A 72,089-nucleotide genomic window follows, 5' to 3' on the forward strand; every position below is an offset into this window, starting at 1 on the left:
CAAACTTATTACGAATCAATAAGAAAACCTCTTTTTGGGCAATCTATTTAAAATATGTTTTTGGAAATGAGGCTGTTGATTACGCGTTCGTTTTGCAATCAGAGGTTCGTGTAATCTCAAAGCACAAAAAAATCAATTTCTAATTTTTTTGTAATTTGTAATTAAAAAATTTAATTATTAATTAAATATATGTCATAAATATTGCATATAATACTTAAGATATATAATTAATTCAGCAATAAATAAATTGTATTATCCATCATATCTAACATTTAACAATGTCTATCATCCTTCTATGCGATGTGGCTAAGTTTACTAACCCCATACTTTATATGCGATCCTACAGAGGTTATTTACATTGTTTACAGCTTTTACTCATTGTAACAGATTAAGTAGGAATAAATTTTTTAAAGAATAACAGAAATCATTCTTCTAATTAATAAGTAGTAATTGAAACCCAGGTCTATCATGAGGCCTCAACTGCTTCGGAGTAGATCAGATACTTTTTCAGTTGTGTCATTTGCGAATATATCCAATCAACAGATATGGATCTCAACAAATCTGTTGAATTATTACAAAAATAAAATAATTAAAATAAAACAAACATTACAGACATTTAATTTTCTGCATAAAATACCAAAGACACAAAATCGTCCCTATCCCTAAAAAAAATTTGTTTTTATTTGTGTGATGTACATTCATTTGCTTTTGGTGCTTTCCCTTTAACTTTTGTTCACGAAGTCTTCGAACAATTTCACTGCGAATAATAATCGGAAATCCGAAAACTCGAAGACTCCGGACTTACAAAAAATTTAATTTTTTTTTTAACTACGGAGACTTCGTTGCTTCGTCCAATTTATCGAATAACTTCGGTTATTAAAATTTCCGAATAATATGAACAGGACTATAGCTCACCGAAAGGGTATAACGCATTGCATGGTGTCATTTCTCAAACTTGAGAATTACAAAATTTTTGATTTTGTACAAAAATTAAAATTAACAAAATTTTCAAAATTACTGTTCAGTATAATAAAATTTTTATTTCACATTATTAGTTATAGATATTCTTCATTGGATCTGCAAAAGAAAGTTTATTCCGTACAGAAGCACGTTCAATTGAAGGTTTAAAGCTTTGTAAACTGATGTTAAAATTATTGACATTAAGATTACTTCTGGAGAAGATAAGAAACAATTTAGAGAAGTAAGAAATTTCACAGGTACTTTTAACATCAGATCAATATGGAATTTTAGTAGAATAGTGAACGATTTCTGACTTCATCTGCACGACCAAATTGACAGAGTGATGGTGGAGTGTGTCAATCCTTTTCATTACGATCCGAAGCTGAAGCATGAAAAACTGTCTGAATTACCAAGAATGAGTTTATTCTCTCTGATCTGGATCTATTATTACTTGTGAGTAATAAGATGTAAATACTATGATTAATTACTGGTTTTGATGAAGTTATTGGTGCTTCAAAAGATTAAATATTCGATCAAATCAAACTGAACAGTTTTCTATTATAATAAAGTGGGACAATTTCGAATAAGAAAACAGCTTAACCAAGTCTTTATGCGTTTGCTTTCAGAAGATTTTTTTGCTCCCAATCTTCTTTAAAATTTAATTAATAAATAATATACAATATGAAATATAAATAATATATATAATATTCATTTGATATATAAAGCCAAATGAAACGGAAAATTGTATTGAACAAAATTAAAATGAATTTCGCCAGATATTTTATAAATATTAGACTAAGCCTAGATAAATTAATGAAACCATAATCGTCGGAATACATAGTTGATATGGCAGAACAGAGGACTACAACGTTAAAACCGGAACGCCTGGTCACTAGACATAAAGCAGTGATAAGGTAGGAGAAATTCTCATTTTGAATTTACTCAAAACTTTCGGAATTTATGCAACGATAAGTTGTCTGTCCATACTAGTATGGCTGGTTTGCATTTTAATTCTTCCTCTTCCAATTATTTTTGCTGATAATTGTTGACGCTTTATTTTGTTTTTCCTTCCATTAAATTTTTATTTAAGCTTACAACATGATTTGGTATTCTATATTACCATCAAGCAGTATTTGTAAGCAGTATTTGGAATTTTTTCGGTGATTGGATCTCATTATCCTGTTTTATATAACCGTCTTCATCGAGCTAGTTCATCCTCTTAAGAACTATGCATTTTCGTTTTCGAGGACGGTTGGATAAGTCAGTGACTTTTTGAATTTCCCGCGCAGTTACTCCAAAGGCAACAGTGCTTTCGTGAATTTTTACGAAAATGGAAAAAGGTGAATTTCGTGTGCTGAGTAAGTATTCGTGGCCAAAATCCACGAATTGGGATACCAACTGCTTCCCTATCCAGCATATTCTCCAGATTTAGCCCCCTGGGACTATTTTCTGTTTCCAAACCTAAAGAAATGGCTGAGCGGTAACAGATTTGAGTCGAATGAAGAAGTCATTACCTAAACAAACGCGTATTTTGAGAGCTTTGAGAAAAACTATTATTTATAGGGAATAAGAAAATTAGATAACCGCTTGACTAAATATATCGAGCTAAAAGGTGATTATGTAGAAAAATAAAATGTTTATTTGCCGAAAAAAATTTGTTTTATTCAAAAAGTCACTGGCTTACGTATATACGTTAAGGCATATGATGATCGTGCAATGATCTTACATTAAGGTGCCATTAAGGTATATGGGCAATTTTTTTTTTGTAAAATCGGTTGACGGCACCCCCAGTTCGGTTCATTTTACTAAAAAAATAATCTATGTAAAATTTTAGTTCAATTGGATAAGTGGAAATGGTGCCCCAAGAGCCTCAAAGATTGGAAAATAACGATTTTTTCCATAAAATTCATCTTTAATTGCTTATATCTCCGACATATTTAATTTTACATAAAAACTGTCTTCCTAGATAGTTTTCTGTATGTTTTCTACAAAGTTTTTCTGTATTTCTAATAGTTATTGAATAAAAGCAAATACAAGCTAAAATCCCCTATTAAATTTAGGTAAGTTCAATGAATGAATTGTCTACTAAATTTGCTACAAAATAAGTCCAATACTTGTAACATATAGTTATATACATATCACTCAATAAGTCGTGTGATTGACACACAGATGGCGCTGCCATTGTTAAATCCATATACCGCTTATGAAGTACCAACCTTCAAAAGACTATGTGTTAAATTTCATGACATTTCGATTAGTCAGAAAAAAAGTGACAGCCAATTAAGTGAAGCTACTATTGTTATTTTCAAAAAAATGGATTCAAAACAATTTCGTGTGTTGATTTATCATTGCTTCTTGATGAAACAAAATACTGTACAAGCTCAGCAATGGCTTCAAAAATATTATCCAGACTTTGGACTCTGCTCCATCGAAAAGAACCATTTGTTATTGATTTGCTGAATTTAAACGTGGTCATACAGACACCGATGATGGTGAACGTTCTGGCCGTCCAATTGAGGTAGTTACTCCACAAAACATCAAAAAAGTCCAGAAATTGGTTATATGTGATCATAAATTAAAATTGCGTGAGATAGCTGAGACCGTAAGATATCACAAGGCAATGTGTTTACAATTATGCATGAACATTTGACCATGAGAAAGCTCTTTTCAAAGGGGTTGCCGAAGAAAAAAATTGTTTCACCAAAACAATGCACCATGTCACAAGTCAATAAAAACGATGGCGAAATTGCACGAATTACACTTCGAATTACTTCCTCATCTACCGTATAGTCCAGATCTGACCCCCAGCGACTACTGGCTATTCGCTGATCTCAAAAAAATGCTCGCCGGAAAGAAATTCATCTTAAATGAAGAAACAATACGACCTGGGGTGAACTAAATGAAAAAACAGCTAAATCGGTTTCAGCCAAAAAAAAATGTGGAAATATACTAACGATGAAGAAAGTGACACTCAATCGGTAAGTAGCGTTAAAAGCACGCCAAGAAACACTACTATTTGTACAAAAAGCCGTAGTGAAGCAACGCAACCAGAATAGCAACGGGTAAATTCGTCAAAAAGAAGTCGTTCAAGTCCCCAAAGTGCTCGACAAAGTTTAAACATCAAACAAAAGAAACTGGATACCTATTGGTTGTCAACTGAACTAAAAAAAAACTCTAACCGATATTCCGTGCTAGATAAAGACTCTCATTCATCAGAAAAGCCCAACGAGCAAAATGAAAAAATTATAATCCCAAAGCCTCCTCCAATATTTGTTGCAGGAGTCGGTAATATACAACCATTAAGGCAGCTTCTAAATGAAATAGCCCCTAACGAATATGACTTAAAAATACTTGCCAGCAATGAGGTCAAAATACAGCCTAGTAGCTCAGAAAAATACACCGTTATCACTAAAGCTCTTGAAGCTAAAAAAACAGAGTTCCATACCTACAAACTCAAACAAGAGAGAAGTTTTAATGTTGTATTGAGAGGCATGCATCCTTCTATGCCAGTCAATGAAATCGAAGAGGCAATAAATAGTTTAGGCTTTAAGGTGGCAAACATAAGTAACATACGTCATGGAACAACCAAAAATCCACTCCCGTTGTTTTTCATTGGCTTGAAACCGTCAGATACAAAGAAGAGTATTTTTAACTGTTACAGCTTGTTGCATACAAAAATTACATTTGAGGCTCCAAGAAAAAAACGCGAAATTCCGCAATGCTCTCGTTGTCAGCGCTATGGCCATACTAAGCATTACTGTAAACTAACGCCCCGCTGTGTAAAATGCCCTGGAAATAACTTAACATCAGAATGTACTCGTAATGTAGTGGACAATGAGGTAAAATGTGTATTATGCAATGGAAATCATCCCGCTAATTACAAGGGCTGTCAAGTATACAGGCAGCTTCAACAAAAAGCGTTTCCACCTCTCCGTAGGAAAGAAGTCACTAATCCACCAACGCGCACAGAGTTTGTTCAAGCTGGTCGAACATACTCTAATGTCGTAAGTAATGGCCAAACCATCATTAGTGAACCATAAACAAGATCAGAAAACAATGATATGTCAAAGTTGAAAATGATGCTCAAAACACTAATTCAACAAATGAGTACTATGTTAAATCTTTTAACCGCGTTCGTCGCTAACACTTCAAAATAATGAGCACGTTTAAAATTGCTTTCTGGAATGCTAATGGGCTAGCTCAACATAGCAGCGAATTACAGACCTTCCTCACTGACAAAAATATTGATATTATGTTAATATCTGAAACCCACTTCAACCAAAGAAGCCATCTCAGAATTCCGAAGTATTCTATATACAGCGCCAACCACCCATCTGGAAATGCTCGCGGAGGAGCTGCGATAATAGTGAAATGCGATATCGATCACTCTGTGCACAACAAACATGAAAAACCATTTCTTCAGTCAATATCAATAACAGTTGAAAAGAATAAAGGTCCAATTTGTATAGCCTCTATCTATTGCCCAGCAAACCAAAAAATTAAAAGTCATCAGTTCGAGGAATTTTTCCACACGCTTGGTCAAAAATTCATATCTGCTGGAGACTTCAATGCAAAGCATACTCACTAGGGCTCCAGACTAATCACACCAAGAGATCGCGAATTGTTTAAGAATATGCAGGCTAACAATTTGCTTCACGCATCAACCAACTCACTGGCCAACAGGCCATAATAAAGTTCCAGACGTGATCGATTTTTGCATATTTAAAGGCATTTCTAGCTCATTATTATCGATACATTCCAGTTTAGACCTTTCCTCAGATCACTCCCCCCTTATTATGGAGATGAACTCAAAAATCTTTGTAAAGAACAAAGAGCCTCGATTATACAACAAAAGTACAGACTGGAGTATTTTCAGAAGAAATCGTGAAGACAAAAGACGTTTGAATGAAGCGATAAAAACACTTAGAGAAACCCTAAGGGAGAACAAAAACAAAAACATTGAAATATACCTATCTGCATTGTCTCTCAGTGAAGCATCCGACTATTCTTTATTGCGGGCCACTCGCAAGCTGAATAGATTAATGTCACATATTCCTCCACTCCAAAATGTATAATGGACAGTGGGCTAGATCTAGAATCGAAGTAATTGCTGAAATTGAAACCTATTTTGAGGTAAAAGACAAATCCTCCTACAAACTCGGCATGGAGAAGTTAGAAAAGCGTTGGAATGATTGTATTGCCCTTGAAGGAGATTATATTGATGAGTAAAATCGATTTTGGGCAGAAAAAATTTGTTTTTCTTAGTTAGTCACATTAGTCACCATTTGTATAATTGTACCATTTGTATATGTGATATAGGAAAGTAGTGGTGTAGAAAAAAGAAAAATGGCAATAGATTTCTAATGTTTCGATATTAGAATAAAAAGTTGTTAATAAATTTATATGAATATAGACATATTGATTTGCAACGATAAACATAAATACATAAATACTTATTCCCACACAATTATTACGACTTATTCTAGAGCATGTTAAATTCTTGATGGGCAGTTTAAGCAAGAAGCAATACATTGCTTCTTAGCTACTAAGAAAACAAAGAAGTACAATTAGAAGTATTTCTTTAAACTAATTGCAAATTTATGCTGAAATCTTATTCTCATCAAAAAAAGATAAAAAAGGCCGTGAAAATAGCACTACTGCACACATATAAGGCAAATAAACTAATATATTAAAATATAAATTACTTAGAAGCATAGTCCGCAACTTTCTCTGCTATTGTGGTACATTTTGGAAGATGTTCTAATATTATTTCTACTCTACACTTTTAAATTTCCAAAATCTGTAGCTGAATATCGTGAGAGTCATATATTATCACGCTCAACTCCTTTTCTTTATTCTTTAGTTAAGCATATACATTTAAAAACTTCGTTACTTGCTTTGTTTACACCTGTAGGTGCAACAACTTACCGACTTCTCTTACGAATACCGACCACATCCTTCGATGGCAACATCATATATTTCTGGTTAATATCTGTATCAGGATCAGACTGCTCTTTAGCTTGATTAAGTGTTATATTATTCCCAATAACAGCTCTATCTACTGCCGCAGACAAAGCCACCGACGAACGTCTTGTATGAATTCTTCTGCTGCGAGTCTTCCACAGCAACAGATATAGCGAATAACGAACATCTTGTATGGATTTGTGATGCATATTCGTCAGTATTTGATTTCTCCTCAGCAATAAACATAGCGACTGATGAACATGATATCTGGATTTGTGCTACATTTTCGTTAGTGGTGGTCTTTCTCATAGCAACAGACACGGGAACTGACGAACGTTTTGTACCGATTTGTGATGCATTTTCTTCAGTACTATCTTTTCTCACAGCTACAGACTTAACGGCAGACAAACGTGGTGAACGGATTTGTGCTGCAGCTTTGTTAGTATCATGTTAAAGTCAATTAGAGCTAATAATAAGAAAGAAGTCATATATATGTTACACAGACATCTTATTTCAATCTTAAGTTCTTAATTACTGAATTTGAAATGGTTTATTTCTAACCTCGATTGAATGGAATTTAGGTTTAGATAAATACTATGAAGTACTATCTCATTCATTGCTATTTATTGTTATTTTCAGATTCGAATTCTATAACATTTTTATGTAATATAAGTATAATTATTATTTAAAAATATATATAATAATAAAAATATATATTCTTCACATATATAAAAGATTCTTATTTCAAATTTTTGATTCATTGATAATACTTTTGGACGTGTTGTGACTTCGATAGCGATTCCTCTATAAGGATAAAGTGGTTCCCTACACCTTGTTTTACTTCAAAATAACATCGCCGCAATCATGCTTTTAAATATTTTTAGGCACCAATAAAGCATAGATTCTTTCCCATGACATGCTATGCACGAAAATAGATTCACTTGGTATGGTAGTTGTATGGATGGTTGCTTCCAAAGTAACGATACATTATCGTTGATGCAACGATTCCTTCGCCTGTTGGCTAATAACTAATTACACACGACTTTTGGTTTTTGTATGTGAAACACTCTTCACTATAGTCTTTGAAAATAATGCTTGTTAAAAATATTGATTAATTATCAATAAATGATGAATTTATCAAGTTCACAGAATAGGCAATTATTATATTTAAAAAGTAATTAATTAACATTAATTTTGAAGGTTGTGGATTTATTGTAATATTTGTATTCCAAAAATCATTAATGTGCTCCTTAACGGCACTAAAATGTTTTTAATAAATTGTTTAATATAAGAAGAAGAAGTGAGGTATGTGTAATGGCGAGTAATGTTAATATATGAGTAATATTCATACGTTCATTTTTTGTTCTAAAGTTTTGTATAAAATTGATATATATATTTGCCAGAATTTCTTTGTAGCTTTCATTTTGGTGAAATTTGTACTGCTGACTCTTTAAATCACTCTTATTAAAACTTTTAAGTAGAAACATTTAAATTTAATGTTTAGTTATCCATGAAAACGTGTTTCTTATAATGGATAAAATGTTTCTGCTATAATTTCATCAATTAAGGACATTAAAAAATGTTAATGAAGAACTGCATGTTCGAAATTTATGGATGTGCAATATAATTGTAAAAATCCTTTATCGGATGAAGATTTACTGCCTGTATATATTGTAATGGACCTAATTAGGGCCATTGATAGCTGAGATAGCTCACGGTCTTACAGGTTGTTACAAGAATATTTTTGTTTGTTACCTTAAATCTTCTCATAATATAATTTTTAAAGACTGCTTAATGTATAAGTTTATTTTCTTTATTATTATTTTATTTTGCAATATGTTTATTTCCTTAATTTACAATATTAAATAACTAAATTACAAATATAAAAAAATCTGAAATTATAAGACCATTTGGTATGTTAGGATATTAACCAACGTTACCGACTAAGCCACATTGCGAGGTTGCCAGGAGATAACGGTACTGATTGGGCCACGTTGCAAGGTTAGGAAATCAACGTTACCAACTGGACCACGTTGCTTGATTAGCTGAAATTGATCATTTATACTTTGTGATATTCTACATAAGCTGTGTTTGTAAGAAATTTGTTCATCACTTAAGTTCCAAAGTTGCAGTAAATACTAATACCATTTATAACATCCACCATTCAAAGCAGTACAAAGTGAACGGGAGATAATAAAAATTTATTATACATATATATGCAATATATTGTAATAATCAATTCGGACTTCTGCTACTTTTTTTTATAAAGGAAAACAGTTTGAATATTTGCAATCGTAATATATAGGTACGTAGGTAGGTTGTTTTGTCAATTTATTTTGTGTAGCACACCTTTTCAGTTACTTGCCATCAGAAGGCAGTCCATAGAGAAGGATTGGTTAAGGACCCTTACTGCGGCCTATAGCTTTTCTACAGCAGTAGGTAGTGCAGTATACATATATTTACATATATTTATTTATTCTAAAGCAACTTCAGTAAATACAGTTGACCTGTTCTACGGTCCAATGCAGAGCAAACGAAAATTGCTGATGTCAACAACCAACTCTGTCCCACTCTACGGAAGCGAAATATGGGCTAATTCGCTGAAAGTATAACAGAAACGTAAGAAATTAGCATCAATACAACGAACGGCAGCTCTAAGAGTTGCTTCAGCATACCGTACGGTATCTGAGGCAGCGATGCTGGTCATCAGTAGCACATTACCAATAGATCTAATAGCCAAAGAAAGGAAAATACGGTGGCAAAATAAGTAACACCAAAATACAACGTTAAATGATCTAGAAGTAAAACTACAAATTCAACAACTGTGGCAACAAAGATGAAATGCAGAAACAAAAGGAAGATGGACAGCAAGATTGATCCCAGATGTGGCAAAATGTTCAGATAAGAGAACTGGCAAAGTAAACTATTACTTAACTCAATTTCTTTCTGGTTGTGGTTATTTTCAAAAATACCTTTTCCGCATTGGCAAAGAAAATGATCCGAAATTCATATACGGAGATGTAGACGAAGACAACGCTGAGCACACCATCTTCAAATGCAACAAATGGACGCTCCATGGTACATCAGAAACGGCAACCTTCACCACAACCTAAATGTACCAACCGTCACTGTAGAAATAAGTAAATTGGCAGTGTCTCATCATGAAAGACTCCGCCAGCATACAAATGAAGAAGCCAACAAATTGCTGGACACTAGCAGCTTAAGAAGGCGATTGAAACGTAGAAAACCTTTGGAACTGGTGGCGCACGCTCAATAATATTCTATACAATGTATTGATATCTATTTAACACATATGTCAATCAATGTAAACGGCTCGTTGGTGAACAATGACTAATTGCTGTGATAGGAAACTTTTGTAACACTTGTAATAATTGTCTCAATAAAAAAAATGTTTGTTATCATTCCCATCTGATTTCATTTCAAGGATTATTTTATCTACATTTTATTTTTATGGATTGATAAAACCTTAACAAGAGAACTTAACTTCAACACTATAACTCATATGTTATACTCTTTTTAGTCATCTCTCTCTTCTTGTAACAGGCCTACGCTGGTTTTATATTTATTCCTAAATTATATGTCTAGCAATTGCATAACTTCTAACATCTATCTACCGTTTTTGCCCTGATCTCAAAACATGCCCCAAAATGTTATAGCGTACATCGAAAATATAATTTTTCTTAACCCTTATATCGTAATCCGCAAATATACACATATTGCATTATTTCTGTAATCCTTTTGTTAAGATTCAACAAAAATTTAATGCAGCATATGTTTCACCAAATGAAGGTACTACCGGCAAAAGTAAGAAGTATTGCTTCCATTGGAAAAATTGTTAAATAATTATTGAAGCTTTCAACAAATTTTAGAGCTTATCACGGACGACATCACCTTACATAACGGCATTATATTAAGCCAACTAAGAAGGGTGGAACAACATCTTGATTCGAGTTATTAATCTTGAGCTTTATTACATGAGAACTGATTTCTCTTCTAGCAGCATTTTATATAATTTAATAAAAGTTTATTTTAATCGTATAGTTTAGCAAACTCCTCATTTCAGTCAAAATTAGTCCGGCATCGAGAAAGTATGTGACTCTTATGTAGATACCGGGATATGAAAGACATGAGGGCAATGAAATAGCAGACCTTTCATTGGTCCAGAGCCCTTCTGCGAAGTTACAAAAAGATTTAGAAATTACTTATTATATGAACGGGAGAAACAAAATCTTCTTGAACACATGGGGAGCCCAAACAAGCATGCGGCAGTCAAGAAGATTCATTGATTCTGAACACATCAAAGTTTACGCTATCCTTAAGCTTAGCAGAAACGATATTGAAATCTGCACTAAATTTCTTACAGGTCACTGTAAACTCAATTACCATATGAAGAATTTAAGTGCGGTAGAAAGTGATTCCTGTCGACTCTGTCATAACGAGAAAGAATCAGCAGAATATATTCTATGCAACTGCTCAGCGGCGGCAAAACGTTGACGTGACTGCCTTGGAAGCGGGATCTTAATCCCAAAGCAAATAGGCAAAATTAAGCCCACAACAACAATTACGAGATTTAAAAATAGTCTAAAATTGTTTTAGTTGGGCCCTTAGGCGCACAATAGATCTTTTAGGTCGGAGTACATTCATAGCTATTGATTTAATAATAATAATAATAATAATAATCGTATATTGAGCCTCCCTCATCAGTCATCACAGTAGGTTGATGACAAGGTACTCCACTATGGGATGGTACATTGTTAGCTAGCTTGTGTCCGTGAAACTGACCAGAAAAATCCACTGCACTTTTTTAAAAAACTTAACAATCACATCAACCAAACCCAAGACCTTAATAAGAACGCATTACATATTTGTATATGTATATATACAACCAAAAACTATTTTCTTATCAGCATTAAAATCGAAATATTCTTTCGAAATTTCCGATGTTTAAAATATCAAGAATATTCGTATGACATTAAAAATAAATGCAAACCATATATACATTCTACATAAACATATAACTTTCTATTATATTTTTCATCTATTTAGTATAAGAGTATACTATAGTTTGGTATACTCAGATAAAGTATAATAAACCTTATCTATTAAATATAGATAATAAATAAAAGATTATCTATAAAGTCCTTCTAAAAAAATTTTCATTTATCTCCGTTTTACATCATTTTTACTCGATTTTATACAATTTTGAAAGTTGTTTTATAATTGACTGATTGATTGATTTAAACTTTTCTTTGTAATTCCAATAAAAATAAAAAACAAATGTCTCTAGTCCATATAGCAGTTCTTCAATTTGATGCATATATACGAATATATATGAACACAACATATATATATAAATTTGTAAAAGAAGTTTATTAATTGTAGAATTTGCAATAAATATAATTACAATGGTCAGATAAATATTGAATCAAAACAGAAGGGATCTCCTTGTTATAGATTTTTTTCTATATTTTTATATCGCTTTATTAGGTCAACATAGTTGAGTTGTGTTTATAATGAACTCTTAAATCAAAATATATCAAATTTTAAATTTATACGAAAAAGAATATTTCTCATTTCATAATTAAGTCTAAGATATTGTATTTTAGTTGTTATTATTAACTCTTATAATTAATAAACAAATAAAAATTACCAAACTGTAATTCAAAGACAATTCTGTTCATCATATATATGCTTTCTTAAACGTCGCATGTATTAACTTAAATATACAGTATAATACTTTTACAAAATTTGTATATGTTTCAACTTCAGTATTTTCATATTTAATGTAGGATATACAGGGTAAGGCGATTGATATGCTACCTATTCAAGCAACCATATCTTTTTTGTGAAAAATTTTTTTTATTGATTCAAATTACAAAAGTTTTTGGAAATAATCAAAATTTCAGAATCCTTTCTCTCTAGCTCGATGTGGCCACCTTTTGCCTCGACTATGGCCTTCAAACGATTAAAAAAATGAGTTACATACTTCACGAATGTTATCTTCGCCAAGTTCCATTATAATGACTTATGAATTTTATCTGAATTTATATAAATTTATATGAATTTATAACGACGTATGAATTTCACGTAGTTGGCAATATCAGTTTCGCAGATATACCTGTGCGTAGTTGGTAGCACTACAATCGCTTAATACTGTATTAAGTATTATATAAACAAATTCACGAAAACTATATCAAGATAAATCTAAGTGCTTAATTTTAGTACAATTTTGTGACGTAGGAAAATGGCAAAAAATGATAAATGGCTACGCCATTCCTTGCTAAAAATTTCTTTTGATATGGAAACAATACTTCCGATATTCGAATAAAAATTTTTGAATAAATTATATATAAATATTTTTGTTCTTAGTATAGATATTTCCCTACACTGCATTTTAATTTGCAAATAAAAATTTAAATTACTTGATTATTTTTCCGACATTTATTACAATTTCTTTTGAAACACGTTACAGCGAAGACTCTCCTGATGGACACCCCTGTTAAACGTACACCTCTCTTGTACAATATTTCTAAAACCAAATTTTTTTATTATTATTCAAAACAACGCTTTTGGGCGGACACTGCTTTAACCCTGACGCTGAGAGGGAATTTCTGCTAAATTCTGTAAAATATCCCTCTTGACCGAACGTGACAACGTGGTCCTTAATAACAGACAAAATTAACAATGTAAAGTTAAAAAAATCTTAAGACAATCGAAATTAATGGAAATTGTGGACTCCCCACAAAAAAGATGTAGCACTTTCCAAATATGTATACTTTGCATAAATTCTATTCAATTTTGGCTAGAAAAATAGATAAAATCTATTTCAACTGGTTTTGTAATGTAATAAATCAGAACATTCCGATATCTGGCCCAATTATTCAAACTAAGGCTAGAGAATTAGTATGAAACTCGAAGTAACTGATTTTGTTGCATCTAATGATTAACTGCAAAGGTGACGGACAAGACATAATATGTCTTTTCGGTGCATTTCTCGAGAAGGTGCTGCTGTGAATGCTCTCGATGTTCATGAATTTTTAGAAAACCTTCTATCCATGCTAAGTGGTTATAGCGCTGAAGACATATATATCGTCGATGAGACTGGCCTCTTCTTCAGAGCTCTACCAAGCAAAACTTGGGCATTTAAAAATGAAGCGTGCCACGGTCTTTTTTATATATAATCTTTTTTATTGAAATATAACCTGAGAGAAAGAAAAAAATACTTGTGATTGGGAAAGGTGCTCGCCACAGAGCGTCTGCATCAGTTAAAATTAAAAAGGTCCCAATAAATTGGCTCTTAAATAAAAAAGCATGGATGACACTCGAATTGATGACACAGTGGATAATGGAATTTGATCGAAAAATAGTTATAAAAGAGAGGAATTCTATTGTTCCTATACAACGCAACATCACACCCTTGTGATCTACAATTAAAAAGTAATAAGATAATTTTTCTTCCAAAGAACACAACTTCACTTTGCCAGCCTTTAAGTCAAGGAGTTATTCAAAGTTTTGAAATAAACTATCGAAGCCTTTAAGTTAAACATATTTTGTCAAACATTGAGTCCAGTTCAACAGATAAATAAATAAATGTAAATCAGCCTTTGAGAAGGTACAACCAGAAGTTATACGAAACTGTTTCAAAAAAACAGGGTTTGGAATCAGGTCAACCGAATTTGATTCCGAAGATGACTTACTCCCAGTAACTATGATTTCTCTACTTGAGCTGTTAAAAACTTTCAAAGAATCTACCACTAACGATAAAGAATTGCTGGCAATAGATAGCAATTTGCTGACAGAAAATCCGGAGGTTGAAAATGTAGAAACTATTGAAAACGATAGTAGTGATTCTAAAAGAAGAACTGATCGACAGCATAAGGTATACACAAACGAAACGGCCTTGATTGCTATTACGAATTTAAAACGATTTTGTAATGACGATTTCATTGCTTTGGAATACGTCAAAAAATAGGAAAGTCAAAATATTTCAGAATTTCACAATTTCAGAATTTTTTAAGAAGCGACTTATTTTTCTTTTCAAAACATCCTATTTTTGAAATGTATTTTCTTTTCTTTTGAATTTTTACATAAATTTTAATAATAAATTTTACATAAATTTTAATAATAAACTCAAAATATTTCATTTCAATATTAATTACTTAAAACAAATTCACCACTCTTTTAACCGAACACTCCTCTTAAACGGACAAGAATTGGCTGATTACGATTTACTGCTCAAGAGAGTTTTCACTGTGCATACTTGAACAGTTTAGCAAGAAGCAATGCAGATATTTTTTTAATTTAACATGTCAGAAAAACTAACAACATATCACAAACATTTAAACTATTTGCAAATTAATTAAAATTGAAGTCTCATTTTCGTTTAAAGTTTGTTTTGAAGATTGTGCAAGTAATACCACTACACTGAAACTAAATAAACTAAAGTAAAAAATGAAGTTTTTCAACGAAAACTATTTGAAGGCCCTTTCCATCAGTTTCTCTGCCATTTCGCAAATCTTTGGAAGATATTCAGATAATAATTCTAATTTCCGATTTTCCAAAACCATCATCTTTTCTTGTATATCGCGCGTGTCAGACATTATCTCGTTACGCTTCTTAATTTCAGCCATATAAAGATTTTCAAAAGATTCATTACTTCCTTTGTCCACAGCTGCTGGAATAGCTACAGACTGTCGTCGTTTACGAATTTGCACCGTCCGCGGTGGAGGTAACATGTTATTATTTGTATTATTCACATCATTGGTGATACTAAAATTATTATTGCTATTGTATGGCTGACTGCCGTATGTTGTGCCAGCAAAATTGTTTTGAATACCACTATTAACAATGGCTGAAAAATGCAAGCATATGTTTATATATAGTTGACTATAACATATATAATATATATACCTTGTTGTTGTTGTTGTTGCTGCTGTTGTTGCTGTTGTTGTTGTAATTGCTGTATATGTGCATCCAAATGCTGTTGGGGATGCGCAAGCTGTTCATTGCTTGGTGTATTATATGGTGTTGTATACATCTGTTGCTGCTGTTGTGGTGTTTGTAGTTGATGTAACTGTGGACTTTCTGTTTCGTTTGCATAGTTAGATTGGTTGTTATATGGATAACTATAATCATCATAAGTACGTTTTAATGTATCGTCTGGATCCGTAAATAATTCTGTATTATAGTTAGAGGCATTACTATTATCGAACATATTTATTTCTGTCGTTTTGGGCTGTAAGTTTAAGAAAAATATTTCATTTAACATATTGCTGTTAAACCAATTAATTTGCAATATCAAAAGTATATATAATTTGGGATTTCCAAGCCAAATAAGATATGGTCTAATTTATTTATAATATCTAAGGTTTTATATATATGTTAACAGATTAGATTTGAAGCGATTTATCGCTTAATTATATGTATAAATACAACTCTACGCAACAGAGATAAAACTGAAAATGACATAGCGGAAGACAACTTGCAGGCCGATTCTAGAAATCGCTATAGCTAAAACTCCATCTTCGACTTTGGCGATTCTGCTAGTTCCATCTACTTTTGCGATTCCGCTAGTTCTTATTTTCGCTTAATATCTCTTCGTTCATTTTCTCTATTTTGAGAAACACCTGATTGCTCCGGATAAATAGTTAAATCGTCAAATATCGTATTCTGCTAAATTGACAATCGCCAAATATAGCAATTGCGATAACGACTTGAAAACGACTAAAATTACTCTTAATTTGATTGTTTTTGGCGATTAGGTTTTTATTGTCGCTAAAAGTAAAATATATTATTCATATTTATTTTGTAATTTTAATTTAAAATATAAGAAAAACAATTATATATATTCCAACGTTTTTATAGCTGTATATAGTGAGAATGTATTTGGCAGACAGCAAAATTAAACATATGTTGTTGGAAGTATAAAAAGTGAATAATTGTGCGGTATTTATGGATATAATTGAATATTTATCAATTATTTTTGTTAGTTATTATTATGTTTTTTTATATATTTTTATTCTACTTAATATATCAGTATAATACAGACGATATAGACGAAAGAGAAGGTCGTTTATTCATTTTTAATAATAGTGACTTATAATCGGAATCCTCATAATGACCCTCAAGGCGTGTGAAAATATAAAGTTTAATAAAAAATATTAAAGTCTTATTATTTAACAAGAGACCTACAGCCAGAATAAAAATATTTAAAAAAACCTTTTTAATAAGAGCTCGAAAAATAAATTTAAAAAAATTTTATTACGTATTTTAGTTTTCTAATACGTTGTGAAATTGTAGTAAAAAAGAAATTGAATTGTAGATGCAACAGTGAACAAAATATATGATTATTATACATTGCCCTTGATATTATTTAAATTTCAGTAATTTAATAATATCTGATTAATAATAATAATTATAATGGTCTATTATATAATTAATCAACAAACCAATGTTCTATTAATTTGTTTTCATTTAAATTTCTTCTTCTTGTTCTTGTTCTTGTTCTTGAGTTAGTGCTATTACGCACTTTTACTCTATAATGGCTTATAGAGTTATAGGGATAGGGCTTATCACTATCCCACACTAGGCTTTAACTAAACTAAGAAATCATATCATTTATTTGTCTTTTAGTTGATGACGGACCTTAAATCAGCATATCTTCCTGAGAGTCCAGAAGTGGACTTGAGGATTGTTAGGGCGGGGTTAATTATCAACTTTAGTGAATAATTTTAGAGCTCTGTCTCTGATATATTTTTTCACTGAATCAATCCTAAGATCTCTATGTATGTCTGTTGATCTAATATACCATGGAAACTTAAACAGTCTTATTAAAGCCAGGTTTTGAGCTATGTGTAATTGCTTTAAGGTAGTATTTTAAAGTTCAAATTTAAATTATAATTCCAACTGATATTTGTTTATAATTTTTTTTATATTTTGACATTTCAATGCTTTTCAGCATTATCCACACAGCCGATTAAATTTAGCAAAGAGATTGTGTTAGCGGAATCGCATGATTGCTAATTCTATGATTGCTAAAGGATTTTAGCTAAGAGATTGAAGTTTTAGCGATAGCGATTAGTGGAATCGTTCTGCTGGCGGAGGCTTACCTAAAATTATTAAACGTCACTACATATTAATTTACCTATGTTATTAACAAATATTAATTTTATTATCTAAATCGAAGATATGCATATTATATAATATGCATATTATTACTAATTTACTTACATCTACCGGTGTGGCGTCATCTCCATTAGTTTTACTAGTTTCACCAGAATTTGTTAAGGGTGATGAACCTGCGGATTTCCTCTTTTTAACAAAATCTCTATTATTTTCTAAAGCTTCTGGAGGAATCGGCTCAGCATCTTTTGTCCGAAATTGATTGCTTAATATTTGTGTTATTATATCAAATTTTTTCCAACGTGCATCTTTCTTAACATCATCTTTGTCCATTTGCTTCTTCACTTGCCTTAAAATGTAACTAACAATATTATATTTCACTTTCATATGCAGTAATTCCACTACAAACCTGTACTTAGCACGCGTTTGGTTAACTTTCGCTTGAATCTCCTCAGGCTTCACATCAATATCGTAACGGGTTTTTAGTTCGAGTGACCATTCTGCAAAATGTAATGTATTTTTACCATGTTTTGTCAATTTCCAATTATCGCGTCCCCATATTTCAAAGAAACGTTCCTCCTCCTTTGTGTTCCAGTAGCGTCGTTGTTTGCCGCTTTTTTCATCATTATTGTCAGTATCTAAGTCCGCAGTAGACGGATTTAGCGGTGCTGGACCATCTTCGTAATCCATAGCTCTCTAATTGCTTTATTTAAATTTAAATTGACGAAGAAATTAGTAAAAGCTGTTATTTGGTAAAACGAATACCTAATAACGCATAGAGGACGCAAAAGTACCCCGGCTTTGTTAAATAACTCTTGATGAATTATTCTTGCGAACAGAAGTACTGGGTCAGGGTGATATAAGTTATTTACATTAAATATCTACAACTTTAGCTTAAAATATTATATCGCACTTAAGTTCCTATAAAGTATTTCTTAATATAATCCCAAATATATAAAAGATAAGAAATTGCTTTCTATGCCTCAAAAATTAAGATGGAACTGACTCTAAAAAAAATTCACAATAGTACAAAATCATTTAGTGGCGAATTGAGTCTTTCAAACGGCAAAAATGCAATTTGCAGAGTGTTAATATTTTTAAATACATTATGTATGTAATAATAATAGGGGTACTTGGATGCTGTTGAGCTTCCTAATATCGCCTCATTGCTACTGCGCACCATATTTTCATTAAGCTGCTCTTCTAACATCTTGGTTTCCCACTCACGCTGTTTTTCCGCTTCCTCAATAAAAAATTTTTTCTGCTGACGAATCAAACTCTTGCATACGCGAGCTTTCGCATAACTTCCCATGCCTTTCGATCGATCAAGTTAAGTATTTTGCACATCAATGGATGGTATTCCATAGGAGTATTAATACTACAATTATTAATATTATTATATATTATTATTATATTATAAATTTTAATACTTACTACTTTTGTTTAATTTGATGTGCACTTTTGTACCAGCCACCGAGTTTCTATATATCTTACCATCCAACAATTTTACTTTTTGTTTTCTACAAATACTTTAATTAAATACTCTTCCCCTTCTTTCATAAAATTTTTTCTTCTTATTTCTCTTTTCTTCATATTTTTAGTTTTTTTGTCAACTACTTTTAAGGTATTTAGGAAAGGCTTAAAATGATGTTTTTTACTAAAAGTGATGTGAATTTGCTTTGAGTGAGCTAAAAGTACTTGAAATCGATTTAAAGAGCCTTAAAACAACTTTTAAGACTCGCGTGAATGGGGTGAATAACTAAATAACTGCGAGATATATTATGAATTTCAGTAACATATTATTCACAAAAATCAAATATCTCGATTATTAGAAACTAAAGAACTGTTTTAATGATTTTAAAAAACTGTTAAAGACTAAGGTAGTCATCATTTTATATACAAACACTTTTTGCTTAATACAAGCAGTGTTATCTTTTAAGTATTCCGTAAATGCCTAATACGAATTTTAAAAGAAGCTATTAGCAACCTTAACAGAATTTTCAGTTTTAAATTCTAACTATCAGATGATAATTACATTAATTATGATTAAAATCTTTGCATGCAAATGATTAAGAATTAATAAAATTTGGTTTAAAATAAATTTTAATACCTGTGTAAATTCAGCAAAAGAATTTATATCGACGTGAAAACAAACTCTGCAAGAAACGTAATTTACATCATTAGTTAAAAAATATTCTGAATTCTCTATTTTTTCTGCATATTCGCGGTAAATTCTTACCTATTGTGAGTTTCCAGCTGACATGTGTGTCATTCTCCATAATGTGCCCTATACATAGTGAAACAATATTGGAGACTTTAATTTACAAATATTCAGAGTTGCAAAGATTACAAATGTTTTCATATTTTTTATATATCATTTAAATCACGAACTACTCGTAATAAAACTTTAGTATAGCACAAGCTGAGAGAATAATATTGGATTCACACCAGAGTTTTGTTTGTAATTTTATCTGTTATATATGTAATTTGTTGTGTCAATTGTTCTTGCTTTCAATACAAAATGAAAATATTAGCTATCAAAAATGAAATATTTTAAATATCCAAAATTGTTCAAAAAAAAAATATTTTAACTATATACATATAATTTCAAAGAAAAATTTTTGGGTGTACGTGAAGAAAGTGTAATTGAAAAGCGGTTTAAAAATTTTAACTTATTAGTTGCTAACAAGTTTAAACTTATTAAGGAATAAATATTCATAACTATATTTAATTTTGTTGTAAAAGGAAATTTTAAAATTTCCTGCATTCTGAACATTGCTTTTAGTTCATTATTCATTTCAAATTTTAATTTTAGCCTTATTTATTTTTTACAAAATATAATTTTCTAGCATTTACATCATTAGAAAACATAGCATTTTTTTTAGCTACACTTAAAAGCTTCCAAAAGCATCTAATAGTAAAAATGTATAACAAAACAAAAAACAAAAATTAAAAATAATATAAATTGTAATCAAAATTCCAGTTACATATGCTGTGTGAAAACAAAAATTAAAAATAATATAAATTGTAATCAAAATTCCAGTTACATATGCTGTGTGAATATGTTATTAAAATACAAAAATTTTGACGTCAAACAAAAATCATTTGATTTTACTAGAACTGTGTAATATATGTCCTATGTAGGGTATGAAATATTTGAGAGATAACAAAGAATAACTTTCAAATGTTTATTTAATTATCAAAAGAAAGAGGATTTCGAATTTAAGATAGTTTACAAACAGTTAATTTTAACAGCTTTGCGAGTATTTATTAAAGTAATATAGACACACTCCAGTTAACAAAGTGATCGTAAAATTTTGTAAAAAATCCAATAAATTAATAAAAAAAAAATTAATTCAATTATATTCTCAATATAAATATGAAATTAACACTTACCAATATTTTAACATAAACGGTAAAACATTTTTGGAAAATATTTATATTAGAAATCTACATAGAACTTAAATGCTAAATTTATCTAATTTTATCATTATTGTGCGGAAATTTAAAAAAAGTAACTTAAAATATTTGCATTCCTTAATACAAAATTTTTCTTACTTTAAAATTAAAAATTATTTTTTGTTTACAAAGTTTTCGTAATTATATTTATAACGGCAAAATATACAACTACTGTATATATTAAGTACATACTCTTTTTAAAGTATATTAATATAAAATATTTCGATAAAAAGGTGAAAAATTTTAAGGATTTCAGCTGGCGTTGGTGCGTTTTTTACTAACACCTTCAAGAGATTCACAACAAATTGTTGTTGTGCAAAAAATAAATTTTAGTTCACAACGAAGTTGCCGTTCTCTTACATGTTCTTTGCTTTGAAAGTAGTTTTTTCTATTGTGACTTCAATTTTCTTTTACAATTTAAAATTATTGTGAACTGTCAATATATGTGACAGTTTTATTTGACACGAATTATTGGATTATTAAATTCGTTGAATTTAATGAATTATGCCGCCAAGCAACTGCTCTAAGTGTTTTTCGTATTTGCTAGAATTCTATTAAGGTAAAATGTGGTAGTTGGAAGTTTTCCTCTTTTAGATTCTGATTGTTGTACTATTCATCGTTTAATATTTATCAACTAAATAATTGTAAACAGTCTTACATTGTTCATTTTAGAGGATTTTTAGAACTACTCAAAAGTGACTTGCAGTTCAATGAATTCAAGTAGATTACCTTCAAAACAATTTTAATTTTTTTTTTTGACGCTAATTAAAAGAAAGATTTTAATTCTAGATTAAGAATTAATTTGGTTTTTTGCAAAATTGCTTAAAACTAAATTCGTAACAAAATTTGAACTAACTGCTTGCTTTAAAGAGAAAAACTCAAATCTGAATACATCAGAATTGACCTAAAATTAAAATTTTAATTTGAAATTTTCTTTATAAAATAATCACATCTATAACACAATGAAATACCAGTACTCTATATTAAATTCAATTGAATTTGCCTTATTATTGTGTGGTTCAATGTTTTCTAGAAACTCATCAGATGGTAAATTAGATGTAGTGGTCTCCATAATTAATGAAGTAAGGAATAGTGGCGTCGCGAACATAACTAGCACCATTTTGACGTTCCCTAAAAAACATAAATTAATATAAATATATAAAATATTACTTTTCTCGTTTTCTCTCTCAGGAACAAAATTTCAAACACTCCTTACATTTGCAAAAAACGTTTACATTCTACGTAAGACTGTCTCTTCAAACCTTCATTGCGCCACAACGTCTCAAGAGCATCTACATTATAGCACTTTAAATCTAAATAGAGATCTAGCTCCATCTGACATAGAGGAAATATTCTGACACCCTTATTTAATGACGGATTTTAGTAAAAACATGCACTTTTAGATGACTTTCTATTATGCAAACGACTAACAGAAAGTAAACGCTACTTCTTGTTGTTACTCATTGACATAATCAATGTAGAAATGCCTTATACTTGTTGATACTAGATGGCGTCTATAGTGTATTTTAGAAACTTTCAAATTTAGATCTCAATATCTCGAGAAGTAAGCTTTATCGACATAAAGCGTAGTGAAAAAAGTCGAAAAGTCTTTTAGAATTGCTGACAAATCGATGTGCCCGCGAAATCGGAAACATGCCTATATTGTTATAGATCAATTGGTATATTTGGGGTTTTGAACCAGCCAAATCGAATAAACCTGACCTCTAGTATATGCATTAAAATGTGTCTTCACATTTGTATGAGTGTATATATGTAGTTTGTAAACATTTTTTTGTGGGATTACGCGATTTGAGACGACTTTGATAAAATCGGACAAAGTTCTGAGAAACTATTTCCATTAAGTGGTATGTCGATAGAGTTCGATTCTTGTTTGAATAAATAATAAAAATTTTTATGTACTAGTTGACGCTAGATAATGTAACTACTATTTTGTTTATGCAACCAACTTTAAAGCTCTATGTCTGGAGAACTGTCCTATTATCGACATATACCGATAAGAGGTATATGCACAAAATAAATTTGTCAAAATCCGTCGTTATATTGCAACGCTTAGGGAATTGTAATCGTAATCGAATTACATAAATATTAATTTAATTTAAAAAACTATAAACTATATTTTTTTTTAAACAAAATAGGTTTAAATTTCATTATATTATTTTTTTAAACAAATTTAATGAGTATTGGCAAATCGTTAGCATTCATTTTTATCTATTGATGATGATGAAAGCAATTGAAATAGTTGGTTTCGGTTCAGCCGCCATGCAAATTAGCTGGTAAATATTGTTTAATACTATTGAAAGTATTTAAAAACCGAGATAAGTAATGTTCTATTTTTCACAGGATTGCGAACGATTGGCCTAATATTAACGAAGAAGTGTTTGGAAATTCAAGCCGCATCGATTTTGGTGGAAAAGCCGCAGGTCAAATAACTGCGGCCTCAAAAATTGGAGCGAAAGTTGCACTAATAGCAAACGTAGAGTTTTATTTTACTAAAAAAGGATACAAACTATTTAACCTCTATCTCATTATAGTTAGGAGATGATCGTTTTGGTAAGAAGTACTTGGATTATATGCGTAATAATGAGGTCCACACAGACTTTGTAACCATATGTGCTGAAACGGTGTGTACACTATTATAAAATTTAAAGCAGAACAGTTTTTATCTGATTTGTTCAATTTTATACATATACAGCTTACCGGGATTAACCAAATGACAACTACCGAAGATGGAGTTAGACAAGGCTTAGTGTTTGAAGGCGCTACAAACCTACTCGACCAAACTGATATAGAGAAGGCTAAATCACTGTTGTGTGAAGCTAAAGTATCTTAACAAACTTTATTATTGTATATTGGAATATAGAAATTTCTAAAACCAACTTTTATTCCCATAAATCAAGGCATTCATTTGTCAACAGGATGTTGCTATTGAAGCAACACAGTTTGCTTTGCGACGCTTCAGAGGTGTAACCATACTCAATGTAGCCCCTAATGTTTTCGAAAAATATTTGGATATGCTGAGGGTAGCAAATATTGTGTGCTGCGATGCTATTGAAGCTGGAGAATTGCTGAACAAAGAACGTGTTGTTACTCCTAAGTAGATCTATTACATTCAAATTTATTTTTAGTTATAAATCTTATATCTTTTCTTGAAATTATAGACAATGTATTGAAGCGTTAGGTTACATTATTGAAAAAGGTGCGAGATTAGCGATTATAACACTAGGCTCTATTGGGACAGTTTACGCAGATAACACTTTGCCGTTGCGATGCATATATGTGCCAGTTCAAAATATAACCGATGTGGATTTGACTCTTTTTACTAATAGTTTTATTGGTGCATATGCCCACTTAACGATTAATTATCCTGAACATGATGTGCATCAAAAGGTTGGCGCAGCCAATGAATTAGCCGCACGTCTGATCGATTCTGATACAATGGAAAAAATCGATACAAAGACAGAACCCAGTTTCAATAGAAAAATGAATTTGCAAATAAATCTTAACCAGAAATGCTACGCATGGGAATATATGAGATGTGACTAGATAATCTTTACTTATTAATTAGTCAAGAGTGACGAAACTTTTCTATTCTATTTATATATTTAAGCTGTTATATTATTTAGTAATAAAAAGATCTATACATACAAATTAATATTATATAATATAAATGACTAAAAGGTGTAGAAGAACGAAGGACACAGAACGAAGTACACCATACTTGGAGCTACATTAGTTATAAACCTATTAATGGAATAGGATTTAGATAACTACAAAAGACTCTAAGATCCCCGCTGAGTAAATGTATAAAAAATAATAAAAATATCTATAAGTATAGTAATATGTTTATAACATATAAAAATTAAGAACGTCAGAGAACGTTTACACTAGCGCAATTAATTCGATAAATATGCAACAATTAATGGAATTTTTCAAACAAAATCTATACAAAAACGAATAATTGAGCTTCGAACGTTCAAACGTTGTGCGTTACATAATTTGCATTTGAAGCAAATCGTTTTTCTTCTATACACTTATTTCTCTTCTAAAGGGTTAAAGTTTAAAAATTGAGATGGTAATATAATACTTTAATTTTAGGTAATATGAATTGCAGGAAATACACATGGATCGGACAATACCAAAAAATCCTTTAATGAAGTAAAATACATTGCTAGAAATCGTCATACGTGTAAATCTTTTATAGATAGCCTGAGTTCTTAGTTACTTCCTGTAATTTTTTTTGAACATGTCAATAATAATAATAAAATATGAATTTCGTGTCTCCTGCAAGCTTGTTATAAATAATAGATAAACAGTTTTGACCTAAATATAAGTTAATGATCATTATAACTATTGATCAATTGCATCAAAACAAATATTTCTTACGGGATATTGTTTTGATACAATTGTATCAAAACAAGTTACCGTTGGTTATTTCTGCAAAACAATATCCCGTAATGGATATTTGTTAAGAGTTAAAATTATTGTAAAATTAGTTTTTAGTTTAGTTTTTAATACGCTGCGTAAGCGACAACTATTAGTAAAAATACTATTAATAATATTGTAAAAAATACTGTTTGAATGAACAAATAAATTAATATAAAAATTATTACAAAAATATTATTCAAAGAAATAAATTAATTTATACCCTAAACCCTCTTCTTCTCTCTCAAAATATTTGTTGTTAAAAATATTCTCTAAAACGGTTTTGATGATAACTCTCAAGGAGAATCGAAATATAGTGTATATTAAAAATATTAAACAAACGTTGAATTTTAATTTTAACAAAAAGTGTCCTAAAGCCGGATAAAAAATATTTAAAATATATATACCATTATTAAAAAAAAGGTCGAGAAATAAATTCAAAATTTAATTATAAGAAGGAAGGTGGGACAACCTGTTTTTGTTGTTTATATTTCTTCTATTGTTTAAGAAATTGTGCATTAGAATTGATGTCACTGTTGTTAATAGATCACTACCTGGTGCTCTCTGCTCAAGATAGAGACAATAGCAACAAACCTTTCGAGTTATAACAAGAACAATCCATTCTTGCAGTGAAGTTAGTGGACGCCCGCTGATAACTCATTTCACTTCTGAATTTTGCTAATACTGGCGATTTTTGTCGGGATCACAGAACATAAAGTGATAAAGTTACAAACGAAAATTTGTTTTCCATTAAACAACTACGCTTGGAAACTATAAAAATATGTGCTATTCAGACGGAAAAAAATAATCTACAATTTAATTTAACTAACTACATTTCTTAAATACAGTGAAAACTTTACTAATGAACAACTTGGTTGAACAAATTTTTTTTTATCATTATTTGGAACAAGTCGTTTAGGTTGACCATCCCACCTGAACAAACAAAAGTTCCCTGACTATGCATTTCTGACTATATATGGTAAGAGAAGTTTCACCGTGCCAAGTTCTTGTACTTAGCAAAAGCGCAAATATGCCTGAAACCACACCGGATACAATATTTCAGAAAACAAATGATTGATTTGAATATGCAATAGTTTTAATTTTATTTTAAATTTTTTTCTATTTAAAGTATTATGCTAATTTATAAATGTTTTTCTTTACTTTAACATTGTTAATATTTTTTTATTAATTGGGCAAATATAAAAGGCGAAAGCATTTAAAAACTTTTTAGCGTTTTGTTTCGTCAATGGTCCTTTATACTACCACAAACATGTTATATAGTTTTTCATATGAACAAGTACGAATTGTTTATTATTTATATAACTTTATTTTCCTATATACCGAATTTTAGTTTTAACTATTTAAACTTAATTGTTTTATATATAATATATGTTTGGATGAGTTCGTACGATTATCGTATATGCGATGTGTCGATCGTTTCACAGTTCACAGCATAACAGACTATTATTTATATATGTTTATCTATATAAATATATATAGTTATTTTTGTAATTATATACGTATATACAAATTATTAACTAAATAATGCAACGTTACATTTTGTTTTTAACTTTTCTTTAAATATTATTGTAAGGTAACTATTAAAGTCATTTATGAAAATCTTTACTGCATTGCGGAGATTATAAATTTGTTGTTTATTTTATAATACTAATAAAAGTATATTTGAGTTTAAATAACTATTTAGCAAGCAGAATAAAAATAAAAATGTATATTGTGAAATTATGAATAAATAGTAGAGTATAATATTGCAGTATCTTACATACATATTTATAGCATGTAGCGAAGTCATTAACGAGTATACGTCTTACAATTTATTTATAAATTTATTAAGGCGGCTTTGTTTAAACAACACGTTTGTATTTAACACATCATTTATATGGTACATATGGTACATAAATAATTATCTGTCGTATAAGCTTTTAACAATTTTTATAAGTATTTCTTAAGCACGTTACTATAAACTTATGTCAATTATTTTATTATATTTAACTTAATACAAAGTTTAGTAAAATTTTAAAAAATTAACTAAATTCCAAAAAAATATTTATTAAAAATAATTTTATTTCATATACGTGTACAAGTAAAATTACTTGGAAATTTCGAAAAATTTCGAAAAATTTCTTTTTAAAATATTCAATATAATTTAAGCTTTAGGCATTTGTAATAATTATAATTATGCCTTTCCATTTAATTCGAAGTTAACTTAACAATTTGTTAATGTTTCAAACTCATGCATTACTAAGATATTACGAGTAAAAATAAAAATAAAAATATAAATAAAAATATAAACAAAAATACAGGAAAACATAAATATTGACTAATAATATCGTAACTAAATAAACAATTGAGTTACGCGCAAGTTAACTTTAATTAAATGCTTATTCATAAATGGTCTTTTTAATTAAATGCCAAGGTACGAGCATAAAATAAAAACGCCAAACAGCATAGCTATTATGATTAAAACGGCCACCCAGGCAGGTATTGTATCTAGAAATAGCAAATAAACATTTATTAAAAAATTAGAATAGACGTATAAATTACAATACAATAAAAAATACAATATGCTGCGATATCAAATCTGAATTATATGTGGTTTTGTCTACGTATGCTAGTAAAATTTTAATCATTTATATTCTTAATATCCATCATAAATTAGGTAAACTAAATTTTTTAGAAGTGTGAATTAGTTCTAAACCGAATCGTCGTTTAATTGGAATCTTCATAATTTTAATCAATATACCAGCAGAGTTCTAATCCTGGTTTAAACCTAACTGAACCTCAATAACAAGGATAACTATTATAACTTTGCTACTAAACCGAAGTTATGATTGATAGCATACTCAAACCCCGCAACCGAACCCATGATTCAGAGTATATTCCAACCGAATCACTTCATAGTTATTATATACTTTTAACTATTGGCGCTCGCATTTTTAAACCTTTACACTATCTTTAATATTCCCACTATCTTAAACGTGAATGCAATTTTATAGTAATTCGTTTCCCAGCAATTCTTTGTCTATCTAATATTTCTCAGAGCGCAAGATTAGTTTCTAAGATAGAACTTTTAAACTATCTTTTTACTAAGATTTTATATATGGGGTGTTATGTACCAACGTGTTTCTATACGATTTTTTCCACACGAGCTAGGAAATACTTTTCGAAGTTAAAACACGTTGGCACAAAACTACAGAGTGTTTTGGAAAACTTTAGCTTACACATATGTATATAGTTTTTGTTTTCTTGATTACAACGCAATGAACAGAAATTTTGAGTAAAATAAAAATTATAATTATAAATGAAAATTTTCTTAGCCCGACGATCGTTCTCATAAACGGATGTTGCGCTAAACTGAGCAATGTTTCTAGTTCCCAGTTTTTATATATCATAAAACGTACTTCCTTTTTACCGGATATAATTGTTGCTCTCATCAACGTTTCTTCAAACGGTCTCTCACTGTATTACGATAAATTAAAATAACATTTAAATCCAATGGTAAAGTAATATTTCTATAACCATTTTCAAAAAGAAATAACGAAAAGAGAGGTTCCTAATTAAAAAAATAAATAACTATAAAAATGCTCAATATTGAATACTATATTTAAAAAAGAAAATATAATAAAAAAAATTAGAGATCATACTGATTTCCTCTTGTCGTTGTGGATCGTTAGGTCAGTAGCGGAAATATAATTACTGTAGAATACACAAAAGTCAAGGATTTCTGAGCATATATGTTCAAAATTCTTAGTTGAAGAAATTCCGTACACATTCTATATAAAAAGTGTCCAGAATTTATAATTCCTGTAAGTCGTATTATGCTGTTATTTTGCTAAGAGAAATTCGAGCGCTATCTGTTAGCTAATGTGTTTCCATCAGCTGTTATTGTGTTGCTTCTTTGGAGTGTTCTGAATTTTAAGGAAATATTTCCATAAATAAGTTACTTTTTTCTATTGCCGAAACTACAACAAACACTTCGAATCAAGTGTTTCGAACCAATTGCGGCCACTCGAAAAATGTATGGACCATTGATTCAAGCGCTTAAATATTTGTATTTCACTCGATAGTGTCTATTTTATAGTTGACTAAAAAGGTTTTAATTGATTGTGTGTTGCATTTGTTTAGTAATTCCCAATACTTTTTAAACATAATGTAATTTTATATTCATTAGTATTAAGCATTTTCTGTTTGAAAAGGTACGAACACACATAATCTTTGACATAATGTGTTTGCTTCACATTTTTATTTAAACATATTGAATACTAATAATTTTTAAGTCCACAGAAAACAACAACTAAGCTAAATTATTTTATTCCATTAAAAATTTTAGATTAAAAAAATTTAAAAGCAAACTTTCATATTTTGTTGTCATAACTCGAAAATACTTTTTGTTGATTTCGCTTTTATCTGAGACTAATGACCTAATGTTAATTAGCTATAGTGACATAATTCCAACAATTTATTAAAAACAGCTTGCAGAAGAGCTTTATTGAATTTGAATGAAATTAATTTCGTCAACATTTTTCAAAAAGGGCCCAAAATATATTATTATCAAAATAAGAAAATAAAAAACTTAAGTAGCTTTTCTACAAACTACTTATTGGTTCATTTGAATTATTGGAATTTTACAAAAATTGCCGAAATTAAATTATCAATCAAATAACAAAAAGTAATTTACTTACGTCGATGTTGTAAACTATGTATGCAAACTTTATTGTCTACTGATATTGATAAAACTGCTGCCTCAGCATCGCATGAGATAGGCGGACCCTCAGCATTCGTTATCGGCAAGAATTCCAAACCAGTAACAAACATTGAGTGCGCATTCGGAATGTGTAAGACACGCTAAAGATAAAAACGTACATTAATAATAATTAAACAAAGAAAAAATATTTCATATAATATTGTATATGGTGTTGCTTTATTTTTTTTTAGATCTTCAGTGCAGCAGCACTTTGCTGCAACACCATACCACATTACAATTTTACCTGTAAACTAAAGGCAATATATATGGAAACACTGCCAGAGAACATTGTGCCAATTGCTACAAAACGACCATCATCACGCACCGCCAGCGATGCTAAACTTTCATCAATAGCAATAGCCACACGTAGCTTCCCAAGCGTACTATCCCACTGTTGCAGAAAGCCACGTTGTTTACCAACTTTACCCAGCGGATTGGTTATTGTAAACAGACGATATTTATCTGATTGTGCTTCAATAGTACCATAACGGCAGCGTTTGAATAGGTATTTTGCACCCTCAGGTGTGTCCCAATTTAGTTTATGCAACTGTTTGCTATTGTGTATGTCCCATATAAAGCATTGGGCATCTTTTGAGATTGTCACAATGAACTTTGAATCTGGACTAAAGTCAATATCATCAATTTCCTTTGTGTGAGCGCTGTAATGACAAACGAATTTAAATATTATTTTTACTATACTATGATATTTCAAACTATATATATATACTAAAATAGATATTGAATATTATGCACCACGACCTTATAATTGTGTTAAGTTAACGAGGGTTGCACCATGATGGGCCAGTCTGTTGTTTCTGCTCAGTTGTAGGCATTCACACAGAATGTGTTTTAAAATGCATTTAACCAGGTCTCTTAGAGGCCAATATACATAATAAATAATAGTTATATGATTTATTTTTGAAAGTTTAATTGCAGGAAACAAGTTTCAGTGAGATTGGTTCACTATTAAGCGACTTGCATTGAATGTTAAGGTTTGTTTCTGTACATACTATCTGAGATCAATTGTTTTAAATTCAATTAAATTCAATTGCAAATTCAATTTTTAAGTTAAAAGACATCTTTAAGTCTTTTCACTATATAGTACCAGCCGATTTAAGTAGGTAACGTAATACCATTGTCATTCTTTTTTAGGGTATATGTAATGATTCTTGATCAATACTCTTTACATATAAAATAATACTGACATTTTAATGCATACAATCGATCTAAGTCAGAAAAACACAAAGAAAAACACAGCACAAAAAAGTCCATGTGCTGGACATTGACAAAGCTGCAGAAAGAAACATAGAAAGGAAAAATTGATTTCCAAACAAATAGATTCCAAATTTACAGCTCGAAAAAGTAAATTGTAAATAAATTTTAAAGCAATTCATGGCTTAGTTGACATAGTTAGCGCATATAAAGATATAACGATAAAGATCATGCTAAAAAGTATTGAATGTGTTAAAATTCTTTATATTGATTAAAGGAATTACATGATCATTATAAATTTAAAATATTAATTGTGTCACATTTTTAAAGGACAGATATCCCTTCATCTTATTCATTTGAAATCATATTTTTTACAACAAATGTCTTTCTTTAAGTTTTAGTACTTATGTGCCAACTTTTCTACTCTCACAATTAAGTATAATTATAGCTTTTTTTAGATCTCTCTTGAATCTAACAATCATAATTTAATAAGTAATAAATAGATTAAGTTTGTTCGTTACATGACTAAGTAATGTAGACCAATTAATACTTTTAGAAACTGTACAAGCTTCACACCATACGATTACTTACTTAAAATCTTCCGTTTGTACCATTTGTGGAAACGTCCAGACACGTAGATGCCCATCAGTACCGCCAGTTGCCATTAAACGTCCGTCAGGACTTATACGCACTACACGCTGTAGTGGCTCTTCAGTCAAAAAATCTGTTTGCACTGAATCAGCTGCTTTTATATCAAAACGTATACGTTTTAGATTGGCATTTAAGTCTTCCTTTTTCTTTTTATTATTAGGAGAAATCCCATTACGCAAATCCTCTACACCTGAATGCGTCGCATTGGAGCCACGTTTACGTACACCATTTTCATTTATACGCTCTGTGGCTGCGCGAGGTGTTTTATCTACCGTTGTTGCATCATCCTCATTGCCAGTTATAATACGTGGATTTACAAAATACATTTGACAGTGTGATTCTTGGCCAGCTAACAGATAGGAACGACGACTTTCGTTGCGTATTGCACAGTTCATAACAACATTGGCACCAGTTTCATGTCGCACCACTTCTTCGGCACAAAAGTGCGTGCCGTTGTGATAAATTTCATAAATTTCCTGGAGAAAAACATACATACATAAATTTATAAAAATACTTGCAGTGTTTTGTATAACTCTACTTACAAATCCATTGGCTACGCCTGTTTTACTAGAACCCCCACCACCTGCGACCAGTACATGCCGACTAGTTAGCATTTCCACCGCATATAAAGGAAAATTTACACGCGCTAAAAGTCCATCTCTCGCTTTACGTGTTGGTGCCATTTTGCTTGTCCGTCTATAAAGTACTATACCTTATCGTTTGGTCAGCCAATTTTTGTTTTTGTAATATTCTTTATCAACGTTTTTTATGAACGTTTAACAAAAGCAAGCAAAAAATTTGGGTCACTTTCTTGTTTTATTCTTATTTTCATTTAAAATATATATAATAAACACTTATTTAATAAATTAAATAAATCTGTTACTATTTATTGATTGTTTCGCTACTTAATTATTAATTTTATAAATTATTGATACAATAAATACTAATTTTTCTTAGCACTAAACTTCTAATATGTGAAAGGTCCACGTATTCCACCATAACTGACCCCGCTACAATATTAGTGTTGTTATTTTTATACAAACTAACCAATGTCAAATACCGGAGTAACGATTTTCTATATGGTTGAAGATGTATATTATGTATTAATATACAATTATGATATTTTTATATGAAAAATATTGCACATATGACATTTATAATAAATAATTATTTATTTAAATACTTAAATAAAAATAATAAAAATTATATCAACTATGACGACAAACACTATTCTAATTCTTTGTTTGTGTCATATATTATGAGTAATCAATTTATGTTGACATTTACTGAATTTGCAACACTAAACAATATTTGACAAGTGTTTATATTTGTAGGTAAGGCAGTATGACAACCAAACAGCTGAAAAGGTTGCCAAAGTATTATGATTTAATGTGGCGTTTTGTTAGTAAAATTAATTAATACGAAAAGTATTTGGAAAATATATTTACTTAACACTAATAAAAAAAATTTTTCATGCACTGAATGAATGTTTAAATTTGAATTTTAAAGTTAAATATATGTAAAATTATTTACATAATAAATTATAAATGATAACTATATTAGTATGTATATGAAACTTACTTTCTCCTACATTTAAATTTAGGGACAAAAAATTTCAAATCATGCGCGAATATGAATAAAACGAAAAGGAAATAAAAAATTAGAACATCATATATAATCAAACAAAATAAAGTGGAAGTATCGCAGTTCGAAGTTATTTTTTATTGTTTATTTGTCTAGTTTACTAGTATATATTTTTTGTGATTGTATAAAACAGGTTGAAAAGTGTTAAAATAACTTTCTCTTTTATGTGCAATACAGTAGAGGATCGCAAATTAGAATCACTTGATTTTTCGGGTAGTTCGAATTTGCTAAAAGTTTTAATTTCTGGACTTTTTTAATTCTATTTAGGTAAAGTAAATTAAAATTTTCTAGGCATTTTTTGCACTGCACTTATGTAAACTTTTTTTTACTCGAAATTCTGGTAAATACCAACATTAGCTGCCATACCGACAAAATTTATCATTTCCCCATAAAACTTTATTTTACAGTTGAAATCAATATTTATTAAGAAATATTGTTTAAAATATTTAGTAATATATGTTTGTTATTTAGGTTAAGTCAAATTTTTACGATTGTTATAGTTACGGGGAATTAAAAGATTGGTCATATGATCAGTGGGATCATATGATGAGTTATTCTTTTTGCATCAATTTATTAAGATATTGATGCTTCCAATCGCTACAGAATGAAATATATTTGGTGTGAGCTTGGGTATTGAACTCATATTCAGATCCGTCTTGAACTTGCAATTTCGAATGTATTTCATTAAAGTGCACACTTTGGGAACTTTTTCCTTTTTTTTTAAAACAAAGTACGAACAAACCTTCTAATTTTAGAGCTTTTGGTGCACATAATGTATTGAAAATAATGTATTGAATCTAATTTCTGAACAATTCGAATTTCTGAGAGTTCTAATTTGTGAGTCTCTGCTGTATATATGTATATTCAAATAATCTATTTCAAATTTTTAAGAACAAACAAATTTTGTCCGAATCGTCGTCTTCAATACTAATTTTCAATCAGCAGAATTTTATTTATATCAATTTATTTGGAGTTCCACCCTTGTTGTTTTCTAGTTCTATGAAGACTGTTTTTATAGATGGTACTAAACTGCGATTATATCTGTGTTATTTGCATATTTGAAAAGTTGAGTTTCTTCTCTTTTAATAGAGTCAGCTTTTCATAACTGACCATTTCTTACAATTTGCTCTGTAGTAAGGATAAATAGTTCTATGATTTAGTCTATTCTTTTGCCTTACTCCTACATAAATTGATTTCTGCATACTTATAGAAATGATTACGTAGTCTAGATTTTCAAGATGAACTGTAAACATTTTTTTGGGAAAATCGAATGGTTTTTGTCCGTTATACAAAATAGCGTAAGTATGTAACATGCGAAGTATCATAGGTAGGTATGTAGAAGCAATACATATTTTTTATTGTGTCTTATGTTGAGGTTTTTCCGAGTTAGTGCAACTGGGCAGTTTTACTCTTTCTTAACTGGGGGTTTCTACAGAGACCCTCCCTTCTCTTTGACTAATTTATGCATTCCTCACAAGCATGTATGTACAATGACACTTTAAAGAGTCTTCGGAGAGCCTGACTCCGATGTGTGTATCATATTCTTCTTCTTATTAACGTAACTTATGTTAATTAATATTATTAATTAAATTGCACAGGGTTAATCTGCGCACTATAAGTTTCAGGCAGAATCTTCAAACTCACCACTCCAAATGATTGCACTAAAAACGCGCGTGCTGACAGTTGTCACTTTCACTGGGAGGCATATATTGCCCATTGCAATGTCCTCAAAAATTTTGCCGGGAGAGGCGAGTCGCTAAACTTTATGATCCGTGTTAACCCATTTGGTTTTCCAGATGAAGTTGAGGAGATCCGTTAAGTTTGCTTACGTTATCTCTTCCAAGCCAGTGAAAAAGCGATCCCCAAGACATTGAAGTCGTCTTGTCTGAAGTCCTGGACAGAAAGTGATTGATAAATTCTACCTCCTCTTCATCTTGGCAACTCCTGCATAATCCACTTGTTGGAACTAGCCACTGTTGGAGCATAGGCGTGATTGTACACTGCTCTGTTAGTCCTCCAGTAAGCACACGAAGTGGAGATTTGCTGAAGCCTATATATATATATATATATAATTAAAGATAATAATTAATAATTAAAGGACTATAAACAATGTTTAAATTTAAGTGAAAAATATTAGAGAAAAATTATTAGATATATATATATATATATATATAAATTATTTCTCCGACAAAAATCAATTGCGTTATTCACGCAATTTATTCTTGACGTTCGGGAACAAGGAGAAACCATTGGGTGGCAAATCTGGACCGAAATCAGTACGATAGATGACCCATCAATTCGATGTGTCATTTTTTGAATGTTCAAATAGTCGAAGTTGGTTGTTAGACGAGATATATGAGTATTCGCAATGTTTTGATGGAGATGGAGAATGATCCGACAGCGCTTGTTTGTTTTCCGTATTTCACTGAAGACTTCCGCTGGTTGTAATAAATGGTTGTATATCATTCGAAATTGACCGTTTTACGTTACTGTAATAGTACTCGTATAGTTGTCACATGACCAGTTTTTGCGTCATCTTGAAACACCCATACAGTCGACAGTCAACTGCTGTTTATGTTCCGGCTGTTACGCATATATGCATGATTCGTCACCTATTACAATCTTATACTTATGTACGTCTGTTGCAGCACCGCTATTGTACTTCTTGAGCATTTGTGTGTACCAATCGATACGAGCATCTTTTGTGAAATGATGGATTTAACGAGAACTAAGCTTTCTTACGGCTAAATGATCGTACAATATTTTATACGAGTATATGCTGGTGGAACTAATGCCTAGGGTTCCACCTCAACCTCAATCTCACAGTATGTCGCATCACAGTATGACAATCTTGCACTACGAGTATCAGTTTTTGCACAGCATCAATGTTTTGGCACAACAACTAGTTTTGGACGATCTTCTCGAATTTCAGTGAGGTCAGTGAGCAAACTGCGGCCACGATTAAAATCGTTTAACCAGCGTTTCATAGTGGCAAAAGATAAACACTCAATTTTCACTATAAATAATCACTGTAAATAACACAAATACCCTCTTTTGACAAAAAATTTAACGAGAGTGACTTTCGTATATATCACAGTTGCGTGTAATACGTATAGTAATATCAGTAATATAATCATATATAGATATAAATATACAAATTTAAATAGAGTCACAACAATTATACAAAGACATGTCAGCAAACTGACATATCTACCGTATCTATTTAGCGACAGTGACTTAGTTTTTTGTTGCAATATACATATTTTAAATTCCACAAGATAAAAATTTACTGATGTAGCAGTCTTCTAATACTAAAAGGTTAGAACAAGTCTTAATATCGAAAGACGTGTATATCTGAGACGTGTTCCAAAGTAGTTAGACCGTTCAAGATCTCATTGATTCGGTTATGTATCTTAAATGTATTTCTTGTTACAGAATATTGATTTTTAGATTTTCAAGTCCTGATATAGTCTATCATTCATTTCATTTAGTCGTTATCTTATATATTAAGCACTTCTCCCTGTTGCACTTATTCTATGTAGAGTTACGGAACAACGCCGGAATTATGTATCACTTAAACAATTTCGTTATGTATAAGAAGCATTGGTACCCCCTACACCATTACCCAATTTTCCCTACTTTACGCCCATGCTTTCTGACTTAGAAAAACCTAGTCTGCTAGGTATTAAGCCTCATGCTCTGGAGCCAGTGTCCGTTACTGGAGTAGGGTTGTATAAATGCGAATTGTAAAATAAATCAAAATTTTTATGTAAAATTGTAAATTATTTGTTTACATATTTTAAATAAATAATAATAATTTCTTTATATATGTATATTTCATAAATGTAAATGGGTGTTTAATTTTAGCGTCCAACGATAAAACTAAATTACTTTGTTAGGTTCTTATAATAAAATGTTATATAAAATTAAATTATAAACTTAATTTTATTATATTATAGAAGAGTATAAGCCTAATATTATATAAATACTCAGATTAAATTCTGTGTATAATTTAATATAGTCGCCCCTAGCGACTACTGGCTATTCGCTGATCTCAAAAAAATGCTCGCCGGTAAGAAATTCATCTCAAATGAAGAAGTAATTGCTAAAACTGAAGCCTATTTTGAGGTAAAAGACAAAACCTTCTACAAGTACGGCATCGAGAAGTTAGAGAAGCGTTGGAATGGTTGTATTGCTCTTGAAGGAGATTATATTGATAAGTAAAATCGATTTCTGGCTGAAAAAAATAGTTTTTCTTAGTTAGTCACACGACTTATTGACTGATGTGTTATATGATACGATATATTATTTATTTCCAGAACTAGTATGTCAAGATGAGTAATATCAAGATAAGTAATTTCAGGGTGTCTTATCTTATTATACATAAGATAAGTTTCTAAATTATAATTAATTATAAATTAATAAGATAATATGCTATAGAAAGGAATTCTTATGTCAGTCCGTCCTTTGGCTGCGTTATATATGTATGTATATGTTATACAACAGAAACAAAATGCCATACATTGTTATATATACAAAACAAGTGTTATTAAAAAAACAACAAACTTAAGCCAAATATTTATAATACATATATTGGACTATTTCTTAAATGTTAATATTGGTATTAATACTCGTTTATGAATTCAATGAAGCTCTGAGACATTGAACAATTCCATTTAATATATAATTAAAAATTATATTAATTAAAATATTTTAATGAAATATTAACTAGAATGTCTTCATAAAGACTTTGCATGACAGGAGTTATATATTTTTTCTTTTGTTTTTCCATATATCTTATTAGTATTGTTAAGTTAACTATACTAAACAACGTTTCAAGCTTTATACTTTCCATATTCATATATTGATACCCTTAAAGTAGATCTCAGTACAGAGTAATTCAATACAACTACATATTTTAATTCGAGGTTAGTGAGGGTTATTAAATCAGATGTAGGAGATGTAGGAGATGTAGGAATTGATGATGATAATAAAAATAGTTGTTTTCATATTTAGTTTTATAGCCAATGCATTGGCTTCCAGTAGCCAATTAAAAATATATAATATAGTTTTTTACTAATAAAAATACCTAAATTGACTATAAATAACCGCACCTAATAACACTGAAATGAAATGCTGAATCAAAATTACGAGATCAGAGCCTACAGCTGTAGGGTCGAGTTCTTATATACGTATATATATATATATATATATATCTTCCCTTACGAAGTTGAATCCTATAATTATCTGAGCATTACTATAAATCAAAGCGTGAAGATTGAATGTCAAATAACCAACCGAGTTGTAAACGAACTCATTCCGATGGTTAGTCCGCACATTTCTTGGAAAATTAGATTACTGGACATGGAAACTTCAAGCATCACCTCAAAAAGATTGCTTTTATTGAGGAAGACTCTTGCAGACTATGCCTAGAAGAAAAGGAGACAGCGATGCATTACTTGTGCCATTGTTCAGCACTGGCAAGCAGGAGGATGACTGTCTTGGGACATCATTGGGTTGGTGATGACTTGACAGCCAACCTCAAGCTAAATGAGCTGAAAGAGATGTAAGTAAAAAGAACACGAGTCATTTCATTAACTACTTGCGCTAATCCTTCAGTTTGCCCTCAGTGGGGCCACTTGTTGGATGGTCACCTGTCTCAACGTCCCATAATATATATGGGGGAATATGCAGAATGATGTTTCAAAACTCACGGTTTTCGTAAATAAAGGGAAAGGACACATTAGGAAAAAATAATAATAATAATTTTCGAGTTCTACCAAAACTTTTACTATAGAAAATATAGGTCTGGTCTTTGAAAAAAACATTCTTTAATTATTTGTAAACTAGTGTAACTAGAAGGGAAAACTTTTAACAAAAAATGTTTACAAGATAATAAGGTATTTATGTTAAGAAAATGGAACTATAAAAAATGTAAAATTTTATAAAAATTTTGAGAAATCACATTGAACCACAATAATTTCCGAACCCATTGCGGCCCATGATCGTGATAGTTATTAAACTGAAAGATATGTATTGAAAACCGGTATATGTGCCAATATATTTGCATGAACTGGTCTTGAGGTCTTGAAATTAATATGACTATATTTATTTTTGTGTAGAGGGCTTTTCTCTTGCTTATCATACATACGATTATCGTATTTTAGCCTAAGGAATCTCCCTAATTTTGTTAGGAAACAGTCTATATATATTATTGAAAAGTGAAGTACTTACTTTCGTTCAAAAGTGACTACTACAAGTGACTGATTGAATATAAGCATATGAGTTAAAATAACTTGCTTATATATAAACCTGTTTAAAATTGAAACTGAATGAGTTTTAAAAATAAAACCATTAGTTTCAAAATCAACCTCATGGTTTAAAATATGTGCATAATCTATATTAAACGAACGGTTTAAACTATAAACTCATTGAAGTTTGGATAAATAAAAAAATTCTCTGAGTCTTAAACTAATATTTTCGACCATGTAAGCTAAGAGGTAGGTTACAGCAGACTTTTGAAACATTCCATTAAACATCTATTTGGAATGAAATAATACCACACTCTTGTCGGTCTAGAGGATATTTCAGTAAATTAAAACAAAAAAATGATAATGAAATATGATAATGTGATTGTGTATACTATGCTATAAGACAATAATGAATCGCTCTAGTATCTTATCTCAGCGTGTATTTCATATGAACTTATGGAAAGCAGTTATATTAATTTATATTCAAAGAAAAGTCTAATTACATTACAATTACAGACAGTTTTATCAAACAGAAACGCGGATCCAAAATAAATTTTATGATAGTAGACTAAGTAACAAATAAATATTGATAATATCATTAAATCTATTTTTTGACCCAGGAATTTTGTTTAAAATCAATATTAGTTCTACATTCAAACCGTAAAATAAAAATATCAAATATTTTGTCAGCTACTCCTCACTCTCTAAACTAATAAAACTCTATAATATGGGGTTTAAAATTTTACCACATATGGCTGTCACTTCGTTAATCAAAACTTTTACTTTCCCTAGAACTACATTTTGAAGTAATAAATATTTTTTTATAAAATATGAAAAAAAAATATTGAAGACTAAAATTTTATAGAATTTATATTGCTTATAATTTTTCAGCAATAAACAAAACATTTCTTCCACGAATACTCTTATATGTTTACATTTTATGTTTCATTTACTTTGCACCAAAATAAATTATATGTTTTATTAAAAATTTATTTTGTGCACTTTTTGTATCTGGCATATTATTTATGTCTTTTTCATAGTCGTCTTATCCCGCCTATCACCGCCATATTCCAACGTCGTCGTCGGCGTCGTCATCTTCTAACCATCTTACTATTAGAGCTGAACATAAAAATTTTCCCAGAGTGAGGAGAGTCCGTAGGGCCTGCATGCGTTCACTGGAAATGCTATTTCGTCAATGTGGGATTTTGACCGCGTAAAGTTGGCATAAGTTGTATTTTATGTTTTACTACCTGTAGGACTTTATTACAAGAGCGGATGGGGGGTGGAAAGCTATGTTGTAAGTCGTTGCCAAACACGAAAGACGGAAGACGTTACGCATTAAGCGTCAACATAAAAAGTCGCATGTTACTCGTAAATAAGGAGGAGGAAAGCGTCTTAAGCACATAAAAAACCTTAGACTGTCTGCTAGGTACTGAACATGCACAGTTACACCCACTAGAATTTTTTATATAGCAAGGAGATACGCCATAGTATAACTGTAATTTTTTCGACTTGTTAGATTTTCCACACTTTAAGTTTACTTAATCAAGATAATATATTAATATTTGGTAAGTTTTACAAAAACTGTCAATGAATATAATTACTTCTTTCTTAACTGCGATATAGCAACATATTTAACAGCATATTACATATTGCATATTATGTGAGAGTCTATATCGCACATATAAGAAAGCGTTATTATTATAGTTAGTTAGTTGTGGTGAAGGGAGGAACGAGTCCCTTCTCAATTAGCTAAGAAAGCCGTTTTGAATCCACAAATTCTCGTAATAGTGGGCCTATGGTCCAGTGCCCTGTAAAGACAGATATTAACCTAGGAATGGATTGGCCATGTAGCCCTAGATGAGACTGCTGAGGCGACAAGAGTCCACTCAATATGTGCTTGTCGCAAAAAAGTTAATATTATATCCCAACTATTTTCTTTTAACTTTTCTATCTATCTTCTCTTTCTAACTTTAGAATAGAGCATATTCCAAATGCCAAGTCTATTAATTAACAGTGTAATGTTCTACACAAAAAAAACACTTTGATGATTCAATGTTAAAAATTTGAAAAAAAAATTTCAGAAACTGATTAATTATTTAAAAAGAAAAGTGTATATTACATTTATATATCTGTACATCATGCTTTCCGAAAGATCATTCTGAATAATTCAACTTAGGCGTCGTGATATCTGGTAAATAAGCCCTGGCTATACTCGGATAAATGTGCTCTCAACATACTTCAAGAGTATATAAACCTCATCCTGGAGTATTTCCAGAAATGGAAAATAAAAATCAGTAATGAAAAAACTAAGGCTCTGTTTATTACGTGTAAGTGGAGACAGAACCCGTCGAGAGTAAGAGTGGGAGATATGATAATAAACTAGGAGGATAGCATTAAATATCTCGGTATCACGTTGGTCAAACGATTCACATGGCTTAAAGATGTTCAACTAAAAAGAATTAGCTGTGCCAAAACTCTTCATCACCTCCAACCGCTATTCAAAAATGAAAATCTCAATTCTATGAACAGGAATCTGATATATAACCAAATAATTCGTCCGTCACTTCTATACGGTTGTGTAGCGTTCAGCAAAGCCTCAAACACTACTATTCGCCAGCTATAAATTGCACACAACCAGGCTCTGAGAAGACTTTATAAGGAACCATGACACATTAGGACGAATGTATTCCTCAAGGACCTCAAAATTGATCCCATCAAAAAATACATAAAGGATAGAGTTCTAAAATTATTTACGAAAACTGACAGACTTACCAAAACCAAGTTATCGAATCTCAGAATGGTTACAGGCTTCTCGTGGAGGTATGCAGATCTGAGGTCAATTATTTCTTAGTCTGATGAAGTGATAAACAATAATCCAGTTAAGGCGTAGAGAGGGGTTTTGAAGAAACCTAGCAGCTAATACAGGGTAAAAGTACTCAAGTGCACTGACTCAACTACTTTCAACAAAATAATAGTATGTTTTTACAAAATAATGCAAATGTGATATAATGTTATTAGTCATTAAGATTCTAAAACTTATAGTTAGAATTAAATTAAAAGTGATTCATAAAGACGTATTAAAAAAAATATATGTATACATATGTAGGTATATCTGTACAAAATTCGGTACACAATCGAATCTAATTGTTTCTATATTGTTTCTATTTGAATCTAATCTGCTCGTATTGTGTATTAATTAGAAAGTAAATCCAACAGTTTTAACTAATTTACAATATAGTAAAATAAGTTCACTCTGTTAAAATATTTCGATAATTGCGAAAAGAAGTCCATACCTTCATCTCTCTTCTAATTAACAATATGAGGTATGTGAACTTAAATCAAATGCAATGTAAATTTATCAATACAAAAATGTGAAATATATTATTTAATTAATAATACAATTCATTAAACCAATCGTATGTCTATATCTATAATTGAAATTATATTTAAAATTTATAATTCCAATATAAAAATATGACTTGCATTTACTATTTATCTGTTTTACGATGGTCGTCCTAATAGGTAAGCCAAAAATATAAAACGACTATTAAAAGGATAATTTTTATTAGAAATGCATGGTGGCAGGGCACGAGTTTAGTACCTGGTACTTAGAGTCTCAAGAAAAGTTATTTATGAATGGTTAAATACAAGAACTGTTTCCAAGACCACATATAATGGGTATTTGGCAATACTCGAAATAGTTATATGGTCAGCCAAAAATTCAATTATTTATAATAATATAAAAAAGAATTTTTGTTGTTGTAATTCACTACTTTTCGAAAAACTTCCTTATTAATAATATATTTTATATATCACATTTTCCATAATTTTGTCATTTCGTATTTTTGGAGGAAAAATCAAATCTTACTTTTCTCTTAAGCTGTTTTGTATTTCATAGAAATTATAGACCTTTCCACATAGAAATTAACTGAAGTTGTGACCTCACACATAAAAGATACACTGTAGTCATTGGCGGCCCTTTAATATAATTATCAATTCTTCTCAATTTGCCAAAGACATATAATAGAATATATAATAAAATATAATAATATATATATTAATGTAATATATATAATAGAATATATTATCAATTATTCTCAATTATTAGTTTGTCAAAGACATTATTTCAAATATTTATTTTGTTCTAAATGTTTATATATTTACTTAGAAAATCTTTGCATATTAACTGCTATGTATTGTTACAATAAAAACTATATATTCCTACGCAATAATCTAAATGCTATAGGTATATGATATACAGAAATTATTAAAAACATTTTACTGTTTTTTAATTTATTTTTTTTGCATTTTATTGAAATTATAAATTTAATATAAATCACTCATCCGCAATAAAATATTATATCTGTGCAATACAGCCCCTAATATTAAATATGCATCAATAAATGCATACACAATAGCATTTAACAAAATATGGTACATGCAATATAAATGCCAACAAAATTTTTCTTCTTATGCAAACGAAACAACAACAATGTTCGAGACTTAATACGTAGGTTTACCTAAGCCAGAAAGCAAGGGTGTGAAGCAGGGAAATTGGGTGATGGTGAAGTGGGTGAGGTTATCGTGCAAGTGCGGGGGTGCTAGTGGTGGACTCTGTGACCGCGATCATGAAAGCCGCGGTTGAAGAGGGAGATGATGGAGGGATCGGAGTCCCACCCATCGAAGAAAAAAGAAAAGGTATTGAGGGGTTTGTGACGTGCGGTCTGGACAAAGTCCGCAGGGAAGATGCGGGGGCTGAGATATTAGGTAGGAAGTTGTGTAGACGGGTGCGAGTAATTTTGGCTGAATCCAGAAAAACGGAGTTGGAAAAGTGCTTGCCGTTAGGCTTGCGCTTGTAATTGGTGCAATCGCGGAGGAGCTTGCGCTCGAAAAGACGGATTCGTTCCGTCTGTGCGGAAGATATTGCAGACCAAATAGAGGAAGCGTACGTGAGTAAGGGACAGCTTAACTTTTGTTAAACTGCGAAGAGTAGACCATTCTTTTGTTGAGTATACCTAAAACGCGTACTACCGAGAGTATAGTCAACTTGATGGATGAAGTTGTGCCGGGAGGATAGCACAACACCAAAGTATTTTAGTTTGATGACAAGCTGAATGGGGGTGTTATTAAGCTTTAGCTTGATGACAGCGGAGTCAAAGCCATCGGTACGATCTTGTTTTAGGTCTTGAAGAGCTATGGCTGATTGTTTCGGACACGAACTGTACACTACGATACTGTACTGTTTATTTTCGTTCACTGATATTAACAATAAAAGCTTCTACTTTGGAAATACATTTAAGCTGTATTTGCTTTTTAAAATAATCATTTTTTCTTTCTATTAAAAATAAGTACTGGAATAAATTATATAGTTTAAATTTCTTCTTCCTTATTGATGCAGCATAAGGATTTTTTAGCCACCTTACAACCTTAGCAATTTTCTCAATGAGATTAATCTATATTATTACTATAAATGTTTTCTACTTAGTTTTTGTAAGACTAATGCCCATTTTTATAGTCGTAACTTAGGTGTCAATACTGGCTTAAGTCATTAACTTTGCTAACTTAATTTATACTTAACTTAATTTTAAGATATAAGTGAGTACACTGAAATCGGGCCTAAATGTCTGCAAATAAAATTATATTAAAATTGTATTATATTAATTATATTAAATAAAATAAAATTAATAATTAATTATAAATAAGATTCTGCAAATATCTTGCAAGATTCTGTAAATATCTTGCAGAAAATATATCGAGTATCATTCAAAATATTTGATCGATGAGATGTCCAAATACTTTTGGATATTAAGCTCGTCATTTGGTTATTGACGCCAAAGCTAAAGACGCTTACGAGGCGCTTTAGAAAATAAGAGCTCCAAGTCTATAGGATGGAGATAAGAAAGTTTCTAGAAAATTGTTATGAATTTTAGGAGCAATAATTTGGTTGTTGAATCAAATTCTGAAAATTCCAATAATGACTTTAGTCATTAGAAGAAAAAATCTTTGAAGTCAGTCATTGGTAAGAGATAAATAATAATAGTCGTTGTTCTGATAATTATAAATTCAATCAAATAAAATTATTTTAAAAAATATATTAATAAATTTATATAAGTTAAAATTATATTATATTAATTATATTAAATAAAATAAAATTATTAATTAATTAGTTAAGTACCCGAGTTCCATACCTGGTACTTGCAGTCTCAAAAATAATTATTTACGTATAATTAAATACAAGAATTATTTCCAAGACCACTGATGATGGGTATTGGGCAATACTAGAAACAGCTGTACCTATGGTCAGCCAAAAATTCAATTAATTAAAATAACATAAGAAATAAATTTTTGTTGCTGTAGTTCACTACTGTTCGAAAAAACCTCTTTATTAATAATTATATCAATAAAAACACAATTTAAAACCCCGATTTATTTTATTTAGAGTTTTATCTAATGGTTTTTTTTGGAGATACGTTTCTTTATTATCTTGCAAGTAAGGTTTAAGGGCGATAGATTCCACGTATACTGTCTATAGATCCTTTGTATTACTAATGCTTTTGTTTTAAGATATCCGTCTCCTAGTGTGAGATTGCACTAAAGGTTTTCTAAAGCATTTCTATAATACACGGATTCGTAATTCAAGAGTTAGCTGTATTAATATAATCAATTTACTTACTTTGAGAGTTCTGTTAATACTTAGAAAGTAACTAATATAGTCTATGGATGGCCACTTATCTGTTATCTAATTGACATGGTAGTCACTATATTCTGGTATGCATGCAACGGGTACATTGATGTGTTTCCTAACCTAATTCGAAGAAGTAATATAGAAACTGACGATTTTTTATGTATGATTGCATATTAAGAGTGTAAAGTTCTAATTGCTGCTTAACTATCAATAAAGAAAATAATATCTGTTTCTGTATATCAGTAGTTTTTAATGTGAAAATTCCAAACCCAACGTTATTATACATTGTTGAATACCTAAGATCACCTAAGATCATATAAGTTATATCACTTATGTGATATATTAAGTTATATCATTTAAGTGTTTCGCCTCTTGTAATATGTTTAAAAGTTTATTTAGAATGGTGCAGTATATAAGGTGTGGATTCCAATTTGCGATATAGTTCATTCTGATTGCTGTTTTGGCTGCACGGTCGAAAGTTGCTTAACGAATTGGAAAAAGGAGCTGACTTTAAGCATCCTGCAAATTAACAGACAGGCTATTAATATAACATAACCTTACATAGTGAGTCTTTATTTTAAATAATCTGTATTTTATTGAATATATAATATTGAAAATTAATGCACTCAACCATATAGTTGTTGTTGTTGTGGTTTGAGTTAGTGCTATTGCGCACTTTTACTCTTTTGTGGCTGGGGGGCTTATCCTTGCCCCACACTAAGCTTTAACTATACTAGAATCATTATGGTTTATTTATCTTTTAACTGATGACGGACCGTAGGTCAGCATAGCTTCCCAACCATATATTTTTGAACTAAAGAATTATTACTTAAATTTGTATCGTTTAAGTAAAAAACCGTCTATATATATATTTGCTTGTTTTTCTTTAAAATGTTGGTTCTGTGAGTAAACCTTTTGTGTATTTGATCATTAACTGCATACGCAGACAGATTCCATATAAGGCACAATAAAATCTTTCAGTTTTTATACAAAAAAAAACAAAGTAGGAGAATCGCTCATTAAAAAGAATCTTTAGAGAGTTTTATTCCAGACTAAAAACAATTGCAGACTACCTTGTTGGTTTGCTTCTACAGCAACCAGACAAGCAGGGGAGTGGATTGATCTCTAAGTTGTCACAAATGACTCATAGAATGAATCTGTTTCGCTGCAAATGGTATTGGAAACGCATTCAATATTAAACAGTTTGAGTTTTACAAATATGGAATATTCCGAAACTGGTATAAATACAGAAGTCAATACAGAACATTTATAAAGCAAAAACGAGAAGTAGATACTTGATTTGATATTTGATAACAAAATCTCTTCAAAGATTAGCACTAAAAATAAAGCAATTATAAAGCAATAAAATTGTAAAATTATTTTTGCCTTATATATATGTGTATACATACAGTGACTCCATCGCATAATCGGACAAGCATTTGTTCGATATAAATGTGCTCTAAACTTTAAAAAAAATCCTAAAAATATGATTTTTTTTGCTTTAATTAATACTTAACATACTTATCTATCTAAATTATAAAAAAAAACAAAACATTCCTCGTAAAAACTATTAATTTAAAGTAAAAAACAGAACCAACACAATTTTTTGGGCTCAACGTATAATCGGACAAAATTAGGCATTCACGCTAAAAATACTGTTATTTTACAAATATCCACTTCAAAACTACAATAATAATTGTCAGAACAATGTTTTTTACGTTAAGATAAATATAAATTATAAATTATATAATTGTAACATAAATTAGTATTAAAATAGCACCAAATGGAAAGCAATCTACTGTCGAAATTAGGCAATTAATAATTAAATTGAATTTCGAAGGTAAAACCGTTAGAGAAATTGTCAATTTAGTTGGAATAAGTCAATCTACTATTCAAGACATTATCAAGAGGTCCCATGATGAGTTTAGGCTGGCCAATAAGATCAGAGCAACTCGAGGCAAAATATAAAATGATCGAAAAGAGCGCTCGAATTTAAAAGAAATAAAGAAAAATCATTTTAAAACCGCAAAAGACCTTAAATTATCATTAAAACCCCGCCCTGGGAAAGATATATGATTAAATACTATTCGCAATACATTACATAAATTCAATTATCACAAAAGAATTGCCAGAAAGAAGCCGTTTATAAGTATTAAAAATAAGAACAAAAGAATAAAATTTGTTAAGGAATATTTACTAAAAAGAGAAAGCTTTTGGAATCAAGTTAATTGGTGGTAAATCATCTTAAACACATTTTCATTGATAATTTTCATTTTTTTGAAGTTTTGTTCACTGATAAAAGTAAATTTCATCTGAATAGATTTGATGGTAAGATGTTTGTATGGCGTAAACCAAATGCAGAATTCAATCATCACAATACAAAAATCACTATAAAACATGGAGGAGGCTCTGTTATGGTTTGGGGTTGTATGTCGAGTGCGGGAGTAGGTAATTTGCATATTATAGATAGTAAAATGGACAAATCTGGATACCTCGACATTCTGAAACAGAATGCAAAGCAAAGTACAGAGAAGTTGAGTATCGCAGAAAATTTTAATTTTTATCAGGACAACGATCCCAAGCATACGTCAGGCGTAGCAATGCTTTAGTTGATCCATAACTACCCCAAACTTATAGACACACCTGCACAGAGCCCAGACCTTAATGTAATCGAGCATCTTTGGAAGGAATTATCTAGCAGAGTGTACCAAAAAAAATTTAACACAATAGTACAGCTAAAGGAGGCTTGACTCGAAGCATGGTACTCAATTGAGCCAGAAGTGTCCCAAAAATTGGTAAAAATCAGTTCGAAATTGTCTTCAGGCCGTTCTGGATAACAAAGGATATGCAACATAATATTAAATGCCACATTTCTGCATTTTTAACATGGATGCTTAATTTTGTCCGATTATGCGTTGAGCCCAAAAAATTGTGTTGGTTCTGTTTTTTACTTTAAATTAATAGTTATTACGAGGAATGTTTTATTTTTTTTTATAATTTAGATAGATAAGTATGTTAAGTATTAATTAAAGCAAAAAAAATCATATTTTTAGGATTTTTTTTAAAGTTTAGAGCACATTTATATCGAACAAATGCTTGTCCGATTATGCGATGGAGTCACTGTATATATATATATATATTTATGTGTTTATGTAAGTATATAAACATATATGATTATATATAAATATTAGCTTATGAAACTATGGATGTTCACTTTTGTTCAACTCATCTAAGAAGACTCATTTTTATCTTATTTAGTCAGATAAAAATTAATTTAAGATCTTAATTATTATTTGATATAAAAAATCAACTTTCTTTTTTTGTTTTTTTCTCTTTTCTATTGATTTAAAAACTGTTTTTTCATGTAGCCGATTCAATATAAGGACATCAATGGTTTCAGGTTAAGCACATTCCCACGCTTTGCTGAAAATTTTGATTGTCCCACTTAGGCCCATATTATTACTAGTAGATTTAAGTGGAAGAAAATGCTCCGGCTAGAAAGATATTTGATTCGGTACTTGCAGATGGAAAACGCGGGAAAAATAATATATAATAATAATACAACAATGATAAATACAATAATACAATGATTATCACTATAAATAAATAAGTGTGACAACTGACCTACATAAAACACCCTCATTATAATTGCATTCCGGCATATTTCAAAAATCTTTGTTTTTCTGTTTTTCTATCATTGAGAAATACAATTTTTTTTTATTTCCTTTAACCTACAATAACATATTTATCAATAAGGGTTTCATATCTTTGTATCATATTTGGGTGTTTCAATAACCAGTTTTCGGAGAATGGGTTTTAAATTTTTGCACAAAAATATTATAACGTTATACAAACATGATTCCTTTGTTGCGAATGCTAGGTCGGAATCCCATGACATTTACCCACAGTTACAATATGACATTATGCATAATTTTTAATTCTAAAACACTCAGAACATATCGACCATATTTTTTAAATGTAGAGGCGGTCTTTTTAATCTGAACGGTAGAGAAATTAATAAGTCTGAACGTTGTTGTTCTTTGTGTAATCGTCATGAAATAGAAAATATATGTCATATTATTGGTGTATGTCCAATTTTCAGAGAACATAGACGTATTTTTTTTGATAAAGCAGTGATAAAGCAGTGAAAGTCTTGTTAAACGGTAGCAATAATTATAAACTGTATAAATTTATGAAAAGTGTTTTAAGTTACAGAAGATTAATTATTGTTGAATTTATATAAATAATAATAAAGAGGTTTTTTCGAACAGTAGTGAAATACAACAACAAAAATTTATTTTTTATGTTATTTTAATTAATTGAATTTTTGGCTGATCATACAGCTGTTTAGAGTATTGCCAAATACCCATCATCAGTGGTCTTGGAAATAATTCTTGTATTTAATTATTCGTAAATAATTATTTTTTGAGACTGCAAGTACCAGGAATCGAAATCGGATTCTGCCAAATGTCAAGCTCAGAGATAGCGCACCTTAACCAACTGATCCAAAGCCGTACTTGACTTTTTTTGTTCGCATATTTTTCTGGAGTTTTGTTACTTTTGCTATGAAAGTTTTTATTAACAATTTTACTTGCTGTGTTTATATTAGAACGAAATCATAAACCAGTTGTAGAATAATTGAATTAATTAATTAATTATAATTTTATTTTCAATTGTTAAATTTCAATACTATTCTGTAATAAATAATAATGTTAATAATATGCACCTTCTTTTAGATTTTAAGTAAAATTCTATAACTTTTGTAAGTGCTGTATGAATTTTTTAAAATCAATAAATAATAATAATAAATAATGTATATAAATTAATCATTTAATTTATTAAATATGTTATTTAGTTAATAAATTGTTAAATGTTATATCGTGAATATATTGTTGCCTAATGTAATACAGTTATTGTTAATAAAACAACTGATTTATTTCAATTTATTCAATGTAAAAACAACATTTTAGAAGGGCCGCACACCCCTCCAGATAGGGCACCAGATAGGGCTTGGTATACCAAATTAACAAATAAATAGTTTTATTTCTACTATTATAGATAGCCATGAGCCAGTACTTTCTGCAGGTAAACAGATATCACATCTTTAATACCTGATCACATAATACCCACATAACTGTTGCGTCTGTGATGAAGACTGGAATGGCATTATACCATAACTGACTGAATTTGGGAAGAATGACGAAACCCTATTTGTCAGAAAACTAGATTCGCATAAATGATTAATTTCTGTAGTTTATTCTATTTTACTGCAGAATTTTTCTATTAAGTCTGCTACGTTTTTCTAACGACTTATTTAAATTTTTTTAGTTTAGCCAATTATTATCAGATAGGATTTCCCACAACCTTTACATAGTTTACAAATTGCTGTCTTTCACCAAGTGCCTTAATTTCACATTATACTAAGCATACGATGCCTGATACATAGTATTAGTAACTGCAATTAAAGCTTCATTTATATATTTAGCTACATCACCCAGTTAATCGTCAATTGGATGACAATATAATATATGTATATTACAATATAAATCTTAATATATATAATTCTTCTGTACGTGTGTTGACAGTGAACTCCTCCTAAACGACTGAACCGATTTTGATGAAATTTTTTGTGTATGTTCAAGTGGATTCAAGGATGGTTTCGATTCATAATTTGGTCCACTGGATAATGTTTTTTTAATTATTATACAGTTTTTTGGTATCCATATACATTTATATTAGACATTTAAAATTTATTCATGCTTACTTTGAGTTGTTTAAAAAGTTTAAAGTCTGTAAAATGAATCATTCAACGATCCTGTTGAATTTTTAAATTCTCTGGATTTACCAGGAATGCCACCGCATAACTTAAGATTAAAAATTGGCTCACCTATAATTATGCTGCGGAATTTAAATGCACCTAAGCTATGCAACGTTACGAGATTATTCATAAAAAAAATTATGGGCAATGTACTTGGGGCGACAATTTTGGCAATTGGTAATTTGAAGGTGATGCCTTCAGACTCACCTATTCCATTCAGACATCTGCAATTTCCAATCCGCTTGGCATTTGCCATGACTATTAATAAGTCACAAGGTCAAACAATGTCGATTTGTGGGATAGATCTAGAAAATCAGGACTTTTCACATGGCCAATTATATGTGGCGTGTTCTGGCGTTGAAAATCCGTCAAGTTTATTCATTTATACTCCACAAGAATTGACTAAAAATATTGTTTATCAACTCGCATTATTGATTATTACAAATTGTTTTTAGAAAATTAATGTTATTTCAAAATATAGAATAAAGAATGTCTTTCATGTCTTACTTTGTTTCATATCCTAACCGCTTAGTATATCATCCAGGACAACATCTGTTGGGTCCGCTAGTATATATATAAAATTTTTTTATAATAATATGTTTATAATGTAATAATAATAGCTTAAGTTTTATATTTATAAAAACAATTAATTTTTATTATAAATAAAGTAAAATCTACACTGAGAAATAAAATTAGGTTTACATGTTATTGTTGACTTAAAAGTTAATGTGCCTTGAACTTTGTCGTCAAATTTCATTAAATAATTTTTCCCACTTCGCACCTATGACCGGAAAAATTTGAAATAATTAGAAAATAATTTTACATTGCAAAAATAAATTGAAGACAGGATTGAGACAGACAGGAAAAATGACACTCACATGTAAAAGTGAAATTGGCATCAAAGTAATTTGCAGCATTAGTCTCGCTTATCTTCTATTTTAGTAGTTGGCTCAGCGCTAGTCTAGAACAGCTCGAAGTGTCTTTATATCGTTCAGCATTGTCGTATCTTTCTTTCTTACCGTCTCATCAACACCAGCGCATGAAGGTCTTGGCTTGGTTCAGGTTCGAAATCGTGTGTGGGTTGTTTGAGTTTAAAATAGTTTTTAATGAGATTTGGCTTAGCAGATAACATGTTGAGTAACACAACAATAACAACAACAACAAAGATACAATTATTTTTAATTTTTTGTTACGATTATATGTAGCTAATTTGTGGCGGTTATTTACCTGAGGCGAACATTAAATAGGTCATTTCGTGGGTCAAAGAAATGTTGCAATGTGTCGGTGAGTGCCAAAAATTTTAAAATTTTTATAATTTGTTTTCTGCACCAATTTTTTATTTTATTTTATTGCTTTATTTCAGCTTTTTATGACAAGGAAGTAAAGTGTTCAGTTTTATATTTAAATTTGGACTTAATTCAAATTTAAAAAAGACTCTTATTTCAAACTAAAGCGAATTAATCAAGAAACAATTTAGTATTCAATATTCCTTTATCGCACATTGGTTTAAAAGAGCTTGATAAGGTAATGTCATATCTTTATATTGTAATAAAGTTGAACATACTTTCTGCTTAAAAAGTACTCGGATTTTGTAAATTAAACACACAAATTTAAATTTTATTCCAAATTTATTTTATTTCCTTCAAAATATGCTACTTCTGAAGCGATACACATATGCCAACGCTTAACCCAATCTTCCATACACTTTTCATAGGCCCGTGAAGGTATGGCTTTTAGTTCCTTCAGCGCATTCTCTTTTACCGATCCAATCGACTTAAAACGCTTACCACGAAGGGGCAATTTGAGTTTCGGGAACAGGAAAAAGTCCCACGAATCCAGATCTGGCGAATATGGTGCCTAAGCGATAACACTGGTGCCGTGTTTGGTCAAAAAATCGCGTACAACAAGAATTTTCCATAGTAAAAATCGCTAAATGCACTTGAGGTAGTCTCACATTAACAGTTGACAGATGGCGTTAAAATTTGTACCATATGTCAAGAAAGGGTGTACAAACATAACAAATAAAAATTTTTGAAAAAGGCCTGTTACTTAAGGAGTAGTTAACAAACAACAAAGTCCGGATACTTTTTGAGCAGAAGGTAATATATTATAACTGGGACAGTCATATATTTCATTCATTAACCATCAAAGTGACCTTACAGTGCCCAACCTGTGCACTTATAATATTTGTACGATTTGTTATTGCAAAATAGCAAAAACTTCATACTGAAGATAGTGTCAACCACGTGAAAACAAATTTCATTCCACAAAAACGCAAGATATTTTTAAAATAATTTTAAAACAAAATAAAATAATTTCACAGCAAATTAACAAAACTCTAGAAAAATGTGCGAACATAAAAGTCAAGTACGGCTTTGGGTCAGTTCGTTAAGGTGCACTGACTCTGAGCTTCAAATTTGGCAGGGCACGAGTTCGATTCCTTGTACTTGCAGTCTCAATAAATTGTTATTTCCAACACCATTGATGATGGGTATTTGGCAATACTCGCAACACCTGTATGGTCAGCCAAAAATTCAATTAAATAAAATAATATAAAAAAAATAATATTTATTGTAGTAGTTCACTACTTTTCGAAAGCCTCTTTAATAATGTGATTTAAAAATTTTAATAAGAACGAAAGTTTCTCAAATATGTTACATTAGCAGTTTATTATCTTATATATACTGGTTTCCCTTAATTTGGAAATGGAGATATAATGTATATGATACTTATTAAATGGACATATTTAATGTGCTAATAACGTAAAAGAACTTCACTGATGATTTCACTTTCCATTAATAAGCTTTATGTAATAAGTAATCTATAAGTAGTCTACAATAATAAAATACGCCTCAATAAAAAATTTTAGTTTTTTTCAATAATTCATAGGTCATCTTTATTGAACTAGCATCCATAAAAAATTGTTCATACATAATGTTCATTATCATCATTGGGGGGCTCGTGAGTGCACACCTTGATTGCACTTAGCTTGGAAAATGGTAAAGCAATCCTTGTCGTCCTCAATTCAAATTCTCGCACAGCCTCCACGTAGATAGTTACCAGCCACCCACTGGGTAATGAACTAATTGTGCGTACAACGGGTCCTATCCCAGAACTATAAATTTGGGTTGTGCACAGGCACCTGTTAAGTAAAATCAGCCTCCAATTAAAGACGCAAAAATCCCTTGGAACTGGAAACCGATTAACGTTGAGGACCCAAGTAAATGTTAAAAGGACAATGATTTACGGTTACGCACTTGGAATGTCCGGAACCAGGAGATGCGATGGTTAGAACTATACTGCTTAAAAATAACAAACTGTGATGTCTACTACAGCTGCCATGCAAATAGGCGTAAATTCGGATGTGGTTTTGTGGTTAGAAAGAGACTGTAAAAACCAATCCAGTGTTTCACACTAATGTTCAAAAGACTTGCTTCAAAGCGTATCAAGTAAAAATTCTTCAGAAGAAAAAGAGGACTTGATCAAAAATACCTTCTACGAGACTCGAGCAAAATTTATGAAGGCAGACTCGTCCACAACGTTGGTCATTACGATGCCATTAAGGTATATGGGAAGTTTTTTTTTTGAAAAATTTATTTTACTTAAAAATAATCTGTGTGAAATTTTAGTTCAATTGGATAAGTGCTAGGCTCGCAAAATATCTAGAGTGTTATAAATTCATCTCGAGTATATACAGGGTTCGGCGATTGAAATGTAGCCAACTACTCACAGGTATATTTGTCAAACTGATATTGATATTGATTGATATTGATATTGATTAATATTGATATTGATACTGTTTGTATTGTTTACAAGCTATCACAAGCATATGCGTCTAAAGTTTATAGAACAAAAATTATTCGAAATAGGAAATAGGACTTGGCGTGAAAATCTCAATCAGCCATTTTTCGTGAGCTCATACACATCAAAATGTACATATAAAAAGTTTATGATTATGCGCTATGGTGGAGGACGAAAAAAACAGTAACATCATCTGAAATGGTTCGGAAAGTGAAGGCTCGACTTAAATGAAATCTACATGGAGTGATAATCAATTGGCTAAAAAGTTGAAAATATCCCAGCGAAGCATCCGGCGCATATACCAAAATGAGCTCAAGGTAAAGCCTTACAAGTTCCAAAAGGCATAAGATCTTACACCAAAACAACAAAAAATTATACGCTTGCATGAACGTGGCGAATTTCCAATCATTATGTTTTCTGATAAGTAAAATTCCCCCATTGAACAGTTCATAAACTCTCAAAATGGCAGTGTCTACTTAAGTGAAATCGCTGCCGTTCACTGCCATTTAAGACTACGAATGACCACTCAAAGTAATTGTCCTTTTCCATCAAAAGTAATGGTAATCGTTTCCCGTTTTCATCGAGCCTGGTGTCAATGTCCATGCGACTTATTATAGAAAATATTTTGCAAGTTGCTTTAAAGCCATGGGCACGCAAACATTTCGGTCGTATACCATGGAATTTCCAACAAGACTTGGCACCGGTCTCGGTCTTATAAAGCGCGTGTGAACCAAGAATTGTTAAAAAAGTATGTTCCATACTTCATTTCGTTCACATAATGACCAGATGCAAATCCAATGGACTATTCCATCTAGACCATTTTGGGGAGCAAGGTGAGTGCTAAAAAATATGCCAATATAGATGCGCTGAAGAAAGCCATTGTTCAGAAATGGGCCAAAATACCCGAAGATCACATTTGTTAAGCCATAGTCAAGGCAAAAGGCTGCCTTCATCCACATCGAGCTTAAATGAATGAATTCAGAATTTTTTAATATTTACACAAATTTTTGTAATTTGAATCAATAAAAAATAACTTCACACAAAAAAGATATGGTCACTTCTATAGATAACACTTCAAACGCTTAACCCTTTATAATATTTTGTCCCAGATTTACCAATCGAAAATAAAACTGCACTAAAAGTGCATTAAAAGAGTGTCTCAATTGAAAAAATTAGTTCAGGTTTACCAATAGAAAAAGTAATAACAATAATAATAACTATCATATTAATATAATTGTTTTTGACAGTCGGAGACCTATATAGTTATTTTATAGGGGATGTCAATTCCATGTTATTGTTTAGTGTATGTACCCTTCAGGGTTTTGTCATTCTCGTTGAGCTTCGTGATGTTGAAACATTGTTGTGAAATCAACACACCTGGGTTACACTCCTGCTGGTTTTTCTGATCTTGTTCGGTTTTTCATTCCAGTTAATTGCATTTACTGGTTATGAGAGCTTCACTTTATGGCAGTTCATTACATTTGTTGCGGGGGTATAATTGCAATGCCATGAGATGTATGACCCGCTGATGCATATAACAGTCAAAAATATTATAATAATACAGATTAATTAAAGAAAATAACAAATCATATGAAACTATTTAATAAATTATTTAATACTATAACTAAGTTATTTGATCTCTTGTGATGTCGTCACTGCCCTGGCTGTATCCAATAGCCGGAATTTTGTCCGCGGTCTTGCTTTTACAGCCATGACCAAGCCTACAGTGTGTCGTTAAATAACGACAGTCTTAAAAACTAACCTAAGGTAAAACTAACTAACCTATGTAGAAAAAAAAGGAATTATAGAAAAATAGAGATTGTATAAATATAAATTGCATAAGTAAAGAGATTGTACAAATAACTATAAAAAGCAATTAAAAAAATAACAATTATAAAAATAAAGATTGTACCTATATATAAAACAAAGATTGTTTGTTTATAAAATAAATAAAACAACAATAAAAAGACAGTATGTAAAGTTATATATGCCCAAAGCAAACTGTTATCTTAACCAAACTGGAGATTTGTGACAAAATCTGGTTATAAGGACATGTTCTTAGTATATTGTACAATGACAATACCTGGACCACAATGATAATTAGTCACTGGAAAATAGCACCGTAACATAAAATACGTAGCTCTATAGATTCCTATGTCGATATAAAAGCAGATCTAACTCATAGATTTAAAACTTTATAAATCGTAGTTAGTTTTCTGTGTTCGGAAAATGGCATAATGTCTTTAAAAAATTTTTTTCAAATGGTTCAATGTAGATATACCAAACTCTTGAACACAATTATGATTTGTGAACCCACATCTATCTCAATATTATACCTACACTTGTTTATCGTTATACCTAGACTTCTTTATCGTGTCTTCTCTAACAGTAGACTAGGTTAAGCGCAATGGAATTTTAATGCCTTACTTAATATCTTATATAACAATTTCTATGCATTTTTAAGAAAACTAAATACTTTTACTAAATATGTATATTTCATCCTGGCAACCCTACGAAATAAGCCGCGAGAATCCTACTTGAAAGGAATGTTCAAATAGATGCTTGAAAATTTATTACTTAACCAGCCAAAGTGTTGGACAGACGGTCATAAAACTCGGTATATTTTCGCTTTCACATGAAACAAATTCTTAAAGATTCTTCTTAAAGATCCAAAAAGTTAGAATTTATTATATTATAACTTCATCAACATCAATATTAATATTTAGCAGCTTAAATTTTAATGACCATATGCAGTTCCTGTTCAAGATCATTATTATCATCCTTTTCGTAACAGTATCGAGGGTCTAAGTTTGGCATGCTTATTACTGATGCTTATTTTCTACACGGTGTTTCTACATGGTGTTTCTAAATTTCCTCTTCTACGTGGTCCTCTTCTTGCTAACAGATTATTATTATTCCGTTGGTGTAGTTACAATGTATTTATCTACAATATTTTGGGTAAAGACACCGCCCTTAGTAAGAGCATAGCGCTTGTTAATTGATAGTTGTTGGTACAAATTTTATTTTGTGGTTTTCTTTTTTGCCATTTTATAATGTGATGAGCCCCGATATCAAATGGTTTAGCTCATTTTTGTACCTTATCTAGTAAGATGTATAATTTTTTCTGACAGGGCATACTTGTTTTTTAGAACAAAGCTCGGTTCCAAAATGTCTTTCATTTGCTTTATATAAAATTCTGTTTTGTTCTGATGTTTCTCTTTTTCTAATGAAGATCGGGTCTAATGAAGACCCACCTCTGTCATAATATGGGTTTATTTTACTGATATATTGATATTTTACTGTAAATATTACTTTTCAATATTAATAAATTTATTCAACTAAATATATTTCCGAAAGCAACTTCTGTCATGAGGAAGCGGCGTATTAGGATTGAAATATTTTTATGCAATTTTTTCAAATATGATATATTTTTTTATCCTGTATTGTGTACAGATTGCTTTAACCATATTCTTTGATTTCGAGCCAAAGTCATGCAGTTGAGCATCTACAAGCTACACTTGTCTTGGACCATGACTTCAATGCATGCGTGCTCCTCTTCGCTACCGTCTATCATAATATTTACTACAAAAAGCATTTACCTTATACGCCAGAGTCTTCTAGACATTATTTTATAAATAAGTATTGGTAAGGCGTTAACAGCAGTAGCTTAGAAGGTGTAGTAACTTTGTGGGATTTCAGTCAACGGTTGAGTATTTCATAATCCATGTTATTATTAGCTGCTACAAATGTTTCTAGTTGCAATATAGCACTACTATAAGCTACTGTTCCACTACTCTGATTTTTTGACTAACTCAACAAATTGAGTGATGTCTCCTTGTTCTTCGAATCTTCATCAGAATGGGTAGCTTACTTGATCTTACTTGAGCTGTTTATACCAGACTGATATTTTTTAGTTGACGATGTCTGAACTAAACGTTGCGGATGGCATAGTCAATATGGGGGATAAAGTTGTGCAGGGTGAATAACACATTGGGAAGCTTTAGCTTGATGTCCGAGGCACTAAAGCCTCTGGCGTGATTTCGCCTTTGGTCTAGAATATCAATAGCAAGGATCTTGCCCGAGTTGGGCTTAATCTTCTACCTGGTGTAGTAGTCAAGGACGGTCTTAAGGTGGGCACTGCCGTGGTTGCTTGTTCGACGCGTCTTATAAACCTGAGAGACGTAATATGTAATATTGTTTTGTTAGTGTAATTACACGAAAATTTGTTGATTATTTTGTAGCAGTAAAGTTTGTTCTTGTTTTTATTATTATTCCATTTTTGGTATTGTTTTAGTTATTGTAATCTCAACTTCCCATTGTTTTAGCAATTTTTCTTGTTTTTATTTTATTTTTATTATTAATTAATGTGAATGAAAATTTTGATGTGAAAAATGGTATGATTTTGATATGAAAGTGGGTCACTTGTGAATGTTATAGTCATATCATCATCGATATTCAGAAAAATCTTTATTTCTGGGCATTCCAAGAATATGTAAGAATGCTTTTGTGCCTCTCTTACATAGTCCGCACCTGTTCATTTCTGATAGTTTTAACAGTACTCTATGCTTGTTCTAAAGGCAGTGACCAGTTATGACCCTAACCTGATTCAGATTTCAAAAATCTAAAACAAAAATTTAACATTTAAAAATAAAAATATAATTAGGTAATTTAATTATTCTACAGAAGGTTTATGATTTCGTTCTAATATGGGCTATTTTTTAAGCTGCACAAGAACTATCGATATTGATAACTATGGTTTTACAGCTGAGCATGTTAAATTCTATTCTTTGGATTGGATGCAAGAATTTGTGAAAATATAGTTGGTTCATTGAACAAGAAAGTCCTTTTCAGTTAAAACAATGCACCTGATAATATAACTCAAAAAATCACGCATAATTCAGCCTAATTATTAGACTTAGATACCATTGTCTTCTTCCTTTACCTCACACTTTAAAAATTCGTTTTTGAAAAACAAGTTTATTCAAACCAAGAGATACTACATAGCTACTACATGATAATTTAGAGATCTTGCCGAAAACTACTACAAAGATGGGATCAATTAATTGGACGTTAATTGGAATATGCGTATTAAAATTAAAGAAGATTTTACTAAAAAGTAAATTCATTTTGACAATTAAGAACTCGTTTTTCCTTCTGTGTAGTTATTTAACAACCTAGTAATATTGCATAAAACGATCTATTCATTTTGTTTGTGTAAATTATTTTATTACCAATTATCAATTATTTATTTCTTTATTAAATATATGTTTTACACTACAGAGCCAAAATTGAACTGAACTCTTTCATATGTGAGGGAGCTTTTTACAACACTCTCATCTGAGAGCTTTTAAACATAATTCATCGGATATTTTTATTTAAACATAGAAGTGTGGCTGATTACGTGTTAACTTGTAGTTTTTTTATATGCACTTCTTCATACAAAATACTTCACATTTCTGTTTTTGGGTTATATTTGGGATTAGCTATTTTATGTAATTTTATTCATCGTCCATGAAACATTATATTATGATGTTTCAAATAATTTGTGCTATTATAACCTTTATTGGGACTATCTTCTTAATATGAATCAATAAAAATGAAAATAGCTTAAAGACTCCCATCATTCTATGCGCAAAAGTAAATGATCCAAAATGCATATACGGAGATGCAGACGAAGACAACGCTGAACACACCGTCTACAAATGCAACAAATGGAACACCGAAAGAACATCACTTTAAACAATAGTCAGTAAAAATAAACGTCGAAGATGTCACAATGAAGATGCCGCTATCTGAAGAAAACTGGACCGTCAAACGGAAAATATATATGATCTCGACATAAGCCATATGTTAAAAAGAAACAAACAAATAAACCTAAGCGAGGCTAGTGAAGAAAAAAAATTTTCTTAATGGATAATCAACACAGGGACGCTAACCCAAAGGGTACCCGATAAAGTTTCATGGTAGAAACGGTCTAACACACAAGGGGGATTGTTTTTAGTCCGTGCAAACAGGGCATACCACTATTGTGACGACATACTGACGTTGCGTTAGGCGTTTTTAAACCTCCTCTGTGCAGAAAAAAATCTTCCTATGAGTATAAATAAAGAAATATAAACACATTACCATTGAAAAAGACTGAACAGGCTTTTCAGTCAAGTTCATCAAGATCTACTAATGAATGGTTTAGTCAAATGATTCATGTTGACTGCGTTTTAACTCTTGACTTACTTATTTATAACACATCACATCGTTTGATGTTAAATGAGAAGTGAATTAAGTAATGAAACAGGATTCTGAAATTCAATTATTTCTGCGATTAAGCCTACATTGTCGCTTGACAAACATTTTATAGTTGCACTTATCTTTATTAAAATAGACTTACGCGCATTTCTTTTAAAAAAGCGAAAACATGTCTTGCAGTCTGCGTGTTAAAAAATTTTGCTTATTTTCTACTACATAACAAACTCCAGAGCAACTTACATTATTTTGGAGCAACTCTCGACAATATTTGATTAAGTAAAAAACTTGCTCCATTTGACATTAAAATTAAGTGCATCGAAAACGAAAATCATCGCATACGTTGAAGACTTCAATTAAATAAATCAGCGGTTCATTTTGGTTGCGATGCCCGCCACTGACGCGAGGACTGCATATTTTTAGTAAAAAACTTATCTACTCAATAGCACATATTTATCTTTTCTCAAGTTTAATCAATAATTTGAAGGCATTCCATTTTCATAAAGATTTGATTTCAAATTTTTCTTTACTATTTTACTAATTTAGTAGATGAATTTCTTTAACTGCAGAAATAAAAGTAATCAAAACGTCGGTTTCGTTGAATATTTTTAACTTTATTGATTTTACTTATTAGTAAATATTATTAAAAATAATTTAAAACAAAAAAACAACAAATGAAATATGCGAGACATTAGGGACTATCTACCGCCAGCTGTTGATCTACTGCCAGCAACCGTAAATTAGAGTCTTTAACGCAAGCTAGCTAAGGTAATCATCTGCTTTATTAAATCTCAACGAATAAAATGGTTGAGAAACGTTTTCCGATAACGCATCAGTAAATGAAACCCAGCAATATATAGATTGGGATTGTCGTAAAAAAGAAAGACTAAGAACTGGGTGAAACAATGACCCCCAATCTAAAGACAATTAGACGATACACGATACACGAAATACGAAAAACGATATTAAAAACTGTAGTGGAGTTGCAACTAAAGTTTTAAGAAACACATTGGGACCAGTTAATGAAGAGGATGGTGCCTTTTAAATAAGATACAATTATAAGCTTGAACAGATGATAAACGAAAAAATAGGTTAAATTAAGTCATACCGGCGATCCTTAGTGGATCCACTTAGGCCTATTGGTACATTGTGTTATATAGAACCTTCGGCGAAGCCTAAAATGCTATTAAGTGACAGGTCTAGTAATTGATCAAGATGCTCAAGAAAGGGGGTTAAGAGCCCCTTTCTGTACTCACTGCATAGATTGAAGCACCACAGGAACAAATACATACGTTCACAGTTGTTTTGGAAGAAAAATACGGTTATAATGTTAAATTTATTATTGATTTATTAATTTACATTCATTTATTCGGCATACCATAAAAGAAATAATGCAGTTTTACCAGTGTACCAAAAGAAAATTTATGTAATTCTAGTAGATTAAAAACATTAGTTGCGGGCCGCATGTGACCCGTGGGTTGTGCTTTGAACGCCCCTGATCTATATGATCTATGTAACGTGTTCAAGTTGTTGTCAAAGTTTCTGTATTAGCGGCAATAGTCGTGTATCTAGTTAGTATCAAAACACTCAGCTTGATGTTTATTATTTATTACAAAGAAATTAATAGAAAGCGTTATCTAAGTGATATTTATTGTTATAATCTGAAATGAAGACAAAGTTTCCATTATGAAACAAATCCAAAAATGAGTAGTGTACTTAAATACTGAGTTCGGCTCTTTCACTGAGTTTGCAGAAAATATGTAGTTACAATAGTAATAAAAAATATTGCATTTGTTGACCGCGTTCAGTACTACATATTCATGCTATATAAATAAATGATATATGAATTTATAGAAATGTTTTTCATACAAGAATACAAAGTAATTATTATTCATTATTATTATACAATACAACCATTCTCGGCATTTTTCGGACCAAAATATATTGCATCAAAAATTATCAAATATATTAAAAAAACATACACTTCATTATACAACGTCAATAAAACTGTCTTTTATACCTATTTCGCTAGCCTGTGAAGTGTGTGTTGTGATATGAGCACTATTGCGGTGTTTTAAAGCACTAACTTTTTAGTATCTATAAACCGAAACTCTACACTTAGGTAGATAGATTATACCGGCGATTCATTTAGGTCTATAGGCCCATTGTATTACTGTATAATTAAAAACGCAAGGGTTTGAACCGCTTATAACAGTGTGCTTCAGATCACTGCTATTTAACAAAACAGAGTGACAACCTCGCCTAGCAGGGATACTAGTAAGAGTTATGTATCCGTTTGTATCTCAGTGTATTCTGGTATAATTGCTGAGTGGCCTTGATTTAGATGCTCCCGTCTTTTTGTGCAGTTAAGTCAGATAGTAGATATAGCAGGAAAATCAATACAAAAAAATTGATCGGATGAAATATCACAATTGTATAAAATATCTTCATCGATATAGACCTCATAGCTCACGTCAATAGTCAAATTTTGGATTTTATCGATAGGCTTAAAATGAACTGCTACATCTAAACAGCAATACAAAAGAAAATTATAGGAATAAATTGTTCTTAATTTTTAAAGCCATAGACATTGAATGTATAATTTTAGGCTATAGTTGTAATTTCGTTACAATATTTCATGCTTTCTTCTTCTTCATTCCATTGCGTTCTTAGGAGAACATTGTCCCATTCGTTACAGTTGTACCTATCGAAAAGATTCTGTTTAAACGTGAGTTTCACACCTCTAAATTCATTATGCGTGCTGCCGAAGCAGTTGGATCTGCCGTATATGTATAGATATTACTTGAATACTGTTATTCCATCGAGTTTAGACTCATGTTTTGTTTCCAGAAAAAAGTTAAAGAAGGAAGCGAATCCCTGACGATGGGTTACAAGCGCAATGTCAGTCTTGTAAGCTTTGCACGTAGTGACAGGTCATTTTTAAATAGGCCGCTTCTAAGCTGGAGAACAGACACCTTTTGCAGCCTCTCATTATGAGTACCGTCGCTACATTGTGGACTGCGTTTAGCTTTAATACAACTCTTCAACCTTACTGGTAAGGGCGGCTCTACGACTAGCATGCTACGCCGATATCGCTCGAAAATTCTACATAACTACTGGGCCTCCCCACCTCAACTCTGTGTGGCAGTCCCCGAGGAGGGTTTAATGCTTTACGATGTAGTTATTACTTTATATACTCCATTTCTGGTGTTGAGATTTCAGATCAGTTTTCTATCCTATATAATTTCTAGAAATTTAGTATTTGCTATTGCTTTTAGACAAACAGTATTGACGGAGGTAACTTGAAAGTGGAAATTATTTCCAATGTAAGATCCAATGAGTTTTCTAACATCTTGTCAACCTATATGTACTAATGTAAGTAGAATAAAATTATGTAGTCATGAAAACGAGTTTTCATTTAATGATAGTCTCTTTAATTATATCCGTCGACTGCATGAGATATCATTTTATCTTTTTATACGTTTTTTATTGATTTTTTATCTTTAATATAACTCTATAACAATTCTGTAAGTACTCTGGCACGACCATCAACCTCGACTGCTATGTTTAAACTGTGTTTTGTCGTACCATGTAAATTCGTTTATGGAATTAGCGTCTTCCAGTACTTTTACTATATTCTCTATTTAGTTTTTACACAAGTAGCACTGGGTACGATTTTAGCTTAAAGTTTAATTGATTTATTCTTTACGTCTGTCTTGATTGGTTTCATTTTTAAATATTTGTGAACGGGATCATTTCTGGCAGACCAAGAAGTGATTATTATACATCTTATATTTTGATAAGTCTTTAACTGATTATAGCTATCAGCCGCGTTATCACACGTAATGCGTCTATATAAGAGGCTGGGTCTTATAATTTGTTTTTAGGTCAGCAAACTTTTATGGAAACTGATCTTTGCGCTCAGCACCCTGGTTAAATATATTAGGGAAAATAAACTTTCTATAATTTTCAGGATAACATATGTAACGATTTCGTTTTTGTATTTTATTGGGGCAGGGTTTGAAGCATAATCCGCCACAATCTCCTGTGCTAAGACCTTAGTAAGAAACTTTTGCATAAGTAAAGATATTATTTTGTAGTCATATTAGAGGTTCACAAATGAAAAAAAAAATATTCATCTTGAACGTATAAATGGAAAACATATATTTTTCTATATTATTTCTAGTGATTTATCGAGGCATTTCAATTCATTTCGCAAGGATATAATTTTTCTTCAATTGTGTTTCTTATATTCCTACATAAAAATTCCTATTCTCGACATACATTTGTGGCAACATTGGAAGCATATGGATGAACACACATATATGTTTTGTAATCTGATCCGATTTTGTTGCTCATTGGAGCAATGTAATGATTAATGATTTCCGTTTGAGTATTCCGCGATATTCATATCCTCAGCGTTGGCTATGTTTGGTGCTGTGTGATTTGGTGGTTCATTGCCTGTTTTTATCCTGATTGAGCAGTTATGTGCTGTGTGGGATTTTGTGTTTTTTATGGCTTATTTGTGCAATACACAAAAAAAATTGTTATAATTTGCTTTATTGATTTAAATTCACATTATGATTATATAAAAAGAATTTTTTCTATTATGTTACACTGGGGAATTCGGATGATGTGTGTGTGATGTTTACATGAACCCAGGAATACAAATACCCACAACAATACCGAAATATGCAATAATAAATAAAAGGAGACGGAAGTATTTTGTGATTTTCTACCATTTCAATTGCTTTTCTAAACACGCATAATGGAAATAGAATAATGGAGTGTAAGCAAGTGTAGGAGGACATGCTTCTTAAGAGTTCAGGAACCATTAAGTTTTGTTATTAATTTTTTTTTTTGTTTTGCAATAAATGACGAGCAATACTTTTCATATTAATACCAATAATTTAACGTTTTTTTTAAAAATATTTTAACAATTCATCAAATTTTTTTTAAAAAAGATGTCATCAGTTAAGAAAATGCATTATTTGATTTGAAAAAAGCCTTATTAAAATAATAGTTAGAAGCTTCCAGTTAGTCAACTAAATTAATAAAAGTAATTTTGGCAAAATATATGAAAAGAAGTTATAAATGTATTTTAGCTAAATTAATTACATACAAATATTACATAAGTTTATTATTAAATCACAACTAGTATATTTCGTTCAAATGTTCTATAGATCAGAGTCCATGTAACACCCGAAATTAGTATTGACCAAACGAACATTTTGTGTACATAAATTGCTGAGTGTTCCTTGGTCGAGCGTGAATACATTGTAACACATCACTCAATAAGTCGTTTGACTAACTAAGAAAAACAAATTTTTTCCGCCAAAAATCGATTTTACTCATCAATATGATCTCCTTCAAGGGCAATACAACCATTCCAACGCTTCTCTAACTTCTCGATGCCGTACTTGTAGAAGGTTTTGTCTTTTACCTCAAAATAGGCTTCAGTTTCAGCAATTACTTCTTCAATTGAGATAAATTCCTTACCAGCGAGCATTTTTTTGAGATCAGCGAATAGCCAGTAGTCGCTGGGGGCCAGATCTGGACTATATGGTGGATAAGAAAGCAATTCGAAGTGTAATGCGTGCAATTTTGCCATCGTTTTTATTGACTTGTGACATGGTGCATTGTCTTGGTGAAACAAAATTTTTTGTTTCGCCATATGCGGTCCTTAACGTTTTTTCACAATTTCTGCTTTTAAACGATCCAGTAATGCCGTGTTACTATTAATGGTTTTTCCCTTTTCGAAATAGTCAATGAAGATTATATCATGTGTATCCCAAAATATTGAAGCCATAACCTTCCCAGTTGACTATTGTGCCTTTGGACGTTTTGGACGTGGTTCATCAGCTGCAGTTCACTCAGACGATGATCGTTTTGATTCCGGAGTAAAGTGATGGATCCATATTTCACGCATTCTCACATATCGACGCAAAATATCTGATTTATTACGTGTGAACAGGGCCAAACACTGCTCTGAATCATCAACACGATGTTGTTTTTGATCGACTGTGAGTAAACGTGGCACCCACTTTGAAAAGAGCTTTCTCATGGTCAAATGTTCATGAATAATTGTAAACACACTGCCTTCTGATATCTTTACGGTCTCAGCTATCTCACGCAATTTCAATTTACGATCAGATATAACGAATTTCCGGACTTTTTTGATGTTTTCTGGAGTAACCACCTCAATTGGACGACAAGAACGTCCACCATCATCGGTTTCTGTATGACCACGTTTAAATTCAGCAAACCAATAACAAATGGTTCTTTTCGATGGAGCAGAGTCCGGATAATACTTTTGAAGCCATTGCTGAGCTTGTACAGTATTTTTTTTCATCAAGAAGCAATGATAAATCAACACACGAATATGTTCTGATTTCATTGTTTTGAAAATTACAAATGTAGCTTCACTTAAATGGCTGTCACTTTTTTTCTGACTAATCGAAATGTCATGAAATTTTACACATAGTCTTTTGAAGGTTGGTACTTCATAAGCAGTATATGGATTTGACAATGTCAGCGCTATCTATGTGTCAATCACACGACTTATTGAGTGATATGATAGTCTAAAAAGCGAAAACAAAGTAGTCTTTAGCTTCAAAGCTAAATACTTACTTGATAAACTTTGCTATATACAGATTTAAAAATGCCTAACGCATCGTCACTATAGCGTCACAATAGTGGTATGGCCGGTTTGCATGGACTAAATGCAATACCCCACTACTATCAAAACGTTTTTATCTTGGAATTTTATTGGGAATACTTTAGAATAGGGTCCCAATATTGGTTTTTCATCAAAAAAATTTGTTTTATTTTTCTTTTTTTTTTTTAATTGCATTCTGATCAGGCGTTGTGGTTAGGTGCGATTTAAGAAAATCACACATTTGCTAATTTGTTTCTGATAATCAAACTATAACCGATTTTTATCAGAACTTATATCAAAATCAGATGAATTTGATCACTTTGCCATGGATCAAATAATATAATACGTGTCTAACAAATAAAATAATATAAACCAAGACTTCAAACCGGAACCGAACCAAAAAACCTAAAACAAAAAAAGCCGATATTTTTACACGAGCGAAAACTGCAACCGAACCGATATATTTTTTTTCATTTGAACCGGAACGCAAAAAATTCCGGTTCGAAGCCCTGTTATAAACTTCCCATCTAAATACAAAATGTGTAATTTCCATTGGATGAATCTGATGATTTGATTCACAAGAAAATCGTTCGATAAGCATGGTGGTGACAAAGTATTTTTGCATTACTTTTATGTTACTCGATTGCTGAGCTCATTACTCAAGGTAATAGAAATAGTACTATTCTAGTATCTAGTCCTTCTTAAAGAATTTTGGCCAACTACAGAATATCCTGCTAAAAAGTTTTAACCTCGGAGTTTCGTGTACAGAAACATAATGAGCCAATAGGCCTAAAGGGATCTCTAAGATCGCTGGTATTACCTAACCTAACCTAGTGCTGTACACTTTTGAAGCAGTACATTCGCCAGTATAGCATTAGTTGGAAGGGTGCTGATATATTAAAGTTATTATCTTTCTAGATTCAGACACTAACTTCAATGAATTTAATATTACATGAATATACTAATACAAAGGTGGAACCTTATAATAACAAATAATCTATTAGATTGTTAACTGATCACTGTGTTAGTTTTTTGAGTTCGTTAATGCTATTAACGCGAAATAAACCTTAATAGTCCTAAAAAAATAATTTTAATAAATAATTTTGTATGATATCATCATTTACTTTAAAAAAAGAATTTTGAAAAAATTAAAAAAAAAGTAAGTATTAGAAGTATAAAGTATTATCTTGTACCGAATGTACCGAATTTCTACCTTTATTCCCATTCCCATTCAAATTTCTGCGGTCATTTATGTCAAAATCAAAACAACAAAAAAACTAACATAGAATAAATAGTTAATTTAAATCGTTTGGTTGAGATTTTGTTGTTATTTTTTGTACATCTCAATCAAAAAAAAGTATATAAAAAAAAACAAAACACAAAAACTGCTCCAAAACAAATTAAAATGTATTTATATTTTGTGGATTGCAAATAAATTTGAATTTGAACCGTTACGAATAAAATCAAATAAAATTATGCCGGAGTGTGGGAAATAAAAGTGAAAACAAATAAGCTGACAACATTGAGTTCTCTTTTATTGGATCGCATTCATGTCGCTACAAAAGACATATGTGTTACATACATACATACATACATAAGTGTAGATCAAACAACAACAAGAATGATTAACATTTATTCTGTTAAACAAATGTAGTTTCCATTATGTCTGTTAATCATAAAAAATAATATAATTTTAATTTAAAGATATATGTACATATTTATAAAAGTAATAAATAAAATATAAACACACACATATCTACCATATAACAATATTATAATGTATGAATCTAACCTAATCTATTAAATTACTCATATGAAGTGGATTGCAAATGCTCTTAAATTTTTGCCTTAAAATTCATTTTTGTGGATTTAAGAGAGTAGCGAACAAAGTCTGTGGCTTTTAATTGATAACTGCTTTGTTAGTTGCAACATGTATATAGGTATTAAATTCTAAAATAAACTGTGTTATATATAAAATAAATATCATGAAGTAATAAATATAAGTATATACATACATATGTATATATTATATATTGTATTAAAAAATGTGAATAATTTCTATGTTGTAATTCTATATAATTCATTAAATCTGAATGCAGTTAGACAGCTGCTTTTGACACATTAATAGTATATAATTTTTTTTTTTTGATATAATATTAAATATATAATTATTTAAAAATAAAAGCAAATATTTAAATATATAGATACATACATAGATATATGTATGTATCAGCTAAGCAAATATAAAATCAACCGATTTCATAGTCGTACGCTCTAAGTCTTCAGATTGAAATAAGTCATCAAATTTGCTGACTTAATTCATACTTAAGTCAGTTTTGAAACTTCAGTAAACATTGCCTTAGCTGTAATGAAGCTTACTTTCAGATATATTCGTA

The 72,089-nt window shown here is 30.7% G+C and overlaps 3 protein-coding genes across 5 annotated transcripts; 1 reads left to right on the plus strand and 2 right to left on the minus strand.

Annotated features, from left to right (window-relative positions):
- Positions 1 to 15,072: 15,072 nt before the first annotated feature.
- On the minus strand, positions 15,073 to 20,407 carry LOC119662569 (probable E3 ubiquitin-protein ligase bre1). Of its 3 annotated transcripts, XM_038072210.1 has the most exons (7): positions 20,306 to 20,407; positions 20,177 to 20,222; positions 19,501 to 19,586; positions 18,476 to 19,444; positions 18,175 to 18,427; positions 15,856 to 16,180; positions 15,073 to 15,796 (listed from the first exon to the last, which is right to left on the minus strand). In XM_038072210.1, exons 4-7 carry the CDS (start codon positions 18,754 to 18,756, stop codon positions 15,417 to 15,419), a joined length of 1,239 nt encoding a protein of 412 aa, XP_037928138.1. In that variant the 5' UTR covers positions 18,757 to 19,444; positions 19,501 to 19,586; positions 20,177 to 20,222; positions 20,306 to 20,407; the 3' UTR covers positions 15,073 to 15,416. The 3 variants fall into 3 exon arrangements, with proteins under 3 accessions (XP_037928138.1, XP_037928137.1, XP_037928139.1); XM_038072209.1 differs by lacking the exon at positions 20,306 to 20,407 and having other exon boundaries at positions 20,177 to 20,260; XM_038072211.1 differs by lacking the exon at positions 20,306 to 20,407 and having other exon boundaries at positions 15,075 to 15,796; positions 18,175 to 18,415; positions 20,177 to 20,257.
- Positions 20,408 to 21,966: 1,559 nt separating this feature from the next.
- On the plus strand, positions 21,967 to 25,180 carry LOC119662570 (ribokinase-like). The gene is made up of 7 exons (XM_038072212.1): positions 21,967 to 22,084; positions 23,682 to 23,819; positions 23,887 to 24,019; positions 24,078 to 24,167; positions 24,239 to 24,367; positions 24,444 to 24,640; positions 24,705 to 25,180. Exons 2-7 carry the CDS (start codon positions 23,761 to 23,763, stop codon positions 25,087 to 25,089), a joined length of 993 nt encoding a protein of 330 aa, XP_037928140.1. The 5' UTR covers positions 21,967 to 22,084; positions 23,682 to 23,760; the 3' UTR covers positions 25,090 to 25,180.
- Positions 25,181 to 28,347: 3,167 nt separating this feature from the next.
- Positions 28,348 to 33,466, minus strand: LOC119662571 (prolactin regulatory element-binding protein). Its single transcript, XM_038072213.1, has 5 exons — positions 33,136 to 33,466; positions 32,534 to 33,069; positions 30,975 to 31,389; positions 30,669 to 30,831; positions 28,348 to 28,476 (listed from the first exon to the last, which is right to left on the minus strand). Exons 1-5 carry the CDS (start codon positions 33,274 to 33,276, stop codon positions 28,391 to 28,393), a joined length of 1,341 nt encoding a protein of 446 aa, XP_037928141.1. The 5' UTR covers positions 33,277 to 33,466; the 3' UTR covers positions 28,348 to 28,390.
- Between the last annotated feature and the right edge of the window lie 38,623 nt (positions 33,467 to 72,089).

The sequence above is a fragment of the Teleopsis dalmanni genome, chromosome X (assembly GCF_002237135.1).
Source record: "Teleopsis dalmanni isolate 2A chromosome X, ASM223713v2, whole genome shotgun sequence".
Lineage (NCBI taxonomy): Eukaryota > Metazoa > Arthropoda > Insecta > Diptera > Diopsidae > Teleopsis > Teleopsis dalmanni.

Excerpts from the sequence above, each read along its gene's own strand:
- LOC119662571 (XM_038072213.1), bottom strand. The coding sequence starts at position 33,276 with ATGGCACCAACACGTAAAGCGAGAGATGGACTTTTAGCGCGTGTAAAT. Across the intron at positions 31,390-32,533 it reads GTACAAACGGAAGATTTTAA|CGCTCACACAAAGGAAATTG; the intron begins GTAAGTAATCGT and ends TTGTCATTACAG. Across the intron at positions 30,832-30,974 it reads ATATTGCCTTTAGTTTACAG|CGTGTCTTACACATTCCGAA; the intron begins GTAAAATTGTAA and ends TTTTATCTTTAG.
- LOC119662570 (XM_038072212.1), top strand. The coding sequence starts at position 23,761 with ATGATGATGAAAGCAATTGAAATAGTTGGTTTCGGTTCAGCCGCCATG. Across the intron at positions 23,820-23,886 it reads GCCGCCATGCAAATTAGCTG|GATTGCGAACGATTGGCCTA; the intron begins GTAAATATTGTT and ends TATTTTTCACAG. Across the intron at positions 24,641-24,704 it reads GAACGTGTTGTTACTCCTAA|ACAATGTATTGAAGCGTTAG; the intron begins GTAGATCTATTA and ends TTGAAATTATAG.
- LOC119662569 (XM_038072210.1), bottom strand. The coding sequence starts at position 18,756 with ATGGATTACGAAGATGGTCCAGCACCGCTAAATCCGTCTACTGCGGAC. Across the intron at positions 18,428-18,475 it reads CAAACGCGTGCTAAGTACAG|TTACATTTTAAGGCAAGTGA; the intron begins GTTTGTAGTGGA and ends TAATATTGTTAG. Across the intron at positions 15,797-15,855 it reads GCAACAACAACAACAACAAG|CCATTGTTAATAGTGGTATT; the intron begins GTATATATATTA and ends TGCATTTTTCAG.